Source organism: Cornus florida, unplaced genomic scaffold (genome assembly GCF_030987335.1).
Source record: "Cornus florida cultivar Cherokee Brave unplaced genomic scaffold, ASM3098733v1 CherokeeBrave_3.0.0_Hap2_Chr02, whole genome shotgun sequence".
Lineage (NCBI taxonomy): Eukaryota > Viridiplantae > Streptophyta > Magnoliopsida > Cornales > Cornaceae > Cornus > Cornus florida.
This window is the reverse complement of record NW_026775572.1, coordinates 27,451,388-27,512,335: the sequence shown is the minus strand read 5'-3', so window position 1 is coordinate 27,512,335 and position 60,948 is coordinate 27,451,388. Positions and strand designations below refer to the sequence as shown.

General features: G+C 32.7%; 2 protein-coding genes across 2 annotated transcripts; both read left to right on the top strand.

The window, feature by feature from the left end:
- Positions 1 to 260: 260 nt before the first annotated feature.
- LOC132294437 (probable serine/threonine-protein kinase At1g09600) lies at positions 261 to 11,753 on the top strand. The gene is made up of 9 exons (XM_059792297.1): positions 261 to 662; positions 856 to 1,580; positions 3,663 to 3,947; positions 5,819 to 6,136; positions 8,155 to 8,382; positions 9,686 to 9,786; positions 10,126 to 10,240; positions 10,374 to 10,883; positions 11,100 to 11,753. Exons 2-9 carry the CDS (start codon positions 1,116 to 1,118, stop codon positions 11,304 to 11,306), a joined length of 2,229 nt encoding a protein of 742 aa, XP_059648280.1. The 5' UTR covers positions 261 to 662; positions 856 to 1,115; the 3' UTR covers positions 11,307 to 11,753.
- Positions 11,754 to 20,161: 8,408 nt separating this feature from the next.
- LOC132295914 (F-box/kelch-repeat protein At3g23880-like) lies at positions 20,162 to 21,232 on the top strand. The gene has a single exon (XM_059794175.1). It carries the CDS (start codon positions 20,162 to 20,164, stop codon positions 21,230 to 21,232), a length of 1,071 nt encoding a protein of 356 aa, XP_059650158.1.
- The last annotated feature ends 39,716 nt before the right edge of the window (positions 21,233 to 60,948 follow it).

The following is a 60,948-nucleotide window of genomic DNA, read 5'->3' as shown; positions in this document are numbered from 1 at the left end:
ATTGATTTGGCGGTTAATAATATTTGCATGACGCTATTTTAATTTAATAAAAAATACAGTAATATGTAGCAAATTAATTAAATTAATCGGACCATATTATGTGATTGGAGAATGAGATCTTTCTAACAAAATAACAGTCATATTTTGGGTATTGGGCCATAGGAATAGGATTTTTTATGTGGGCCCAAACAGTAGGATGGTCGGTGACCCAGTATCTTCTCCCATGTGGCAACAAGAGGAACTATCTCTAGACTCCACTCGTGTATGGAGAGGTTGTACTGAACCCCACTCCTACTCCATTGTTCCTTCCTCTTCACGAGACCGTGGTGTGTGTGTCTCTCTCTCTTTCCATATCTAAAAAAGAGGCAAAATCAGAATTGAAGTACCTTCTCTTTCTGTACCAATAAAAGCCTTCGATCTTAGTGTGTCCGAACCATTTATCAGTCAGTTTGGCTACCAGATCCCAAACTCTCCCTATCTTTATCTTGATCTCAAAGTCCATTTTGATTTTTGAAAATCTGTTAGGGATTGGATTTATCATCGGATGGTTATCGCTGTGTCTATAATTGGGTTTCAAATTGTTCAATGGCTTTAGCCAATTGAGTGCACATTTATTAACCCACCAACCACAACTAGATTTCACGCCTCGGATTACTCTCAATGTGGGTTGGTAGTAGTTGCATTTCTCAAATTTCTCTCAATGTGGGTTGGTTTTGCTTGAATTATTTAGATTTGGGGATCTGGGTTAGCAGAATCTTTTGAATTTCTAATTTTGAAGTCAAAGGCTTTATATATATATATATATATTTGGAATTTTCTGATTTTGTTTTTCTTGGTGCATTTGGATATATATAGATGAAGGTATTGATCTGAAGAAAATTGAGACCCATTTTAGAAGCTGGGATTTCAGGTTTCCTTATCTGTAGTTTACATCAAGATATAGAAAATTCATACAGTGAAATATATATTGGATGGTAGATTCAATAGGAGTGAAGTCTGGTCTGAGAAAAATTGAGAGGAATGTCAATCAAATCATGAGCTTAATGCCGCATGAATTGCAGCTACTTTATCAGAATTTGGTATTTCGGAACAGGGGAGTGTGAAGTTGAATTACAATGGGTTGCATTAACTCGAAAGGAGCTTCTGGAAACGAGTATGCAGAGAAAAATGCTAGAAAGAATGAACCGAAAAGATGTTCAAAACGTTTTGTTGCTTCCTCTAGAAGAGAGGATGTTGTAGTGGAGGTTGATAATTGTGGCAATGATGTGACTGCGCGGCTTATATCATTGGAGGAGCCCAGAGAAGAGAATGTGGCCTCCACCCGGGCTGTGTGGGATGAGGGGGAGAAGAAGGTCACGATTGTTGACAAACCCGCAAAGCCTCAGAGTCAAAGAGGCGTGGGAACCGATGTTGGGATGACCAGAGGACAACCACAGATATCCAGAGTATTGAGCACTGGCAATGGAGTTGGAGGGGTAGAAGAAAATGCTGGATGGCCATCTTGGCTGACTGCTGTGGCAGGGGAAGCTATCAAAGGATGGGTACCTCGAAAGGCAGAGTCATTTGAGAAGTTGGAGAAGGTCTAATAAACTTCAAAACTTTTCATTCTGTTGGATTACATTTATTTCATCTTGCACATTGTTCCCTATTTTACATTTGTTGATTCACCTGGTGGTTTTGATTTATTTAATCCCTTAGCTCACACACATTGATAATAAAAACTTGAAAATTGTTTCATGCATTTGATGCATTTGTTTGTATACTTGGTTTCTATCATTTTCTACTTGTCTAAGGATTGCCAAGTTTCTTTGCCATGGCTGCAAATCACACATTGTTTTACCTCTATTTCATTGATACATATAAGTTAGAATTCTCATATCTTTGTGATTCTTTTTTACCGATTATGGATTGTATATTCATTTATGCATTACTGCACAAATCAATGAAGAATACTTTCCTAAAAATCTTTGTTGTTGTCTCAAGATTCGTTTTTCATGTAAAATTATTTACCTTAAATAATGACTCTTTTGCATAATTAATCATTAGGGTTCTTTGGAAGTTGTATTTTATTGGTGTACCTGTATTGAGATTGCTGTAAGTTCCTTTTTTTTCTAGGAAAACAAAAATAAATTGGCATGCGCATATGCCTGCCCATAGTTTTGTAGAAACAACTATAACAGATTCAATTTTTTATGGTGCTCTTTATGCAGCCGTGGATAATGGTTGAAAGGGTTTGATATTTTGATGTATCAGTTGTTGTGATAGTGGTAAAAATTCTTGTTGGCGGGTCATATTAGTAATTTGTGTCATGTGTACCTATTGTATTATGTTATATAGGTGAAGCCAAACACGACCCGTTTAATAATCTTGTTAGAAATCCTTAAAACGAACACAACCGTTCTATTAAACAAGTAACATGAAACTGCCAGTGCAATTCCTTTAATAAATAGGTTGTGTAACTCACAACACGACATGATTCATTTAATAACTTATTTAACCAGTTTAAGTTAGATGGGTCATGTAATCCATTTATTAACATGTTTTAAGTATAAGATGCATAGATAATGAAAAATGATATGATGGATGACTAAATTCATGAAAATGAGGACAATTAGGACAACAAAATTACAAAAAAGAGGACGATACAATATCCATATCAGGGTTTATATTGAAATAACAAAAATGTCCATCGTAATTGAGTTAAAGCAGGTTACAGGTAATTGGGTTAAATTTGCATGATTTATTAATTGGGTCTAATCGGGTTAAGCTTCAAAACACAAACCTGACAAGATTAATTAAACAGGGGGGATTGACACGTTTATGACATGAACACTATTAAGGTCAACCCAAATCTACTAACTTTTGGTTGCGTGCTCGAGTTGTGTTGACGGGTCGTGACGAATTCTGCCACCCCTAGCTGTAAAACAGGTACTACCCCACTTTAATTTGAATTCACATGACTATGCAAATAGAATACTCCGTTTCAGTTTAAAACTTCCACTTCATTCACAGCTACTTGCTCTGGTTCTTCCAACTGTTAATTAATTTTTAGAAGTCCACATGTATATGTGGTGAATTGGGAAACTGCCTACTAACAAACTCAGATGCAGATTAAACAGGTTTTTGTATTTGGTTTGAAGTCCACATGTCTTTTTTTTTTTGATAAGTTGAAGTCCACATGTTTATATGCTTGCAAATTGCCCTGTGATATGAAGATATTTTTTGATCTATAGTCTATACCTTGAACTTTTCTAAATATGTCAGTCCATGAGAAATTACAACTTCTTTTAGAAACGCATCAGCCTTCTGCCAAATTGCCCTGTGACATCTTAATTTTTTTTTGCAGGACGTTCAAAACTCCCACACCTTTTGCTAACAAAAATAAGCAGGATACTTTATTGGAAGTTCTTAAAACTCAAACAAGTTGGGGATGGGGGGCACGGGTGGTTTAAGTTTGACTAGCACTCTTGCCAATTTGTTCACTTTTAATCTGTGTAAAATTGGGATACACTACAATACTTGATGTCAATTTCATTTTTAATACTCAAACTTAAACTTTGGGCATATGTTAGACTATCATTTCACTTGTTAAATTCATTTTTGTTTTTGTCATCTTCTATTCATTTCTTTTGATTGCTTTGACTGACATTCAAATGATGCAGATTGGACAAGGGACTTACAGTATTGTGTACAAAGCCCGAGATCTAGAAACTGGCAAAATTGTTGCGTTAAAGAAGGTGCGATTTATTAAAATGGATCCAGAAAGTGTTCGTTTTATGGCAAGGGAAATCCTTATTCTGCGTAGGCTTGATCACCCAAATGTCATGAAGCTAGACGGTCTGGTGCCTTCAAGGGTTTCTGGCAATTTATACCTTGTATTTGAATACATGGAGCATGATTTAGCTGGACTCGCCGCATCAACAACAATGAAATTTACGGAATCACAGGTATGTGCTAATTACTTGTAATTTGGGGTGCCATCGGTCATCAACTACATCTATGAATTTGCGAGGTGAAGATAATAAGACCCGTAGTTTGATGGGAAATAAGGATTTTTGAAATGTATGGGAATAATTATTTATAGTATAGAACATCTCTATATATCATTACTTTTTTGTAAGTACAGATGTTATTATGAAAGTTATACACAAGAATAGGACTCATATACACAAAAACTCCGTAGAAGAACTTATTGATGCAATCCACACTCACGGGATGCTTACAAAAGCTATGCAAAAATCAAAATAATAGCTTATATATTCCCAAAAGCTCTTCAAAAGAATCTTGATGGCAATGAGTCAAAAAACTAAACGAGTGATCTTAAAAGAAAGTGCTTTGATCTATGGACTGAAAGCTCCAACATTTAAATGGTTTCTAATTTCTTTCATTCCAAATGGAGCTTCCTGCACCACCCAATCCCTATGCTAAAGGCAATTGTATCTCCAACTCTCCTGACAATTTCAACACCAATGGATGCATAATTCATCAAATAGAGGAAAAGCTCAAAAATATAATGTAACAAATCTAACTGACGTCTCTTTCACCCCCCTTGCACACGCAATACCTGATTAGTCATTTGATGGATTCTACGATTCAAGGCATCCATTTTAAGGATGGTATTCAATGTGGCCAATGCAAAAACTGCCACCTTGAAGGGGGGTCTTCGTGAGTCATTTGCTCTTCCTTGGAAAGCCTCCTTGCTTTGCCTGGAAAGAACCTCAAATGATCTAATATAAAAATTCCCACTTTTATCCACCATCCATCTTATTGAATCCTCCATCACTCCATGAACCCGAAACCCCAAAAGCATGCCCCATAGGTTCCTGCCCTTTACCTGCAAACACACTGCATCCCACTTCATCAAATGATTTAAGTTTTTTCCAAGCTCAACCCCAAACAAATCCCTCTAGATTTTTTGGAGCTCTATTGAAGTTGGAATAGTGAAGAGAGACTAAAAATAAGTAGGAAGGCTCGGCGATGTGTTCTTAGTAAAAATGAATCTACATTCCCTTCTATGTGTTCCAGTGCTTCCAACTTTTAAGTTTCACCTCAAAATCTTTTAACAACTGCACTCTAGACAGGGATGCAACTTGGGTGAGCAGACCCTACCCAATCCTGATTCTTTTCATAGGTCTAGGTAGCATTTTTTAAAATCTCGTGTGGATATTGGGTTAAAAATTCTTAAACCAAATAAAATTTGGGTTGGACTCTGTTGAGGTATAAGGCAAGAATCTAGCTCAATGATGCCAACCTGACCCTAACTGAACTTGTCTATGTACATTGTACACACTATACAAGTGAAGAAAATGATAATTCATGAGATTTTATTTGTTCGTCTTAATGTTAGAATTATTATTTTGGAAATATTTTTGATTGTATTACAATTTTAAGGAGCATAGTTCTTGAGTTGCTGTCAACCCAATTTTCAGCATGTATTTCCCAAACGGATAGAAAAACAGTGCAAACATACATACTATTAGAAATGGGAGAACAATGGAAATGGAAAGACTTAGAACCCAAGACCTCGAACTAAGGCTCTGGTCCTATGTTAGATTATCTTCTGCCCTCAAGTTTAAGATGCTAAGGAATGGGTCCAACGATGTATATCAATATATTACAAATTTCACTGACTGCTCCATTTATCTGGAAGATAGGTTGGTTCTACATGTGTTGATGACCTGATATTTTGCATTACCTGTTGATGTGTGACTCTACATGTGTCATTTCTTACGCGCTCTCGTCATTAAGAGGGAACTTATAGTATATCTTTCATGCACTTGGTATCTTCTTATGTGTGATTTCATCTGCTGGTCTGCAGATCAAATGTTACGTGCAACAGCTATTTCGTGGACTTGAATACTGCCACAGTCGTGGGGTCATGCACCGTGACATTAAAGGCTCTAATCTTTTGATTGACGACAAGGGGAATCTCAAGATTGGTGATTTTGGGCTGGCAACCTTTTTCCATTCAAACCAAAAGCAACCTCTAACAAGTCGTGTAGTAACATTGTGGTATCGACCTCCTGAGCTTTTGCTTGGTGCTACAAATTATGGAGTTGCAGTCGATTTGTGGAGTGCTGGTTGTGTTCTTGCAGAACTGTTTGCAGGGAAGCCAATCATGCGTGGAAGAACAGAGGTACTATGTTAGTTTGAAAGGTTTTATTTCTTGGGTCATGAATGGCTTATACTGTCAATTGACTTTTAGTTCTATATATCTGTAATCCTAAACTTTTTGTTCTTAGAATTAGAAATCAGATGCCAATTCTAGTTCTCATAACCAAATGCTCTCTTACAGGATATGAAATTGTTTTACTGAAATTAGTTAAATTAACTTAAAAAGCCAGATCCACGCCCCAATAGTCAAATCCACAAATTGACCCAGCTAGTCTGCATATATTGAAACCACCAAGGCATGTGGCCTAGTGGTATCTCCTCTCCTTTCAAAGCTGAAGGTGGAGGGTTCAAGTCTCCTCAACACTGTGGTAGTTATTTGCTTGGGGTGAAAATTCCTGAAATATAGAAGGAGTCATTCTAATACGTATATATATAGATGAAATCATGAAAGTAAGCAAAGGTTAAGGCATGAAATAGTGGCATTTGGAAGCCAAATTGGTGTTATGACAGACAAGAAGATCGACCAGGAAATTGCTTCCTTGGTATCTGATGGAAACATTGGAGAGGGAGAGGTCTTCAGATTATCTATAGTGTGGTGGGTTTAGTACAGAATGAGTGCCAATTAGATACATTGATGTTGATAAGGTTATGTACTTCATGTTAGTAATTGGAGAAAAGACAAGTGAATTTTTAACCAAAATAGGATTTCAAAGCATTGGAATTGAACCCTTGTCTATTTTAATTGACTTTGAATGAAGTTGCTTTATATATTTTGTTTGAGGTAGTTGTGTGGTTTTTGTTGAAAATATGGATGCTTTTAATGAACTAAGGGGAAAACTATAAGATTTTTCTGTGGCTGGGAATGAGGTAGGCTTTTTGGAATGTGATTTTAGTAAAATTAGGAGTAGAAATGAGTGAAAAGTAAGCATTAATGGCAATGAGGTTTCATTGAGTGGTTGTAATCACAATTTAAGTCATTTATGAAAAAGGAATAGTAGTTGGAAGGACTCTTTTTGGAGTAATATATATCTATATGATCATAGGGTACCTGTCTTAACTGATCAGAATATGTTATAAGATGCTGCAGCTATTCTTTATGGTACAAAATTACAAAAATGCTCAGTATGTAAGAACATGTTGAAAAAAAGCGAGTATCGCCATAAATACACTGAGGGTGGATGAGTGACAATAGTTTATATAATAGAATTAAAAAATCAATGTATTCTTGAGAATTTAATGGACTGTACTGAAGATGGGGAAGATCGTTTCAGATGTTTTTGTCCTGTGTAGTGAACAGCTATTGATTCGGTAGTAAGGAGTGACTTGATTTATAGTAAAGGCAGCACAATGACCAGAGGAAGGTCAGTCCATTACTTGGTGGAGGATACGAGTCTTGGATAGAATGGTAACTATTTTCGGAGAAGAGCAAAAGTTTTGGGGATATAAACATTGTTGAGTATTGAAGCAATTTTAGTGATTTGTGGCTAATTCAATCCTGATTTAGGCTCAAATCTACCTAAATTAATGTCTCTGGTTTCTTGGGGTTGATATGTTGTGTAGTTCCTCCAGAGGAAAGTGTTCTACGATAACAGATTTGCAAACAGTGGCAAGCACCACTTCATCTATGAGGATAATATGAAAAAAGATCTATCTGCTTTTCACCTTCAACTCTTTCATCTTTACTAAATCAAATAAAACAAAGTGGGTCGAATAGTTAACTATGAAGTCTGAGGGAAAAGGCAAAAAAGTAAAAAATCTATATGAAGGGTAATGTAGATACACCTCAGGGTCGATTTCATAGTTAAAGTCAATTAATGCTGTAAATTAGGAATTTGAAATTGGATTGATTTAACCATGTTTATGTCAGGGGTGAGCAGAGCACATCGTAATAGTACAATGTAATTTTTCTACTTTTCAAGATGTGTCAATTATTTAATGGCATGTGATGTTATTAGTAAAAGCATCATATTTGTGCCTGTGGGTGCTTTAGATAACCTGAATTTTATTGGTTATTGATCTCCTCATAATTATCTTTTATAGGTGGAACAACTACATAAAATTTTCAAACTTTGTGGTTCACCATCTGAAGAGTACTGGAAAAAGTCGAAATTGCCACATGCGACTATCTTTAAACCTCAGCATCCTTACAAGCGTTGCGTTGCTGAGACATTCAAGGAATTTCCTTCTTCGGCATTAACACTTTTGGATGTCCTCCTTGCATTTGAACCCGAGGGCCGGGGATCAGCTTCTTCTGCGCTTCAAAGTGAGGTAAAGCTGAGCTTTTCATTGCTATATTAATTTGCTGTATCCTTTCCACTTGATGTTTACAGTTTTTCAAATTGTGGTCCTTTTTGTTAGTTCACATTCTATTTTTTGCTTATGCTTTGCCCCAGAACCATGAACTTGGAGCCTTTATACTCACCATCTACAATCTCTTAAATGAAAACTTACTCTTGGTAGTTGGGAATGCCTTCCTTGCCTTGAAGACTTTTTTGGTATAGTTTTGGTAAGTTAACATATAGGAAGCACGGATACACCTAAAAGGACAAAGAATCCATATCGGACACCGGCACGTGCTGGACACACCCCGACACTACATATAATTACTTAAAAGTTGTTGTTTTGTATAACAATTTTATATTAAAATAGTAAGATATTTATGCTTATATTTTAGTTTCAAAGGTTCAAAATCTTGCATGATCATCTTTGACTCTCTTATTCTCCCACTGACCAAGCTTCGCTGCTGGTGGATGGTTTCTCTCTCCCCCACCTATTTCTCATCTTTCTCTTGTCTTCTTCATCCTCCTCTTTTCTTTCTTCTTCTTCACATACCCTAAATCTTTTTTTTTTTTTTCCTTTCACAACAAAATTTTTTTTGTGTCTCTTTTTCCTCTTGTTTCCGTGAACTTTTTCTCTTCTATGGATTCTTGCCTTTATTTTTAACTAAGCTCTAATTCTTTTTTCTAGCGAAACCCTGATCCTCTTTGTTTTTTTTCTCTCTCTTTCTCAATTAATCCTCTTTCTATCATTCTTTCTTTTTCCAAGCAAAACACAATTTATTATTATTTATTTATTTTTATTATTAGGTTGATAAAAAGAAACACTACTCTTTAATTTCTAAAAGTGCAGACACACACACATATATAAATACATTTGTTATTCGCTGTGTCTGTGTCCGTGTCCTAATCTTTTAGAATTTGTCATGTCGTATCCATGTCCCATATCTGTTTCCGTGCTTCTTAGGTTGACATTGTACCTTTCCACTTCTCAACTAAGGTCTGTCTACACACTAGAATCAGCTAATAATAAACTGTTATACCTGACCATCTGTTGCATATCTCTTTATGTTATGTGGAATGGTGATTGTTGGAAAAACTTTGGGTTCCCACCCAAAAGTTCTACCATTACAATTCTGGTAAGATATAATGCTTTTATTCCTCCAAAATAAAATTAAAAAAAAAAAAAAATTGTTTCAAGTATTTTCTTTGGGATATTCTTACTGATCATTACTGTGAGTTGATTTGCTGATTTTTGGGTAATTACCATTTTTAATGTTGAGTTTCTTCTTCAGTTTTTCACAACGAAGCCTCTTCCCTGTGATCCGTCAAGTTTGCCCAAGTATCCACCTAGCAAAGAGCTTGATGCCAAACTTCGAGATGAGGATGCAAGAAGGTACGTTGTTCCCACTATTAAAATATTAAGTCTCTCTCTCTCTCTTGACTTCAAAAGAAACAGGCAAAACTGTTATGGATTTGCATTTGCATTTGCGTCCTATATTAAAACACAGTAAGGTTGCACGGAGATTATTGTCATTCATGCTTCTGAAAATGTAATCATAGGAATGTTTGAAATATCTTATCCTGAACAAGGAAGATCTCTTATTACTGGAAAAAAAGAAAAAGAAAAAAACGGATATCTTGTTTGGAACACCTTGAACTCCTCCTCTGCCAAAGGAAGTTGACCATTTTACATCTTATTTCCGCTACATATCTGTGTCCCTCTTAATATCAGGCAAAGAGCAGCTGCTGGTAAAGGACGTGAACTTGAATCTTCTCGAAAGGGTTCCAGAGGATTCAAAGCAGTGCCTGTGCCAGAAGCTAATGCTGAGTTACAGGAGTCCATACAGGTATTTCCTTATTTGTGAAGCCATGTCTAAATTTAAGTGTGAGTGGTTCGGATAAAAAAAAAGTGTGAGTGAATGCCAATGAGTGAATTAGATATGTTATATCTTTCTTCTTATTTATTATTGCCTTATTCAGAAGCGAAAAGAGCAGTCAAACCCTAAAAGCAATAGTGAGAAATACAATCCTGAAGAAGATAGCGGTTCTGGCTTTCCTATTGAACCTTCTGGTGGAACATCAAAAAATAGTTTCTCCAGTTCTTGCCAATCAATTAAACCTGGTGCACTTCAATCTGCAGTATATATGAATGTGAATGAAGATGAGGCCTTGATGGGTTCTCAACGAGCATTTGGTTCTTTGGGGGTAGGAACAGAGTGGAGGCCACAAGGATCATTCAAACCTCAGGGAGCAGAAGGCCAATTGTCCAAGCTTTCCAATTCAGCAACATTTCGAGGTAGTTCACGGTCAGGTCTTAGCAGAGAGACAAATGCCTATCCACACTGGCCAGAGGAGCCCCTGAATGCCAGATATAACCAGCTGGATGGTGCGGAATCATCTGAAAATCATGAATGGTCCCATCATTTACTGGATAGACCAAATTCTTCTCATAAGAATGATGAACGGACATCTGGAAAGGAGTCTACAATGGTAAGAATCATTTTTTCAAAAACCTATCATTTTTTTAAAAAAGGTTAAAAGAAAACACCTACATGGTTGACAAATTCCTGGATTTTTCATGAGACTCAGGTCATGTTGTGGTGAAACAAACTTTGTGTGTGAAAGACATTCCAGTTCTGCATTTTCAAGCACCATTCTCTTTTTTAGTTATATACTCATCATTTTGGTTATGACTTGTGATACTAGGTTTATGCTCCCAAGAAGAATCAGATCCACTACTCAGGACCATTGTTTCCTCTGGGTGGAAACATCGAGGAGATGCTCAAAGAACACGAGAAACGGGTGCAGCATGCTGTCCGTAAAGCCCGTCACGACAAGACCAAGACCAAGAAAAAGTACCGCGACAATGGACAAACTGAATCGCTACTGCACCGTGGAATAAATGGCCAATGACATTGGAGAGGAATTTCTGTGTCGCCTTCACTCAGATTTCATCAGCAATCCCTGGGTTTCACCGCAACGAATGTCTATGTTTTGTATATGAGTTATGCTATAGAGTTATGTCCTTCAAAAGGCTTTAGGTGATGGGAAAAATTGAGTGTTTTAGAAGTGAATCATGGCCATTCACTTGATAATTGTCTGGTGGTGGCCTTTTAGATTGACACTGGCTTAATTTGGTTGTTGAATGGGGGAGGGGGTGACTTACTGGATATATGCTTGTACAGATTAAAAACTGGTGTAGTCAAATCAATTTTACCCCATTCAATTCAAAGGCTGAGCCATTGTTGCAAATTTGAGTGAACAAGACGTGAAACTCCTAGACTTTTGTATTAATAGTGTCAGGTTTATATTATTTCAATATAGATTCGATATTGATATTAAATTTCACCTTTTTTGTAATTATATTGTCCCATTTATTCTCATTCCGTGAATTTAATCGTCCATTTATCTCTATATATATATATATATATTATATTTACATTTAATACATAAATTAATTATCGGGTTACATGACCTATTTAAGTTAAATTATTAAATCATTTATTAAACGGATACGAGTTTCTCGTTATGTTTTTCATCACTAATGCTTCTTTTGGTTGGAGGGATAAAAAAAATGAAGGGAAGGTACATGAGAAGGGATGGATGAGGATCCCTAGGGAAGGGAAGGTGTCTCTTCACTTTTTGTTTGGTTGAATGAAATGGATAGTAGAAAGAGTGGATGGGATGACACATTTTTTTTTTGGTTTGGTTAAAAAGAAGGGAAAAATGGTTTTTATATTCTTTTTTCTAATATGCCCTCATTATTTAAAATTTTAAAAATTCTATATCTATCCCAACTTTTTAGGAAGGTTGGAAATGAAAAATCCATCTTGGTGTTAGTTATTACTTCTTTCTCCCTCATCTTTTTTCCAATTTTGGGCGGATAGAAAAATACAAAGGAATTTCCTTCCCTCTAACCAAACACAAAAAAGTTAGTTCATTCTCTCTCTCATCCATCTCTCTTCAATCCTTTCCTCTAACCAAAAATAACATAAGGGTAATAATTAAATTATCATCCCACCATTTTCTCATGCATCCTATCTTACATGCACTGTGAAAGGGTAATAATTTAAAAAAAAAAAAAATGATTTCTTCAAATATAATAAAAATGTAGGAAAATAAAAGTTTGAAATATAGTAAAAATGTTTAAACTTTTATGAGAAATTTTTATAACTCTGACAGTGTAATTTTGTTGTGTGGTTTCATTGAGAAATAGATTAGAAGATTTTTGCATCTAGTGATAGGTTTAATAAAAAATACAAAAAAGCTCAAATTAAAGGTTTTTTTTTTTTTTTTTTTTTTTGAATGGTGAGTTAATTTTATAAAAGAAACGGATATACAAAATAATAGCCTGAGGAAGGCCACGTGGATAGTACAAACCCCAGCCCACATAGAAGCAACATAGCCCAAATAGAGCCCAACCACCCAAAGTGGGGGACAAAGAACACATGACCTTTACCGGCCCTACAATTCCGGTGAACAGCAGAGACTGCAATGAGGTGATTGTTCCATCTACCTTCGTCAAGTTAAACATACACTTCTAAATGTCCAAATTTATGGGAATTTCATCCAAGTAACCATGCAGGTGTTGAGGGGCCTGATTGATGAAGAATGGCTGGAGATCAGAGAGAGAACGTGTTGATGGAGGTGAACATCGAACTAAATTTTGAAAATGATATGTCACTCCGTTTGTTTAGACGTAAAATATTTTTTTTTAAAAAAAATATATTTTTAATTTCTAGTATGGGTTGTCGTAAAATATTTACGAAGAAAAAAAATATTAAAATTTAATAAAAATAATTTATTCGTAAATTTTCGACAAGTTATTTTGCGTACCCCGTTCGATGGACTCGACCTCAATCTCGACGTAAACTTTTGCCAAACCGACAAAGTAAAATAAAAGAATATTTTACCTAAAAAAGAAAAATATTTTTTAAAAAGAATATTTTACGTCGAAACAAACGAAGCCTTCATGCTTAATAAGCTCTATGTCATTAATAACTTGCCCAGATTCAGAGACAAGGGAAACTAATCTTCTTTATATTATTTCTGGATGAAAACGACTTATGAAAGTATAGAGAGTTGTAATCCCCAAGTTTCAACCAAGTCATTCTTGATTTTTGTCTCAGCACGTCTTCCTGCGCCTTGGTCAGCCTATTGAAGATCAATGTCAGCTGGTGACTTATCCAAGGTCCATTTGATCAGAGTCCAATTCCATTTTCACATCATGCAATTTGGAGTCGACATTGAAAAACTCCTTTTACAATTTACTCTGAGAGCTTGCTTCAAGAGTTTGAGCTTCTATACTACTTGGAACATTGTTGTATCCCTGATGAATGTGCACCACGCATAATGAATTGAGGGTAGGAATTGAGGATGAGAAGTCCATGCATTGAAGAACGGATACATCTTCTTGGGATTTTGAGGTCAAAATTCACCAAAATTGCCCGTATGATAAATTCATCAAATGAACAAAACCAAATTTTCATTTACTATTATTATTGTTATTATTATTTGTAAGTAAATAGTCAACTTTCATTAGAAGAGGAGGGGAGAATAAGACCGAATCAGACCCTCCCTAATAAACTATAGGACAAACTAGTACAGCCGCAATCAGAGTTGAAGATGGCTTCAAAATATTTGAAGGTATATAAAAGGAAGTTAAATACGAAGAAATTGTAAGCAAATAATAGTCAAACAATAATTAAATAAAATTAATCATTGACTATATATGTAAGAAATGTTACACCTTTAGAATAAACAGTCACATACATATATATATATATGTAATCAAGAGGTGTGTTGGTTGATGGAACCAACATATTTGTTTGTAAGAGGTGTGTTGGTTGATGGAATCAACATACCTTTTACTCTTACAACAATTATGGAACGGTTTCAGCCCTCTATAAATATGCAGTAAAAGGGTCTGAAATTTATCGTTCAATATCGCAGTATGGGTAGAAAGTTGAAGAACGTTTCCGCTTTAGTGTTCTCTTGAAACATAATTTCTTTACCAGGTATGTCTTTCTTCTTTATCAAATTTATGCATTGGAACCATGTTTCTATTTATGTTAGAATTTTCTTACATGTGGTATCAAAGCCAACATAGACTCTAATGCTTGCATTCTGAGTATTTTAAGTATATTGTATTTCTGGTGTTTATGAATTTGAAATAGAATAAAACACCGATTATAGTTGAATTACAAATTATATTAAAAGTATACTTATGGCATAAAAATTGTTTTATGATTATACGAAAATATTATTTTATTGTGTATGAAGACATTACACGTGAAATTGACTCATCTACTTTTAGTAAAGTAACCGTCCTTCTCAAATTATGATGATCATTTTGAAGGGAAGGAATATCAAAGAAAGTTGAATTGTTAAATATTGTATTCGTATAATTGTTAAACGTTGTGGTCGTATATATATGGGATAAGTTTGAACGTACATGTGTTGCTAAAAATTATATTGTTGAGGGTGACTTTTATATATATATATATTAACAAAGGTGTCATTTATATACATTATTTGGTTATATCAATACTGATAGAATTATGAAAAGTAATTCAAATAGATATGAAAATTTATATTAAATTAAAATACACATTGTGGATGCGACTGTTAAAATGTGGCTGCATATTGAAAGTTTATAATAGCAATGTGAATATTTTCTATTTGGTGTTTCACAACAACGTGAATATTATTTTCTATTTGATGTTCACAACAACCTGAATATTTTCTTTTGTTGTTTCATAATTAACAATGTGAATATTTTCTGTTTCAATTTATGCATGAACCCATGGGAATGGTTATCTGTTAATCACATTCAGAGTCATGTATGATTGTTTATGATAGCAGAGTGCTGCATGATTGTTTATGACGGTTGTAAGTTGAAACATACCACCCATTCACCGGACATGGCATGTTTTATGTTTGAGTTACAAATGTTCTCAAAAGTCACAACTTTTGGACAAATTACTAGTCATGTCTTTTGGATTTGAACCAGCAAACATGTCTTTTTGGATTTGAACCAACCGAAATATCTCTGTACCTACAGATGCTACGTAGGCTGTGGTCTATACACTAAGAGTTATGCCGATTGTGAAGGGTTATTATATGTTTCAAGTTCAACATACCATTACATGTTTTAGTTTGGGTTACTAACGTTGATTCGTTATATATATATATATATACATGTATATCATATCTTTTGAGTTGCAATCAATGGTCATGTCTTTTGGGATTAAACCAACGTGCATGTCTTTTGAATTTAAACCAATAGTCATGTCTCTCCACCGAGAGTCATGTGTTACATGCACCTCTACTTACTCTATCAATAAGGGTCACTAATTTAATATTTATAACATGTATAAATTTTGAAAACTTTGGATTTTATTTTGTCCCTTAAATATTAATTTCCATAAATATATCATTTTTCTTAAGTTATCATCACTGGATGAATGTTTTATATATTTGATGATGTACATGGCATAGTTAATGATTAATTTAAAGTTTCATAGCATATAAGTTTATGAAATTATACATGTTATTGAAATTGTATACATTATTATGCATATGTCTCATGTTATAAATTGTTGCATAATATGTATATGGTACTTTGATTCATTCGGGAAAATTGAATCATTTTGCAATTATAGGCACAAGTGTCGTTAAGTTTGATCGAGTGTTTAGTCACCAAAGTGGCACACTCATGAAAATTTTAATGATATTTGTAGCTAGTGACAAAATTATTATTTTGTTAAAGTTAAAGGATTGTGTTGGCGTTTAGTAAAGACGAGCAATGATCAAGCCCAAAGGTGGGCCATTGAGTTTGTCCAACTAAGCGGATTGAGGTAATTAGTGTAGAAGACACAATTGATAACTCACTACGCCCAAAGGAGTATAAGTTGTTATTGTCTTTTTTATGATTAATTAACTTCAAAGGTGAAAGTTATTTCACCAGTGGGAGACTAATATATGATAATTTTGGCCGGAAAGATAATTTTATGTTATGTTGATCCCATTCAGAGTAAATTGTTTTGAGGCATTATTTAATTAACTCTGGAAAGTTTAGTTGACCTTCCCATCAATCAAACAACAAATGTGTGGCCTTAGTTATTCTCTAAGTCAGTGGGAGTAAAATTCATCTTTAGTGTTAAACATGGATGACAGTGACATTATTGTACACGAGATTTAAACAATTTAATTTCTCGAACATTTGAGATGAAGATGTTGGTGAAGCCTTTTTATTGGCATTAAGTTTCACCTAAATAAATATCGTGAAATTTTGAATTGTCACAATTAAAGAACCTACTTTGATAGAATTCTGAAAGTATTTAACATATAACACTATAGAGGTAGAATTGTACCTATTGTAAAAGTTGAGAAATTTGGTAATCCAATGACCAAGAAAATATCTAGAGCAGAATTAGGTAAAAGGCATTTTCTACGCCTTTGAAAATCTAATGTATGCTCAGGTTTTGTATATGGTTAACTATAAAATAGCATATGATAGACATATATCACATTGATCCTGGTTTGGATCCACAGTAAGCGGTAAAGAAATTTATAAGGTACTTGCAAATAGTTAAGAACCATATCTTTATAGGAGTGGTAAAAACTGACTTTGCTGGTTGTTAGGATAGTATACAAATCCACTTCAAGTATAATTTTACTATTATGATAAGTGATAGAAGCGGAGTTTATTTGTATGTTATAAGGCCACATTTCATGCTTTATAAAATATCAGTTTTGGACTTCAGGTCAATACCGCTATAATCTTGTATTAAAGAAACAACAAGAGTTCAAGTTGGTCTAAAATATGACCATTAATACCTTGTTATGAAATAGAGGATACAGAACCAGCTAGTGTCTGATTGAGCACATTGATACACAACAAAAGATTGTTGATCCCATGACTAAGGGTTTACCGCTAATGTTGTACAGTAAGCTTGCAAATTTCTTTTTTTTTAACATTAATTTACTTAGTTAGTGGGAGGTTGTACTTGGCTCAGGTAAAGACAATTTTATTTTTTGATCACAGTTATTATTCTCATTTATTAGATTTTTCATATTAGTGCACATGTGTATGGAAAATTTGTGACTTAAGTGTCCAGTTTTGAGATACGGTGTGTGCTTATTGAGACATGGTAGGACTGATGCTTGGCATGAATATTGTATTGAATAAATGCACATGCAAAATATATGTGACGCTGGAGTTGAGTTTGTTAGTATCAGTGACCATTGGTGTCTTATATCATTGATGATATAATGACGCCCTTGATCTCATATTAGTAGACTCGAAGGTACTCCAAATTGAATGGTAGAGGTGTTTTATTTTAAATATATGGATTAACTTCTGTAGTACACTCAATGATCATTTTGATCTTGAAGTGATCGAAATTAATTATTGTTAGACTAAGTGGGAGAATGTAAGCAAATAATAGTCAAATAATAATTAAATAATATTAATCATTGACCATATATGTAAGAAATGTTACAGCTTTAGAATAAACAGTCACATACATACATACATATATATATATATATATATATATATATATATATATATATATATATGTAATCAAGAGGTGTGTTGGTTGATGGAATCAACATATCTATTTGTACAGGTGTGTTGGTTGATGGAATCAACATACCTTTTACTCTTACAACGATTATGGAACGGTCCCAGCCCTCTATAAATATGCGGTAAAAGGGTCTGAAATCCATCGTTCAGTATCGCAGTAAGGGTAGAGAGTTGAAGAACGTTTCCGCTTTAGTGTTCTCTTGAAGCATAATTTCTATACTAGGTATGTCTTTCTTCTTTATCAAATTTATGCATTGAAACCATGTTTCTATTTATGTTAGAATTTTCTTACAGAAATTTGCTGGGAAGAATAATTTTGAATTATGACAAATTCAAGTTAGAAATACAATTTTGTGTTGTTTTTGTTTTTTTTTTCCGATAATTAAGGATTTGCATTACAAAGAAAATAAATATAGGGATAACGAGGGGTATGCCCCCGACCCAATGAGGTTGGGCTAAAAAAGACAAAAGAGAAGTCCACAAAGTGGCCCAACATATATGAAATTAAATAAATACATACAAACTCAGCACTAAATATATCCACTCAGGCACATACTAACCCAATCAAAGACATGGGCATGAAAGATCAACAACTTAGAAGCATCATAGCACGGGATACTGTGGGGGCGGCTGCGGGGGTGGAGGGGGTGGTCCAGGGAGGTTGTGGTTGTTGTTTGGAAATGTAAAGAAGGGATTCGTAGGGGTTATATCAAAGAAAGATGATGGGAGGCTCCATTCGGTTGCAATTTCTTCAGCAAAGGGCACATTCAAAGTATTTTAGAGGAGGTGAGGATTTATCACTGAACATTCATCATTGGATTGAAATCAAAACTAACAATAGATAAGATAGAACAATCTCACTCCTCTTTCAGATGATTGTGTTGGGATTTATATGCCCTGGCATAGCAAATTCCTATTTGGATTAATTGACATATGTTGCTGACGTTTCTGAAATATTTATGTTTTATACAATTGGTGAATTCAATGTATTATATTTCGATTCACTATGAAATTGATAGTGTCCATGTAATTACAAGAAATATTTATATATATGTATGTGATGGCAATCAATGCATGATATATAAATAGTAATTATAAATTGTTCATAGTCGGTAATTATGGATGGACTCATAATTAATTAAGACTTGAACTGGATCCGCGTTAGGTTAAGATATATTGCGAGAGCCGTCGTATGCAATTACTCCCTATCACCGTCATGGCATTTGACTCTTAAGCATGAGAAAAGTATAGACTCTTTTATTAATTAATAATTACTTTGATTTGTTCGGCGGATTCTTCGGGATCCTTAGACCGACACTTCGGGTAGTTATGTAATTAATAGTTAGAGGGTTATATTTTCAATATTTGCATCATTGCTACTTGTATTTATTTTGTATTGATTATGGTTGATCACAAAGTAAATTCGAAGGCCTTCGTATGATTTTAGACAAAATGATTTATTATATATTTATTTATTAAATTATTATTTTTGTCGAACAAATATTTTATTGTGATCAAGTCAGAAATAATCAAAGGTACCAAAATAAATATATTAATTAACAAACTTCAATAATATTTCTATAGAATATTACTCTCTCTCTTTATATATATATATATATATATATATTTTCAACATCTTGGTGACGGTTATGATCGGAGAGTATTTATTAATCCGTACTCACCTGATAAAATCGATGTTTAGTAGAACATTGATAGTATTTAACAAGAACTTTTAAAATATATTTTTAAAAAAAAGAAAGAAAAGTAAATGCAAGTTTCCTTTAAAGTAGATACCTGAATGCTAAGTATGGCTCGTAATAATTTAATTTACTATTATACCAAAAGGAAAGGAATTTACTTCTAAAAGCTACTACCTCAGTCTCAATTTAAGTGTTACGGGAGTAGTAATTTTTAAGGAGATATGTGGGACATGTATTGTCTGTCTAGATACTAACTCGTCCTTTTAAATTTTAAATATTTAACTTTGAGATTTTAAATTCAAAGGACAGGAAAGTAGACACTTATTTTGGGATAGACTGAAAAGAAAGTACGGCACTTATTTTGGGAAGGAGGGAATCCTAAGCATCTGTAGGGTTTTTTTCTCCTCTTCCTTCAAGCATCCGACCCTAGCAAACAAAAGAATAATTCTACTCCCTGCTCGGCGCGAGAAAAGACTATGAAGATAGAAAAAGCCCTCCAGCGGGAGTCTTTCCCCATCCTTCCCTATGATCTCACAGTTAACATACTTTCACGACTACCGATCAAGTCTCTTGTACAGCTGAAGTGTGTGTCCAAATCTTGGCTCAATTTATTCACGGATCCATACTTGGCTAAGATGCACTTCAATCGATCCCACAACCGCAAACTTGTTTCTTCGTGTACAATTGCTAAACCATCCCGTTTTTCGAACACACCCATTGTTGTATTTTCCCTCGACACTGATGAGTCAAAATTGACTCTCCACATTGACTCTCCACTTCCTTTCGGGACCAAGTCGATCAGGTTTTTCGGTTCTTGTGATGGCTTGATATTATTTTCAACTTTTCCATCCAACACTCTTTACCTGTTGAATCCTTCAACCAGAGAACTCAACAAAATACCAAGCTCGCCGTTCCGAAACAGGGAAACAGTCTCGTATGGATTTGGCTACGATGCGTCCGCTCGCGACTACAAGATTGTGGAGTTGTCGTGGTCTTCGGAAAGAAACAAAAGCAATGTCAGTGTGTATGCACTAAAAATAAATTATTGGAGAATCGTTCACGATTTCCCTTATACGATCAAGTTCAGAAATCGGGGAAAATTGTTCAATGGAGCTCTCCATTGGTTGACATATGATGATGACAATATGTCGAAGATAGTTGCTTTTCATTTAGCGAACGACAAATTTCAAGATTTTTTCTTACCGGACTATGAAACACCTCCTCACTCTATTGAAGTTGTCAAAGGATGTCTTTGTATTATCACTGTTACAAGGGAGCTTTGGGTGATGAAAGTGTACGGCAAAAGAGAGTCTTGGACCAAAGCTGCAACGTTGCCTAATGAAGGGCCTTTGAATTTATCAAACGACGATGAAATTCAATTTCTGACTAATCAATGGTTATGTGCATACAATATAGAAAAAAATACATATAGCTCTATACAGAAGATTCCCTGTATTCGTGGATGTCAGGATACCTTTCGATCTCATGAAGCAGAAATTTTTTACGAAAGCATTGTTTCACCCCACTCGTCTCACATAAGACAGTAAAAGTATTCATGTTTTGGCTATTTACTAATTTCTTCATTAATTTCATATATGCTTTTATTCTTTTAAACCGCATTTGATTTTTTTGGTTTTTTTTTGGGTGAGGGATAATTGATCAAACCACATTCTTTAGGTATTACCTTTGTTTGTTTTTTTCTCTTAAATTTGTTTATACAAAAATAATAATAATAATAATAATGGAAGGAAACTTTTATGCTTTTTTTTTTGGATAATTAGGAAACTTTTATGTTGGTGTTAAGTATTGTACTTTTTACCCATAGTGGATAGTGTGAGAGCTGTACCTTCTTTTTTTTGGAATATTGGGAGGGGTTTTTAGGTTTATTTGAGAGGGGATGTACATGGCTCGATCAAGGACATTCAAAATCTCAAATAAGGACAGGGATCTACCTTTGGTAAGTGAATACTAACTTGCGAATGATGAGCAAGGGCGGAGTCAAAAAAATTAAGATTGGGGGAGCAGATTTGAACTATGTAACAAAAATAAAAATAAAAATTATTAATTAATTGTAATATAAATTTTTTTAAAATACTAATCATAGTATATATACCTTGAGAAAATTAAAAAAATGAGAAAAATACAAGTTAGACAAAAAAAAAAAAAAAATTTTGATGTTATAAAGAAAATGATGGAGAAGAAACATAAAGAAATAAACATTGTTAGAAAATCAAATTTTATTTATCAATTGTTTCAGTTTTTTAAAATTTTTTTATTTTTTGAAGAAGAAAATAAAGCACTTTGATTCCACTTGGGAAGGATGTACATAGATAAAAAATTAGAAATACATAATGAATTTTAACTCAAAAAAATTATTTTAAATTCAACAAGATTATTATTGAGTTATTAATAGTTATAAATTTTGTTATTTAGAAAGTGATAACTAAAGTTATTAGCATATATGATATTATTATTGTTATTGATGGTCTCACAAATCTTTAGTTTATTTTCTTTCCAAATATACCTAAGACTTTCTAATAAAGATTGTTATATAATTTTAGATATTTTTCGTGTAAATACTATTTTACAAAAATGTTTGACAAAAAATGCTTACTAAACATTTTAGAAATATTAATTGTTTTATCCCTTTTTTTTCTCTCTTGAATTAATATTATAGATATTGTACTTGTATATATAAACAAAATAACAAATAATTATTTACCCAAAAAAAAAATGACTATAATAGTAATGAGCTTAAATTTTTGTTTCATAGTATTTGAGTTTGTAGAAGTATATTTAAAAGAGTGCAAGTTGAAAAAAAAAAAAAATTTGAAGGAGACAAACTAAATTTATTTTCAAGTGTTTTTAAAAACATTGGGGAACAGTTGAAAATTTTAGTAAATTTTAGGAACAAAATTTACAAATTAATTAATGTTTAGGGATTATTAATAGCATTTTCAAAAAAACTTGGATGTTCAGGGGTTTTGGGGGGAGTCCTCAATCCAACACAAAATTTTTGTCATTCATGGTCAAGCATGAGAATTTTATGTACTCCTATTATTTTATATTGGTTTTTATATATGAATTCATTCATACATAATAATTAACCACACAAGAGTGACGATTATGTCTAAAAATCACCCTTTACAAATGTCATTGGTTCCAATCATGTCATCCCTACCTATACTAAGATAGTACCCATCAGGTTATAAGACACGATACTGGGCAAGGCGGTAGGAATACGCGATCAAAAGAAGAGTAGGAAGAGTGCTAACAAGCCGTACTTTTTCACCAGGAGACCTATTGCCATGCTCATGTCTGATTCTCTTTTAGAATAGGATTTGAAAACTATCTTCTTTTGTTATTTTTTCTTTGTTTTTTTAAAAAGAGGACGAGGATTATATTTTAAATAGATTTATTCATGTTATATCTGGAAATATCAAATTATGTGTCTTAAAATTAAAATTAAGGAAATTTAGCTCCTTCAATTTTAATTTTAATACATCGGTGCTCCAAATGTAGCGTGTGCATCAAAATAGGAATGGTGTCGGAGAAAATGCCGGAATGATTGTTGAAGGGGCGATTGTCTGTAAAAATCCCCAAGAGGACCTGCAGCAAAATTTATCGAAAAATAAAATATGGATGGACTAAAATATTTTTTTTCGAAAATTGGATGGACTAAAATATTTATTTATAGTAAAGGGTGTAGAACTAAGTGAGAATAGCTACAGAAGTGGCAAAGAACCTCAACATGAAAAAAATATATATTTCGTAAAAAATGTTTTATTTTACGCAATATCTAAATATTTTGTGAGTAGTGATCAAAAATCAAAATACATATTTTTACAAGAAAAAAAAAAGTCACATTTTTAAATTAACCATTATTTTTTTCAAACTTGGCAATATTTTTTTGGGAAAACTACCAGGTAGACTTAGGAATCCTAAATAACAAAATAGTCTATTTTTAAAGTTGATACATCAATTTGATTGAGTTAAATAAAATAATTACAAAAGCATCAAGAATTATTATTACGGACCAAAATATCCTCAAGTTCTTATTTCAAATTACCTAAATATCCTTCCTAAGATAATATAATTTGAAAATAATGCCTCAGTTACTATTTCCTTCTGCAATAAAATTATATATATTATCAAAGAAAGTTATCCCAAATTAAGACCAAACTCACAAGATTATAGAATTATATATATATAAACTTGCCAAAAGAAACCTAAACTAGTTTGCTAAGAACACAGGAGGAAGGTAGTGCTGAAATCATTGGTTTAAACTTGATATTTTTTTAACAACTGACAATCTAATTTTAGAAAACTAAAAAAAAAAAAAAACAATCTAATTTTAGAAGAGACTCCTTATGAATTGACTAAAATAATTGTTGCAATGGATTAGATTTTTTTTTTTTATATAGTTTTTTTTCTCTCATGCACAACGCTTTTTTCCAGCACATAAGCCACAGACGTCTATTTTGCTACCTTTCCCCATGTTGAAGTTGGGGTAATAAAGCAAAGATCCTCTAATTTACTAATTTTCTATTTTAGTTGGGTGATTTTTTCCCACTGGAAAGCTTAGCATGAGATTGGGCAAATCCCAAGAATGGTTTAGGTATACCTTCAGCCAGTTTCTATTATTTGATCCATATCCTAACGAGCAATACTTGAAATGGCAATTCATAAAAAAAAAAAAAACCAATACTGAGATTGGCTAGAACAAAGTAGGGTTCCTAATTTTTTTGGTGTTTTGGAATTATGTGATACTATGAAGGATATTTTGGTATTTTGGACCTTAAAAATAATTCTTGATGTATTTGTAATTAATTTTTAAAATTCAATTAAATTGAAAAGTAAACTTGTAAAATAGACCATTTTGTTATTTAAGACTCCTAATTCTACTTTTTTGTAGTTTTCCCTATTTTTTTTATCAAACATAATTTCATATTTTTGCTTCAAAAAATTTTGCAACAAATGAAGGTTATCATACATAATTTCGATTAATATTATATGCTCAAATTTAAATCAAAGAAAGCCTATGGGATTTTATACTGAAACTTGATATCATTAAACGTATTAGTGATGTAACACCCTTCTTTGTTAACTCTAGATTTCTCTATTATTAGAATTATAAGTTGCAATCAATTTTTCACATAGTCCAAAACCTCTTCATTTTTTTTTTTTTTTTTTGGTTAAAAGGATAAGCTTTCTAAAAGGAAAATATGTACAAAGAGGTCCAACAATACAATAAGCCAAAGGAACATAACCTTGGCGGCAATTGGAACCATATCAAACCAAAAATTCTTAGCAGACAACCAATTACATCATATTGAGAGGTAAATAACATACAGAGTAGAACAAGACTGTCCTATAAATTAAACGCAGGAGGAGTTATCCAGTAGCACTGACAGAGTCACAACAGAAACCATGATTGTCCTTTGGCATAGGAGCAGCCGTGTAAAAAAAAGTTGTTGTAATGCATCAACTGATTGAATCTTTCTTATATCAGCACCTTTCTTTAACTTGAGAGACGCAAATCTAGCTCTTATGCAGCCTTTGATGAGGTGAATTATTTGGTTGGCTGAAGAAGACCTGTTCCTGAAAGCTCTTACATTTCTCTCTTGCCAAATGAAGTATATGGCACAAGATAGCAGCAGTTTGTGAGTGATGAAGTGGTCCTGTGTCCAAGTTGTTGAGCACCAAGCAATCGGATCCTTCCAACTGTTAGGTTTAATGTAGAAACCAGCTGTATGTTGAATAAAATTCCAAATGATGGAGCTATAATGGCATTTGAAGAAGATGCGATCCACTGATTCCTCATCTGCAAGGCATAGATAGCAGGCATTGGTGTAGTGCTTCTTCAGCATTTGCTTTGAGTCCAGAGTTGATAGTCTCTCTTTGAGTGCTAACCAAACAATGTATCCATGTCTTGGGATATGGTGTTTAAACCAAATGAGGTGATCCCAAGCAAAGGCTAGAGAGGGGGGAGTGAAATATTCCATTGTAAGCCTATGGGAGTAATCATTAGGAGAGCTTGGAAGCCAATGAACTTGATCAGCTTGTTCACTATTGATAGAGGGGGGAGGAGTATGCTGAAGCTGTGAAATGAATGCTCGACTTTGGAAGAAGGGAATGTGATGTAAGGAGCTTGGAATTACCCACTTATGGTTCGAAATTAGGCTATAAAATTTGACTCGAGGGTCCAGTTGAAGAAGTTCCATATCAGAGAGCCCGAGCTGCTGTGAAATGGGGCCATTTTGTAACTAGTAATCCAGCCACATGCTTGTGCAATCTCCCACCCTCAAACTGTGCTTAACTAGACCCCTAGCCATACTTCTCAACTTGAGTAGTCTTCTCCAGTAATTTACAGTTTAATATACCTAACATTCCTCATAAAATTTTGTCACCATCACACTTTTCTTTTAGATATCAATATCCCATTACAAATAAGAATCTAATTTCTAAATAGTTACTACTACTCTTCACTTTTTGATTCACTTCCAAAGATTTTATATGTCCAAGTAATTCTAGCCCTGAAACCACCCATACATATTATCGAAATGTTTTGTGAATAGTGGCCAAAAATCAAAATACCAATTTGATATTTTTATATGTTTCAACACTGTAACAACATGCCAACAAATACTGTAGCAATGAACAATATATATATATATATATATATATATATATATATATATATAAAACTATTAAGTGATCTTTTTTAACTAACCATTATATTTTTCAAACTTGCAACATTTTTTTACAAAACATGATTTTATGTTTTTGCTTTAAGAAATCTTGCAACAAATGGATTTTAACAAACATAATTTCAATTAATATTATATTCTCAAAACGTTAAAAAAAAAGCTAAATAATTTTGATTAATTGCATACATTTCATCTCAGATCCTTTAGGAGTTTATTTTGTATGGGCAATTGAAATCCGTTTTGCAATATAAGCATGCAATATTATAAATAGCTTGGTGTGGTTTTTTCACAAGTATTAAATAAAGATAAAGTCGGAGCTGGTGTTGGGCTTATTTGAAAGGGTGAAGTAATTGGAAGTTACTGTGAAGGGAAGTCTATAATAGAGTTGAAGCATGAAACTTCCCTCGTGTCAAATAGATTATTTCAAGCAAAGAGGATTGAGCTAAATATTAATTAGTGCAATGTTAAAATAAAATAAATAATAATAAAAAAATTAATGTGATATCCTGAATTTTTATTTCAAGACTATTAATGCTGCTTATTTGAGTTAAAATTTTCGTAATGACATAATTAAAGTGAAGATTTGATTTAATTCAATAAGATGGGTTGAATAAAAAGATTTTATTAAATGAAATTATGCATTATAAATTTAGTGGGAATTCTCTTGGTGGAATTTTAATTAAATTTGACTTGTGGTTCTACAGTTTTGTACCACTTGTAATCTTGGAATAAAACATGGAACTAAAAATATTTTAGGGTGGAAATTAGCAACATATGTAAGCTATGATAAAAAAAATATATAAATATAATAAAATATATGTGTATGTGTAGATATATATATAGAGAGATAGTAATATTATGTAAGAAAAGAAGTAACACTTTCACAAAATAAGAGAGAGCGAAAGACAGAGACAGAGAGAATGAAAGAGAGAGTAAAAGAGGGAATGAAAACCTTTTCTCACACATATCAAAACATTACACATGCATAGCCTTATATAGGCGTACAGGTAAGCTTCCCTAAGAAGCCACTAAATGCAATCTTCCTTTGTAAGACTAAAATCTTGATGTCATGGATGATGCAATATATTGTGGACCCCACTCATTTATTAGATATATACATAACACTCCCCCTTGGGGTCCACAAAATTACACTAAGAATATTCCTCGTTAAAACCTTGCTAAGGAAAACCCAATGGGACAAAACCCTAGCGAAGGAAAAAGAGTACAATATTCTTATATATCTGAAAATGGTATTGCATAGATTAAAACTGCCTCATTAAAACCTTGCCAGGAAAACCCAGTGGGATAAAACCTGGACGAAAGAAAAAGAGTACAGTATGCCAATACCTCTTCAATCAATTGCTCCCCCTCATTAGATTAACCCTGAAGATCCTTTAGTTAACGCATTCCAATGTTGTGCACCAGCTTCTTGAATGTTGTAGTTGGAAGCATTTTAGTGAATAGATCTGCTAGATTTTCATATGAACGTATCTTCTGAATATCAATGTCACCCTTTTTCTGGAGTTTATGTGCATAAAAGAATTTTGGCGAGATGTGCTTCGTCCTGTCACTTTTAATATACCCTTTCTTCATCTGTGCAATGCATGCCGCATTATCTTCATATAATACTGTTGGGCTTTCTTTTATTGATGAGAGACCACATGTTGTTCGAATATGTTGGATCATTGATCTCAACCAAAAGCATTCCCTGTTTGCCTCATGAAGTGTGAGTATCTCAGAATGATTTGAAGAAGTTGCAATCATTATCTGTTTCATTGATCGCTATGATATAGCAGTGCCGCCACAGGTAAACACATATCCTGTTTGTGAATAAGCTTTATGTGGGTCAGAAAGATAGCCGGCATCTGCATATCCAACTAATGGAGACTTTGGTGCCATCGAATAAAACAAACCCATATCAGTTGTGCCACGAAGATATCGCAGTATGTGTTTGATTCCATTTCAATGTCTGCAGGTTGGTGCAGAACTGTACCTTGCTAATAAATTGACTGAAAAAATTATGTCAGGTCTTGTGCAATTTGCAAGATACAAAAGAGCACCAATCGCACTGAGATAGGGCACTTCAGGACCAAGGATTTCTTCATCATCCTTTCTAGGACGAAAATGATCTTTCTTGATATCAAATGATCGGACAACCATGGGAGAGCTCAATGGATAGGCTTTGTCCATATGAAAACGTTTTAGAATCTTTTCTGTATATGTTGATTGATGGATGAGAATACCGCTCGAAAAATATTCAACTTGCAATCCAAGGCAGTATTTTGTCTTTCCGAGATCTTTCATTTCGAATTCTTTCTTTAAATAAGTAGCCGTCTTTTTGATCTTGTCCAATGTTCCCACAAGATTCAAATCATCAACATATACTGCAACAATAACAAAACCAGATTCTGATTTGTTAATAAAAATGCATGGATAAATATGATTGTTTACATACCCTTCTTTGATTAAGTAATTGCTAAGGCGATTGTACCACATTCGCCCAGATTGCTTCAATCCATATAAGGATCGCTGTAATTTTATTGAGTACATATGACGTGGTTTTGTTTCAGGCATTTTAAATCCTTCTGGAATTTTTATATAAATATCACTATCTAGTGATCCATATAAATATGCTGTAACCACGTCCATTAAATGCATATGCAATCTTTCTGTGACTGCCAAGTGTATTATGAATCTAAAAGTAGTTACATCAATCACAGGGGAGTATGTTTCCTCAAAATCAATACCAGGTCTTTGTGAGAAACCTTGAGCTACAAGTCGGGCTTTGTATCTCACGATTTCATTTTTCTCATTACGCTTTCGTACAAACACCCATTTGTACCCAACAGAATTAACACCCTTAGGTGTCTGGACCACTGGTCCAAATACTTCACGTTTAGCTAATGAATTTAGCTCTACTTGTATCGCTTCTTTCCATTTTGGCCAATCATTTCTTCGTCGACATTCTTCGACGTTTTGAGGTTCCGGATCCTCATTTTCAATATCAAAAGCAATGAGATATGAAAATATGTTGTCGACAACAATTTCCTTTCTATTCCCTCTCGTTTCATAATTTAATGAGATCTCATCATTTTCAGGTACCTTTGCCTCATTAAGGGCTATATCATCATTTGTGCTTTTGCCTCATCAATATTTATGATTTCATCATTTTAGGTACTTGAGACTCATCAAGAGCCTCTGCTTTATCAAAAGCTATTATCTCATATTGATCAATAATATCTGCTGCTCTTTTTATGGCCTCTTTAGGAGTGCCAGTTTTTCTTTGTGATTTTCTCTTACGAGGAACAATATCTTTTGCACCGACTGGTCTACCACGCTTCAGGCGTGTTTTAGATGCATTACTGACAGAAGGTCCTTCAGGGATAGCAATTCGTGCTGACACATTTACAGCTGGTATATGTGATTTTATCACTTTCTTTGTATCAGTAAATGCATCAGGTAATTGATTTGCAACATTTTGCAAGTGAATGATCCTCTGAACTTCTCGTTCATATTGGTTTGTACGAGGATCAAAATGAGACAATTTCAGGGTATTCCAAGTAAGATCACGTTGCTGCTGTGCCTTTTCTCCCCCTAATGGTGGAAAAACAGTCTCATCAAAATGACAGTCAGTAAATCGTGCTTTAAAGATATCACCTGTCAGGGGTTCAAGATATCTAATAATAGATGGAGAATCAAAACCAACATAAATTCCAAGTCTACGTTGAGGACCCATTTTAGTGCGTTGGGGTGGTGCAATTGGAACATATACAGCACAACCAAAAACTCGTATATGAGAAATGTTTGGTTGTTGACCAAAAACAAGTTGCAATGGTGAGTACTTATGATAAGCAGTTGGTCGTATACGAATTAATGATGCAGCATATAATATGGCATGACCCCAGGCAGAAACAGGTAATTTTGTTCCCATAAGCAAATGACGACCAATTAACTGAAGTCTTTTAATAAAAGATTCAGCCATACCATTTTGAGTATGAATGTGTGCAATAGGATGTTCAACATTAATTCCAACTGACATGCAATAATCATCAAAAGTTTGAGAAGAAAATTCAGCGGCATTATCAAGACGGATTGTCTTAATTGGGTAATCAGGAAAGTGTGCCCGTAATTTGATGATTTGAGTAAGAAGTTTAGCAAATGTAACATTACGAGTAGAAAGTAGACAAACATGTGACCATCGTGTTGATGCATCAATTAAGACCATAAAATAACGAAATGGTTCAGATGGTAGATGAATTGGCCCACATATATCCCCGTGAATTCGCTGTAAAAATGGAAGAGACTCAACAATGACTTTTGAACGGGATGGTCTGATAATCAACTTACCTTGTGAGGAGGCGGTGCATAGATGATTATTTGGTAAGATAATTTTTTGATCCTTTAGTGGGTGTCCATGTGAATTTTCAATAGTTTGACGCATCATTGTACTCACTGGGTGACCAGGTCGATCATGCCAAAGCATAAAAAATTTTGGGTCACAAGATTTTTTATGGATCACAACATTTGACTCAATTGTTCTAACGGTTGTATAGTATAATCCAGAAGAGAAAACATGGAGTTTCTCTAATATCAGTTTCTTGCCTGAGGTAATGGAAGTAATGTAGAGATATTCCACATTTCTTTCATTTGCAGTCTCAATATGATACCCATTACGACGCAAATCTTTAAAACTCAACAGATTTCTCCGAGATCTTGTAGAATATAAGGCATTATCGATTTGTAATCTTGTTCCATGTGGTAAAATGATGTTGGCTCATCCGGAGCCTTATTTCAAGTCGGTGGGACCTGATATGGTACTGACACTGGTGTCTGTCAGAGTTAAGTGGGAAAAATATTTTTGATCTCGAAGGATTGTATGTGTTGTTCCACTATCTGTAAGACATATGTCTTCACCATTTATTTTGGAATTAGTCAGATCCATTCCTATTCATGCAAAAAAATTTTTTTATCAGAAAAGAAACTTTTATAACAAAGGAAACTTTAATACAAACGAGAAAATAAACACTTTAATACAAGAAAAATACAAGGAAAATAGAAACATAGTAGACAGAACATGGAAAAAAAAAACATAAGATTAACTGGTGTGGACATTTCCATCACCAATCAGGAAGTCTATCCTTCCATCACGATCATCAAAAAAATCTGATACATCCAGATTGGTGATGCTAACTGGCTCATCATGATTAATGAAATTCATTTCCAGATTTGTGGTGTCAACTGGCTCATCATGATCAAGGAAATTCATTTCCTTTTATTTTCCCTTTTTTTTCATTGAGGCTTGGCAAAGATCAGCCAGATGCTTTGGTGTACGACATATACTTTGCCAATGCCCTGTCATGCCACACCGATAACAAGTATTATCGTGTGCCTTGGAAGGTTGAGCCACATCCTTCCCTTTTACTTGTCTCATTTCATTATGATCTTTCCTTTGAGGGTATGGTGTAGATCTCTGATTGCTAAAATGTGAGGATTGATATCCTTCATGATAATAAGAATGATTTCTACCATGACCATATTCATTATTGTGGTAGTTATTTTTGCCACGACCATATTCATTTCTACCACCACGACCACGTCGACGTTCGCGTCCACGACCACGGGATGAGGCAACATATGTTTCAGGGATCGGTGTTGATCCAGTTGGACGGGACTGGTGGTTTCTCAACAAAAGCTCATTATTTTGCTCTACCACCAGCAAACATGATATCAGCTCTGAATATTTTTTAAACATACGCTCTCGATTTTGTTGTTGCAAGAGTACATTCGAGGCGTGAAATGTGGTGAATATTTTTTCTAGCAAAAGTTCATCAGTAACAATATCACCACATAATTTCAATGTAGAGCTGATTTTGAATAAAGCAGAGTTATATTCAGCCACAGTTTTAAAATCTTGCACCCTCAGTTGCAGCCAATCAGCCCTGGCCTTTGGGAGGATGACTGTTTTTTGATGATCATATCTTTCTTTCAAATTATTCCACAAACAAAGTGAATCTCTTTCAGTGAGGTATTCAGTTTTCAGTTCCTCACTAATATGGCGCCGGAGAAAAATCATGGCATTTGCTTTATCTTGCAATGATGCCTTATTGTTTTCTTTAATTGTGTCACCAAGGCCCATGGCATCCAAATGGATCTGAGCATTCAGAATCCAAGATAAATAATTTTTGCTAGAAATATCCAGGGCCACGAATTCCAGCTTTGTCAAATTTGACATTTTCAGAATAACTAGATGTGACAACAATATAAAAATATAATTTAGTATATAAATAAAATGGAATTAAAATGAAATAATAACGTAATATAAATTATTTAGACAACAATAATGGTCAATCTGGTCATTATAAATAAATTATTAAACAATAAAGGCGGTAAAACCAGCCATAAAATAGTAAATAATAAAGGTGGTAAGACCGACCATAATTAGTAAATTATTAAATAATAAAGGTGATAGAACCGACCATAGTGTAAGCACATATATTATTTAAGTGAACAAATTTATTTTATGAACAATAATCCATAATTACAATTTTCTTACCCTTTGGAGTCAGAAATATTATTTTATCCGATAAAGCAAACCAACCCAACAATCTATCAAAACTAATATCACAAAATAGATATATAGTTGGGATAGAAAGAGGGAGAGAAAACTTTCTTCTTCAAGTCTCAGATGGATAGCTCGTGCTGATAACGTATAATAAAATATATGTGTATGTGTAGATATATATATAGATATAGATAGTAATATTATGTAAGAAAAAAAGTAACACTTTCACAAAATAAGAAAGAGCGAAAGACAGAGACAGAGAGAATGAAAGAGAGAGTAAAAAAGGGAATGAAAACCTTTTCCCACACATATCAAAACATTACATATGCATAGCCTTATATAGGCGTACAGGTAAGCTTCCCTAAGAAGCCACTAAATGCAATCTTCCTTTGTAAGACTAAAATCTTGATGTCATGGATGATGCAATATATTGTAGACCCCACTCATTTATTAAATATATACATAACAATAAATATAAATTAAATTAAAAGTAGTAAAAAGGAACACCCCATCTAGCACCATATGGCATATGTTATGCCACCTACGGAGGGAAGTATGGATTTGGTACCATTGGGCAGGGGCGGAGCTAGGGGGCACCAGGGTCATGGCCTCCCCAAATTTTTGAAATTTTTTATTACTATTTCTTAAAAATTAATAAATTTATAGATATTACCTCTAAAATTTATTAAATATCAATTTGCCCCAAAGCAGAATGTTTCAAAAATAAATTTAGTATGTGTTTTCTTGAAATTTTAAAAAAGTTCAACTTGAACCTTTTTAACTATACTTTTAAAAGCTCGTGAAGAAGCTCATTATTATTATAATTATCATTGCAACACATTATTAATTTATATACATATACTCATGTACAATATATATAATGTTAATTCAAGAGGGAAAAAAGGATAAAAATCACTCATATTCCCTCATGTTTAAAAAAAAAGCTTCAAACATATTTGGTCAAACATTCTTGCAAAATGATATTTATAAGAAAAATATCTAGAATTATATAACAATCTTTATTCACATCTTGTTTAATTTAAAATTATTTTGTTTAGTTAAAATTCATTATTTTTTTCTAATCTTTCATCTCGGTATCTTTCCCAAGTGAAATTAAAATACTCAAAAAAAAAATTCCCAAATTAGATTTTTGAAAAAAATGAATGATAATTAATTATCTAACAATGCTTATTTCTTTACCTCTTCTCTTTTAAATCCGATATCAATACACTAGGGAAGGTTTAAGGCCAAAAACTACCTATCCCGATGAAATAACTTTTCGACAATACTGAAGGAGAAAGAGAGAGCTAGAGAAGGCGAATGTGGAGTTATCTAAATCATCAGAAATCCAAAAGAATTTGGTAGTTGAATTGTATTTTTATATCTTTTTTTTATGACTGCAGAGAATTTTGTTGAAATTTTGTAATTTGAATCATGCTTTTTTGTTTTAGTTAGTTTCGTTGTTTTCTTATATTGAGGGAGGTGGCTGATTGCAGGGACGAGATCCATAAGGCCAATGCATGTGCAGATCAATTGAAAATGGACTTGAAGGCTGTAGAATTTAGTAAAACAAGTGATGAAACTAAGGCTGCATCGGCCTAGGCAAATGCTAAGCTGTGTAAAGGCCAATGTGGTTATTGTTGTTATATGTATTTGTGGAAGTTTGTTTGTATGTATTTATTTTTTTTTCTCTCAAATATAGATGTTCAAACATGTTATCGAGACCAAATCAATTCCTGAGTTTGATGTGTCACATTCCTTTAATATGATCTTATCTATGTTGATTGATAGAAAAAAGAAGCTTTCCTTATTATTCCTTGTTGGCATTTGCTCTTCCAAATGATCAAGCCCATTATTATTTATTTTTTGTTATAATGCATAATGGTGGGAATGACATCAAAAGTGTTTATGCAGGAAATTCAATAATTTTTAAGGATTATGTGCAATGATTTTAACCAAAATTAGCATACACGTGGGTTAAAAGATGACCGGTGGATGATAGGAAGAGCATCCAAGTGCTTAGTAGGCCATTATGCCATTGAACATGGCGGTTTTACCTCTGTGGGCAGCGAATGGGCGTTCTCTGTACGCCCCAACATTAAAAGAAAGAAAAAATGAATATATATATTGTAAAATTCGATTATTTCAATAATTTGAATCAATGTTGTATTTTTGTATGGTGCATGAGTTTTTTGTTATGTATTTCATGTATTGAATGATTTTATACCCTTACCTGCAGTTTCCATCTTTGTCCATTCAATGTTGCCCGTTATTAAAAATATATCCTTTTTTGTTTTCTTTTAGATATCGAGCGCATGAAGAAACTGGAAGATGAATTGTCTAATGACGAAGGAGATTCTTCTTTCATGTAGTGAACATATACCTATCAAGTTCAGAACATTAAACAAGTACGTTGATATCCTTTTGTATTTTGGTAAAACTCCAAATTTACATTTACTATGTTATAAGAAAGCCTTGGAAAATTTTGTCTATTTACTGGTCCATAATTTTATTGTTGTTGAGTAGGATCTGATATACCAAGGACCTTAATGTGCGTGTTTGTATGTTAGATGATCTTCTTGGAGAATGTAACTTGTTTTGGTTGACACTTTTAGAAGGATAAATAGATTGCTTCCTACTATACTATTTCTCTTTGAATAATGTTGTATTAAAGGTCATTTATATGTTCTTTTTGTCAGTGTAAATGGTTGGTGTATTAAATAACTTTTATCCACAACTTTTTATTAGTTCTTGTCAAGTGATAGAAAATGAATCTTTTATGTTGCGTTTTGTAATTTGATTCATGATTTTCAGTTTCATTTTGTAATTTGAATCTTGCTTTCTTATCTCAGTCAGTTTCGTTTTCTTATATTGATCTTGCTTGTGCAATTCAGAGAGGTGGCTGATTGTAAGGTGGTGTCGCACCAAAAATTTGCAAAAGAGATGTTGGATTAAGATGAGTGTGGCCAAGTTTTACATTTATAATTTGTTACTACTACCTTTTACTAAAAATATAGTTAGGGCGAGTAGGGCTCGTCCCAAGGGATTAGTGGGTCGTATTAGGTTGTGGAATCGAGATTAAGGTTAGTAGGTCGAGTGATCAAAAGATTAGTTGGTGATTGAATTATACTAAGATGCAATTTAAACTAAAGTAAACAATTAAATGTAATGGAGAGAAAATAAGAGAGAGAGATCTTGGGGTTTAGAGATCACCACTAAGCATAACTCTTCTACACTCTTAATGAATGATTAATAAGGGGGAAAACATGTATTGCAAAAATAGTGTGTGTGTGGTTGTTTCAACAAGTATGGATGACTAATTAAGTATATATTGTCTAAGCAACATAATGGGTAGCATAATATATCAAATTAAGCCATTAATCCTTTCTTTAAGCTCACAATCCAAACACATCACAAGGTTAGAGACATATGCTACTTGTTTTCATAAGTATGGAACATCAAACAACAAGCATGGATTGTTCTCCCATTTAACATCTAAACTACAACTACACTACAATTAAGCTAATGACATGAAATTAAACTAATTAAACTAAGGGAGAGGCACAATTCATCAAGAAATGAGTATGAACCATCAAATAAACCACAAGAGCATTCTATTAAGCACTATATCTCTAAATTTATAACATCAATACATATAGACATGCATTAATAACACAAAATTTAGAGACAAACACATGAACATCAATTTTAGCATACATAGACATATGGATAGAATGAAATGATCAATTGGAAGCATTAAACCACACAAATTATTGAATAAACAAGATCTATGTACATAAAAGTGTCAAATATGTATTACAACACAAATCCCCTCAAAAATACATAAATCAAGATGTAAAAAGCATGCTCAGGGCTAACTCTAGCCCCAAGAGGATATTTAGCCACTCATGGATGGTATCCTCCAACCCTCAAGAGCTAACTCCATGGTAGAGATTGCTGTTCTTCTTGGTTGATGGAAGAATTCCAAGCTTGTAACTCTAGCCTCCTCTCTTCTTTTCTTCCTCATTAAGAATATGATATGGAAATTGTGTCTCTAGTGTATGTATGTGTATATCTCAAGAATGACTCATATTCCTTATATAGGTAGGTTAAATGTCACCCCCAATGACCTGGGCTCGTACACCAATATTCCCTTCAATGATTGGATATGAGACAACTTTTAATGAGCTGGAAATTGAATTTTCTTGCACTTGGGGAAGTTCGATCGATCTAACTTGTGGTGAGATCGATCGAACATGGCTGAGATCTATCGAATTTAACCTGGATCGATCCTCTATGGCGGCGCCTTTTTGGATAAAGGCAAATCTGAGATATTTTGGGGAATGTGACAAAAGTGGTAAGTAGGGTGGTACAACTGGATAAGATGGAATCTTTTCGATCGATTAGAAGAAAGTTGGATCGATCGAACTTTGTGGGATCTTTGGATAAGGACAAAATAGCTTGGATCCATCTTGAAATGTCTAGATCGATGAACTTTCGATCGATCGAATATTTCCTGAGATCGATCGAACTTGCTGAATTTCCATCACTTGCTTCATTTTGCTTCCATTTTGCTTATTTCTTCGATTCATTTTAAGATTGCTTCAATTATGCTTTTATTTAGCTGAGTTAGCTTATTTTGGGGATACGTACCTGAAAATGGAAATAATACAAAAATTAATTTAAAGCGGGAAAATAAGATTGATAAAGGTTCTAGAATATCTAAGCTTAAGAGGTTTAAATGCCCATTTTTCAGTGCTCATCACAAGGACAAATCCTTAGGGCCAATGCATTTGCAGATTAATTGAAGATGGACTTGAAAGTTGTAGAATTTAGTAAAACATGTGTTGAAACTAAGGCTGCATCAGCCCAAGTGAATGCCAAGCTGCGTAAGGCCAATGTGGTTATTATTTGTTATATGTATTTGTAGAAGATTTTTTTAAAAAATATAGATGTTTGAACATATTATCGAGGCAACATTTATTCCAAAGTTTGATCTGTCACACTCCATTAATATGATCTTATCTATGTTGATTGGTAGAAAAAAGAAACTTAACCTTATTTCTTCGTATGACTAGGTAGTTTGCATTTGCTCTTCCAAATGTACTTCCATCCCATTGTTATTTATTTTTTGTTATAATGCATAATGGTGCGAATGACATCAAAAGTGTTTATGCAGGAAAATAAATAAATTTTAAGGATTATGTGCAATGATTTTCCCCAAAATTAGCAAACATGTCCTTTATGGTAAAAGATGACTGGTGGATGATAGGTAGAGCATCCAAGTGCTTAGTAGACCGTGATCCCATTGAACATGGCGGTTGTGACGACCCTGGATTTTTTAAATCCAGTGTGTCTTGTGATGACCCAAAACGGATCTAAAATGCGGAAGCTAAACATGAACAAGTCTATAGAGTATACGTCATCCCTAAGACAGAAGAACGACCTTCTGAAGAGTTCCGTGACTTAGCGGAAGTAAGACCGGAGTTAGGGTTTCAAAACCCTCTAAGGAATGGACCAAGGGCAAAATGGTCATTCTAAACTGAAATGGGTACCACCATGCACACCATTGGAAATAAAATGAAAATATAACAAAGATGGACTCAAGAATCACTTGATTTGGAGTCCGGACGGCAAAGATATCAAGTCCGGAAATCGAAGGAAGGGAAAACCCCATCCCGGTTAGAACTAAATCATGACACTACCTTACTAAAACTTGAATATCTTGAGTTACAAGAAGAATATGAAGCTGTAATTGGTATCATTAGAAATCTTATTTCGACGTGGTCAATTTAAACTCAAGAATGGACCAATTCGGAGTTAAAACGAAGAAGATACGACGACTTGAAGTCGAAGGTACAGTGCTGAACCAAGACACACACACACACACACACACACAAAAGGATGGATGAGCGCTCGTCTAAGGGCACGCCCAGGATAGTACCCTCAACCCTAATTACGAGTGCTCGTCCTGTAGACAAGCAAAACAACTTTTTGAACTTGAAATGTGATTTTTAAGGCCTTTAAGGGACTTTTTTGGAAAAAAGTTGTGAAGTAACCTTCCCTAAAATCATGTTTTCTAGCCAACCATATCAAAAGAAAGCTTTATTTTTCATGTAAAAACCCCAAAATACCCTTATGCATGGTTTTTTTGTAAAAAAAAAGTGAAATGAGTCCATAGGAGGCTCATTTCACCAAGGAAGAGTTTTGCTCGGAAACGATTATGCACGCAGCCGTAACTTATCTATTGGAACATGCTACAATGATCCACGCCTTAAAAATACCGCCGATGCAAAATCCGACCCCCTGACGGCCAAAAGGCGAAAATGCACATGAATAATGAGACCCTATGGAAGTTCTAAAGTGCTCTTCCCACACCCCATGCAAATGTAGTGAAGCCAATACTTGTCATTTTTCTATTTTCCCATAATAAAACTTGAAAGTAAAAGTACTTACGATACAAAGTAAATGTTATTGGCCTACGGTCTCATTTCATACCTGTCGAATACATCACAAAAGGTATACTTAGGTACATATTACATATTGTTGGAATAAAGCTTACAACTTTTGACATAATAAACCAAAATGAAGCATGATATGCTAACAAGTGCATATTCTAGTATAACAAAAATATTCCAAGTAGTCAAGCAAGCCTAGGGATGTTGTGCATCCCATAATAACGTTTCTTTATCTGAAAAATAACCCGATAACTTTGGGGTGAGTAAACAAGTTACTCATAGGGAATGAGCATGCATAGACCTAATTTTTTACAAAGTTATGACATTAACATGAAACAATTAAAAAAGAGTCATGCCACCTAACGTCTATGTCAAAATGTTTCTATAGTATCACTCCTAAGTCATATTAGCATAATACAACATGAATTAAAATATCTATGAGATTGAGCAAGATTGGAATAATCCATACAACACGACACGATCTAAATCTTCAAGGCATATAACTTGAAATTAAATAGTGAAATCAACAAATGTGGATACTTGGATATCGCCTGAATTAAAACCGTACTTCTGGGATCACTTTAGGGTTACTAACCCATGGGTACCTTCCCCTAGTACGCACTATAATGTAGGGAGCTCTCTATCTCCCATACTAGAATCAAGTCCTAGTCAAGTCAAGTTCTTGATGATACTCTAAGTCTCCAAAATCAACAAGTTGTATAACCAAGAGTGTATCAAGATATAAGTAATGTATTAAACCACATTCCATGCACAACCAAAATTTTAGAACACACAAGTCATGCCTTGAGTCCTCAACTATAATGGTATGTGAAATGTCAAGAAAATATAGTATGCATGTACATAGACTACAACTAGTGTTTATAGCACAAGGAATCCATTGATGTAAATATTTCACTAGTATAAGATTAATGATTTAGTTATTTGTTTAACAACACTTGAACAATTAAATCATTCTAATGTAAGGGTGCAAGTTCATTAACTACATTAATGAAGCTAAGTTGCAACAAGTCATGACACATGATAAAATACAAAAGCTCCTTGAAATACATTACTAAATCATTAGATCAATTAAATAGAAATTAATTAAACTAATGAATTAATTTCTTTAAATTTCAAAAGTTATTCAAATGATCCCAAATTAATATATTACAAGGATTAAGTCATGGCCATGCCATATATTAAGTCTAAAATGGAATACAAGCAAAGTCCAATTAAGTAGAATTTAAATCAAATTAAATTAATTAAATTTCTAGATTCTAAAACAACTCTAAATGACTTTATACTAATACAAGTTATAGATCAAGTCATGGCCTTTAAGAAAATTATGTCCTAACTTAATTTCATGTAAGGTACAACAACCTACAAATTTAAAAATTTAGTAAAAGACATGTAAAAAATTTATAATAAACTATAAAAACAATCAAAACACTTAAATTATAAACCTAAATCACCCCTTACTTCACTAGAGAAAAGTATCTCTAGAATCCAAGGCAAGCAAGTTCCAAATGATCTACCCTTCAAAGGTTATGTAGAGGAGGATGAGGGGATTCAAAAGTGTTCTCCAAGGTAAGGCTAGATGTGAGTGGAAGGCCCTCAAAAATCAGAGTCAAGGCCTAAGCATCAAGTTTCTCTAATGGTGGCTAGGGTTTGTGGTGGGGAAGATAATGTTATAATGTGATTAAGTGTGAGTGGAGGAAATAAAAATCTTCTATTCATTATGTGATCCTACAGCATAGCCAACACACACATTTATGGTCAATTACATAAAAACTCCTCTTTAATGCCAAAATCCCAAAGTGGCCCAAAAATATTTGCATAAGGTCCCTCGTCTAAATATCTTGCAAACTTAATTGCAAAATAGTCCTCAAGACAAAAATAATTACTTTACGTAATTACATAAATAACCCCAAAAGTAAGAAAGTTTCCAAAGAAGTGTGCATCCACACCCTTAAGGAAGGAAGTGCACTAATAACATGTATTTCTTAGAAAGTAAAAATACACTTGTCAATGAAATCATGTCCCATGGAAGCATGTAAAAGTGGAGACAAAACTGAACACAAAAAGTGAGGCTATGCAAGGAAAAACAAAATCGGGTAAAAGACAAAAATAAATAAATAAAAAAATAAATAAAAATTTTGTGCTGAAAAAAAGAAAGAAAGGAAGGAAATGACCGGGTCATTACAACGGTTCTACCTAAGTGGGTAGCTAATGGGTGTTCTATGTACTCCCCCACATTAATAGAAAGAAAAATGAATATTCATATTATAAAATTCGATTCTTTCAATAATTTAAATTAATGTTGTATTTTGTATGGTACATGAGTTTTTTTTTTTTTGGTTATGTATTTGATGTATTGAATGATTTTATACCCTTGCCTGCAGTTTCTATCTTTGTCCATGCAATGTCGCCTATTTTTTGTTCTCTTCTTAGATATAGAGCAAGTGAAGAAGTTGCTAGTGAGGAAGGAGATTCATGTTGCATGTCGTGAAGATAACTTGGACGGGCTAACCCAGCTCAACCCAGAAATTTTGAAATTTAGGCTTTAAATTCACAAATCGGGCTCATGTTCAGGTTGGGCTCGGGCTCAATCTGAACCCAACCAAAAATAATAATAATAATATATATATATATATATATATATATATATATATATATATATTTCTCCTTTCTCTTTCATCTCTCTTCTTTCTCTTTCTCTCTCTATTGCCATCCCCTCTGCTATCGACGTCGTCCCACTGCCGCCGTCGTCGGCCAAGTTAACAGATCTAGCATCCACAAGAGTTTCAAGTTTCCAATCTCAAATGGGATCAAGCTAGAAAGTTGATCCACCGCCGCCGCCATCACTTTCAAAAATTAAAACAAAACCCATACATACAAGTTAGCAGTTGCAGAGAAAGGGGGGGCAAGCTTGAGAGTTGAGAGATAGCGGTTGAAGCTTGCGAATGGCGAACCCGAACTGGAACAGCGGGCGATGGAAACTGAAAGATATGGGATTTGATTTTTTGAACAATTTGAAATGATATGCCAATATGGGTTTTGATATAGGTAATAGGTTTTGAACTTTTGATTCTTAGATAAACTGAAATATATGGGTTTTGAACTTCTGATTCTTGTAGATTTTGTAGTTTGTAGTTGTAGAGAGAGAGAGAGAGAGCAAGTTCAAAGTCGAGAACGAGAATAGAGATGGAGGCGATTGGGGAGGCTGAAATGATTTGCCCTAAAAAAATTTTGTTTTTTAATAATAATATAATCAAATATAGATATATATATATATATATATATATATATATATATATATATATATATATACAAATTTTTTATTTTATTAAAAAACTTAACCCGTCAAATCGACCCGACCCGCCTGAAAATATTCAATCTGGGTTATGACCATAACCCATGTTGGGTACACTTCGAACTGGCCCAACCTAACCCGCTTTCGGATTGAGGTTGGGATGGGACTGGGCTGGGTTGGGCTAGCCCAACTTGCAGCCCTACTATCAAGTATCCTTTTGGATTCTGGAAATTAAGACTCCAAATTTACATTTGCTATGTTATAAGAAATCTTGGAAAATTGTCTAATTACTAGTCCATAATCTTATTATTGCTTAGTAGGATCTGATATACCAAGGACATTATTGTGCGTGTGTTTGTATGTTATGTGATCTTCTTAGAGAATGTAACCTGTTTTGGTTGTCAATTTTAGGATGATAAATAGATGTGTTTTCTCCTTATACTATATGTCCATGATTCTAATCTTATAGAACCTATTTTTGCTTCATGAAGTTGATAATAAACCTATTTATGTTGTGTCGTATAATTTCCAACTGTATAACAATCTTTTTGTTTGTCTCCTTTTAATATATATGTTTCTTTTTTGTTTGTCCCCTTTTAATATATATGTTTCTTTCTTCTTTTTTTTCGAAAAAATCTTTTACCTTAGTTCTTTTTCTCCATTACTCCTTGTAACTTTTCCATTTTTATAGTTGGATTGGATTTGAGGCTGTACATTGTGGATATTGATGAAAATTTGATGGTTGAAAGCTTAGACGTCTACAGTAAAGGAGCTAGAAATTACATTCAGAGTGCAATAATGAATTTTAACTAAAACAAGTTACATTCTCCAAAAAGATCATTTAACATACAAAATGAATTTTTTTAAAGTTTAGGGGGGGAAATTTTAAAATTTTAAAGGATTATACATACAAAAATATAAAATTTTAAAGTTGAACGGGGCAATTTGAAAGAATCAAACATACAAAAATGAATTTTTTTAACGTCAATTTTAAAAATTTTATAAAATTATGCATACAAAACTGCAAATTTTGAAAAGTTGAGGGTCGGGGTGTGCTGCACATGCCCCGCTGAGCCTCAACTTTCTCCCTCCTTCGACGAAATTTTGCAGGGTATCCCCTATGCTGGGGTAATTATGGATGTTAATGAATATGTTGCTGTAAATTTGGAAGTAGGAGAGGCTCTCGAGGACGCAAACGATCAAATCCCCTACCCTGACTTTGCACCAATGGCAACTGCTAGCTGATTTACACGGTGGTCGTGGACCACATTGTGAGGGATGTATTCTTGATGGTGTTGATGACGTATCAGTATATCTAGAGCAGGAATGAGATTGCTGATAAGAACTTGATTGAGGTTGTGCTAAAAAATATTAACAAAGAAATCTGGATTTTTGGATTTCTATGATGAAACGAGAGGGAGATGGAGGCATTCGACTCTTCTTCACATTCAATTGTTCCAAATATCCATAAAGAAGAGAGACGGTGACTTGGTAGGGATAGGGTTTCAATTTCCGACGGACTTTAATTTGGGAAAAAATAAATTTGAAAGTATCATCATTCATTCCTAAGCCCAGTTCGAAATTATTTCTCTCTTTTAAAAAGAAAACTAACCCAATCCATTTTCATTCCCAAGCCCATTTTCTGCCCATCCCTTCTAAACCCTAATCGCAACCCCTCAAGCAACCGACGATTACAGCAGCAAATCTCTGCAAATAGCTCAAGGTTAGTTCTATCTTTCTCTTTCATCTCCCCTCCCTCTCCTCTCTATGATAGTAATGATCGAAATCCCTCCCTCTCCTCTCTAATGATCGAAATCGAGGGTGGGATTTGGAGATCAAATAGGGAAGATCAATGGGTATAAATATATGTATATCGAAATCGGCAGTGGGATTTGGAGATCAAACATGGAAGAGGCGTGCGTATGTATACATAGATTCATATATGCCCATATATGGGTGTATATATATTATGTTTATATATATAGGTAAAGAAGCAGCCGAGCTCGATCATAGGTAGCCCAGCTCGAGCATATCCCCGAGCACTTCGAAACTCGGCTCCGCTGGATTGCAGCCCCAACTCAGCAGAGATTCAATTTTCTGCTCTAAAAAATATAAATTAATTTTTCTACTGTTGTAAAATGTTTCAAAATATTTTTATAATATATTTGAAAATATATTCATATATAATAAGATCAAAGTATTTTAATTCATTCCCCCTTGAGCAATAAAAGTTTAAATGTGTTTGCATGTATTTGCATGATTCATGTATTAACAATGGTGATATTTTTACATATTCTAGACTTTTGGTAGTATCAAAGAATCTACTTAATTCATCTAATTTTAGGATTAACCTATCTAAGTTCATTCATCAAATTCATGTGATACATTTCAATAAGTGTGATATATATAAAGAGCAGCGGCAACCCTAATAAGATTGGGGATTATCGAGAGAGCGGCGAGATTGATTGGTCAGATTACAGTAATGTGTCATTAGCATTTGTTGGAGTGTTTTACTCTGTGTACTTTGTGGTGGTAGTGCCTTTTGCGTTTGCTACGGTTCTACTAATTTTACCAATTGTCTTTAAAGACCCTGGTCAAAGCCCAGGCTATCTCATTGGCAATTGTATTATGACATTTGTTGCATTTGTTATGGGATCTACTATTGCGATTTGGAAACAATCTTATATGTTTGCACCAGAGTGCATCAAAAGGTTAAAGGGCCTCCGTCATGACCGTGAAGAGAAGGCATTGCTCGAAGAAGAGACCGACAAAGTATAGAAGTATGTGGGATAAATGTTTTTAATTATATGGTCCTGTGTTGGCTATCAATAACCCTATCTCTATTAGGATTATTATTAGTATTTTGTTTAAGTGGCTTTATATGAAACTTTTTGGGTGAATTTATTACTTATTTTAAGTTCACTTGAATTACAATTTATATATATATATATTACTTATTCTAACTTCATCTGAATTACACTCTATATATGTATTTTTGTGACAATTGGATTAATTAGTGTATTCCTTTTTTTTTTCTTTTTTTTTTAAAGTGATATGAAATTCAAATTGAAATGCTTGACAGGTTAGAAGGATGAAGGGTTAAGTGAAGTTGATATTGGTTTACCATTCATTCAAATGCTATTTCAAGTGAGATGCTGAAGTTTTCGATGAAGTTTTCTTATTACTTTGGCAGGATGTAGACCCATTCTATTGATACGAAAATTGTGTGTTTTCACTATTTTGATAGTTAGAAGGTTGATTGCATTTATACTTGTCCCACTGTTCCATTCACTTTTGGCCTTTCATGCTACGGTATTGAAAAAGTAAAATTCTTAGCTGGGACTGTTTTTTTTTATTTATTTTTATTTATTATTTTTTATGGTGCTTTAATAATATGTGCCGCGGGGAATTCTTTCTCTGGAACCACTATCCCAAATTTTCTTAATAGAGAATTGTAATATACATGTTTTTCTTTGATAGATTTGCAATTTTTTTCTTAAAAAAATTTCTAAGTAGCTTAAGAAAATGAAAATCATTTAGATTGAACCTGTCATGCTATTTTGTAATAAGTTATTGGCTTCTTTTTTCTCAATTCAAATTTACATAAATTAAATGTGTCTTTGAATTTATGAATGGTAAAAGCTGTTTCTAGTATCCACTCTTTCAAAAAACTGCGTGCCCGAGCCGTTGAACCTTAGCATTTTTTTGTAAGTTAGGAGGCAATGCATAATTAATTTACTTACCATTAGATATGGGGATTAGTCAATTTTCAATGTGAAGGATTTGTCACCTTATTTCCCATCTGGTGGGTCCATAAGTGGAACTGCTTCATCGATCATCAGCACTCCATTCTAGGTTGCGCAACCTAGAGATCAGATTATAAATGTCCTTGATAGCCTAATCACTGCTTTGCCACAATGTCACTCTTGGCATTGTTGTCTACTTCTTGCATAGACAAATCGGCAAGGCTTTTTTCATATAATTATTTTTAAGTTTTTGAATTTATTTGGTATTTTTCCCTTAAGTTTGTGTTTTTGTTTGTTTCCCTTATTTGTTTGTCTATGCTTTGATTTCTAAGTTGTGTCTAGAACGGTGGACGAGGGCTGTTGCCTAGTTCGGCTACAGTGCCACTGGCTCAATTTCAAGTCTTAGAGTATCTACTTTGTTAAATATCAAAAGTTAGGTCTGTCTCGAATCCTTCCTCTTCAAAACCCTGTTGAGGCGGGATTAAAACTAGGTAGAGTTCCTTATTTTATGTGAGAGAATTAATAAGACTTGATTCAAGGGTTATTGTAAATTTTAGATATTGTTATGGTGCTTTCGGCATCTATTTATGGGTTGTAGCTTATTTGGAAGTAAGTTGGGTGAGAGGACAATTACCTTGCAATTGTGATTGGCTAAAAAAGAGTGGCTATAATTAATATATTGTTCCTATTTTTATAGAGCATGAAAATTTAATTTTGTAAGATAAAATTACCCTTTTTTGTTTATTGACTATTATTTTTTCTCCTCCTTTCATCACGTGTGTGTGTGTGTGTGTATATATATATATATATATATATATATATATAGCTAATCTTCTGTTAATGCATTAATTCTTTTTTTCTTTTTCTTTTTTTAATACTGTTGATGGATTCTGTATATATTAAATAATATTTAATATATACAGAATCCATCAACAGTATTAAAAAAAGAAAAAGAAAAAAAGAATTAATGCATTAACAGAAGATTAGCTATATATATATATATATATATATATATATATATATAGCTAATCTTCTGTTAATGCATTAATTCTTTTTTTCTTTTTCTTTTTTTAATACTGTTGATGGATTCTGTATATATTAAATATTATTTATTTATACTTTAGATGTGAATTTTTGGTTTATTTGTAAAAGATAAAAGTGAATGGTTTAGCAAAGACAGAGGGAAATAGAACTATAGTGGTAATGTGATGGATAATAACACTTATTGAATTTTAGTTGAAGTAAAATTGTAAAATTGTATAATTGAATTTTTATTATTTGTAAATGATAAAAGTGAATGATTTGGTAAAGAACAAGAGAGAAGTATAGTGCTGATGAGATTGTCATACTTTAGAGATGAGATAGTTTAATGAGTGATAGATAATTACATATGATAACAAAGGATAAATGATTGGTTTTGAAGAAGAGAAAAAAAAAAAAAAAAAAAAAAGAATTCAAGAATGAAAAAAATATATTTGGTAAAAAATATTTTGTGAATAGTGGCCAAAAATAGAAATAGCCATTTGAAGTTTTTACATACTTCAACCCTATAACTACAAACAGTAAATATATATATTTAAAATAAATTAAAAAAAACTCTTAAGTTACATTTTTAAACTAACCATTATATTTTTCAAACTTGCAATATTTTTTTATTAAACATGATTTCATATTTTTGCTCCAAAAAATCTTGCAACAAACGTTATTAAACATAATTTCGATTAATATTGTAGGCTCAAATTTAACTAAAAGAAAGCCTATGAAATTTTATTAAACGTACTAGTGATGTAACACCCTTCTTTGTTAACACTTGATTTCTCTATGACTAGAATTCTAAGTTGTGATCAATTTTTCACATGGTCCAAAACCTCTTTGTTCTTCGAGGAGTAATTTACAGTTTAATATACCTAACATTCCTCAATAAAATTTTGGCACCGTCACATATTACAAATAAGAATCCGATTTCTAAATAGTTACTACTTCTCTTCACTTTTTGATTCACTTCCAAAGATTTTATCTGTCCAAGTAATTCTAATCCTTAACTTAAACACCTATACATATTATCAACATGCCAACAAATACTTAGTATATATATATATATATATATATATTAAAAACTCTTAAGTGACCTTTTTTTAAATAACCATTATATTTTTTAAACTTGTAATATTTTTTTACCAAACGTGATTTCATGTTTTTACTTTAATAAATCTTGCAAAAAATAGATTTTACCAAATATAATTTTGATTAATATTATATTCTCAAAACATAAAATAAAAAAAAAATAAAAAATCTAAATAATTTCGATTAGTTGCATACATTTCATTTCAGATCCTTTAGGAGTTTATTTTATATGGGCAATTGAAATCCATTTTGCAATATAAGCATGCAATATTAGAAATAGCTTGGTGCTGTTTTTTCACAAGTATTAAATAAAGATAAAGTTGGAGCTGGTGTTTGGGTTATGAGTGAAGTAATTGGAAGTTATTGTGAAGGGAAGGGTATGATAGAGTTGAAGCATGAAACTTCCCTAGTGTCAAATAGATCATTTCAAGCAAAGAGGATTGAGCTAAATATTATTTAGTGCAATGAAAATAAAATAAATAATAATATATAAATTTAGTGGGAATTCTCTTGGTGGAATTTTAATTAAATTTGACTTGTGGTTCTTCAGTTTTGTACCAATTCTAATCTTGGAATAAAACAAACATGTGAATGAATTCTCTTGGTGGAATTATATAACAATCTTTATTGACATCTTGTTTAATTTAAAATTATTTTGTTTAGTTAAAATTCATTAATTTTTTCTAATCTTTCATCTCGGTATATCTTTTCGAAGTATCCAAATACGAGGAAAAAAAAAAAAAATTTTTTTGATTCTTGAAAAACTAAAACAATTGATGAAGGATAATTGATTCTCTAAAGATCCTTATTTTTTTACCTTTTCTCTTTTTAATTATAACTCAAAATATATATATTATGACTAGTGGTGGATAAAGTACACTAACACCCTTTGAAATTTGATATAAGGACATGTAAATGAAAGTTGTCGTATTTTTAGACAGTCATGATAAAATGGACAAAGTCACAAAGCCACCCTAACAATGGTAAATTGACTTTGAAAAAAAAAATAATAATAAATTAATTTTATTAACCTTTAATATAAAATTAACAAATACAATTAACTTAAATATCCTTAAATCAAATAAATTTAAATGAATTATTAGGTAAAACCCACTTGATAAACCCAAATTTTTTCTATCCTTACCCTCTTCTCCTCTTTCCCCTCTCAACCCTAACCCAAACAACTAATACATTTACATATATAAATATATATTATCTGTATAGACACAAGCTCATCATGTCTACATCCCCAAGCGCAGTGACGAACCTATCATTGATTGCGGCCTTGGTCCTAACAGAAATGGAAAGACAAGCTGATGAAGATATGGTTCTTGAAACAATTTGGCTTGGTGCTACTAAAATGCCTTCTGCAACTGTTACAAGAACTCATCCAGTCCTTGACGATTAAGTGTTCCATAGCTCTTTTTATGTTTCCATTTCCCCTTTTGGTGGCGAGGCGATTGTGGAGACAGGGGGTGGTGGCGACTGGAGCCCGATCAAATATGTACAAAGACCCAAATCGATGAACTCTTTGTGATTGTGCGTATATATATATATATCTATACAGAGAGAGATGAAAATGGTTTTTTTATCATTTAAATATTTTATAATTAAAAATAATAAAATAGTAAAAGATAAAATGAATTTTTCACTTGTACAAGACTTTGTTTGAATGACAAATTTCACATGGGGATATGATTGCCTAAAAATAGATGAACTTTTATCTGTTTGGTTTTATCTTGAACGTCGTATGTCTTTGTACTTTATAAAATTTTCAAACTTTAGTTACTCAGTACAAATCCGCTCCCTCCAATCTAAAATTTCTGACTCCATCCTTCATTATATTTGATCTTGTAATTTCAACTTATATTTTTTTATTGAAATAGTGGATATTTTAGACTTTTTAATAAATCACCACTCTTAATACAAATTGAGAAAATTCAACTGTCTTCCAAATCACCGTGGATAAAACCCATGTGAAATGAATTCCAATGCTCAGACAAACTTGCTTCTCCTCCCAATCTCATTAAAAATAAAAATTATTGAATATTTAGTTTCCTCCAATATTCCATTTAATTACAATAATATATCAAATTAATAAAAATTAAAATATGATATTATAAAATATAATATTTTAATTTTATCAGTTTGAAATTAAGCAAACCTTTTGACAATATACTCTATGCACATGGATAAGATGTCTTTTCAGTTTGAAATTAAGCAAACCTTTTGACAATATACTCTCTGCACATAGATAAGACGTGATTGCTTCTTAGCATGCAAATCACAGCCTGTGTGGGATAAATTAAATAGTCATGCAATCTTTCCCCTACCTCAATCCAGCTCAAAATTTTTGTCCTCCACTTTAACAGACATACAATTTCTATTGCATTCCCAGATTTACAAAAATGGGCTTCAATATCACACATACTTAAAAGTCATCGGTTGAAACTCTCATACAATTTACTTTATATCTTATCTTAAATTCCCAAGTGACCCACCCTCTGAAATTTTGATAAATTATCATCCAGTGATCTATTAATTAATTATAATGATCTTACAAAACAATTAATGGAACGTTAGTAAGTGCAGGTTTCCGTAAACATCAATTCAAATTAATAATTGATGCCTCGATAGCCCAGGTTAATATTTTCGGTAGATTTTGAAGTGTCAGACCTCAACTCTCTGCATCTATTAATCTAACTTCTAACCCTTCTATTATTTACTCAAATTTTAATTAAACAAAACCTCCAAACTCTTATAACAAAAATTTGAAATCAATAAACGTTCTACTAATTTAACACAGTTATTTGTTACACTTGATTTCTCTATATTTCAGAATTCTAAGTTCTGATCAATATTTCACACACAAAATCGGTAACTTTTGTTCCTTAAGGAGTGTAATATGCCTAACATTTCTTATTAAAATAGTCACACCTTCACGCTTTCTTTTAGATATCAATGTTCCATCATAATAAATAAGAATCCAAAATTTCAGGAATAGTTACTTGTCTTCACTCTCAGATTCACTTTCAAAGCTTTTATGTCTTCAACTAATTCTAGACCTCAACTTAAACCTCGTATGCACTTCATATCATTTCAAAGTACGGTCATTAGATTCCTCCAGAGTTTAGGTGCATTAGGGATATGATATGAAGTGTCTCGGTTCAGATTGTAATTGAAAATTTTATTTATCAATCAGTACTTATTGAATAAAATGATGTTTTGTGAGACTCAGCGTTGGACTCATAAAATTTTGTGAAGCGATAGAATTTTAATTTGTGGGGACAAACTTATATAGTGGGTTCATTGTTGTAATTTCATTATGATCATCTTTTTAAAATTTTAAAAAAAAAATTCCAATAGGAATAATTGTAATTTTAGTGGAGGTATTTTCGTTAATCCTAAAAAATTTCAAGTATAAAATGAAAAAAGAGAATTCCAATGGGGTGAATTGTACTTTTAGTGAAGGTATATTCAAAAATTTGAAATTTAAAATGCAAAAATAAAAAGTCCTGTAGGGTATCCGTCCCCATTGGTCCTATTGTGGATGCATATCTGGTGGGACTAATAAATAGAGTTCAACACAAATTCAGTTATACCTTACTAAGATAGTAAGATAACAAAAACCAACTAGAAATTGATTTTGAACTTCTGTCAATTTTTCAATCAGAAATATTAATCCTAAATTCTAATATGAAAGAAAAATGGTCAACCTATATATATATATTGTATTTCATTATTTAGAAGAAAAAAATTATAATAATAATTCCTCACTGAGAGTGATAGAGACTGAAAAAGGCTATGAACTTATGAAGACGGAGAATGCATAGAGTGCTTACCCAACCTCTCCTACCTTCCCTATGATCTCATAGTCGACAAACTTTCACGATTACTGTTCAAGTCCCTTGTATGATATAAGTCAATATCAAATTCTTGGCTCAATTTATTCACCTATAAATACTTTGTTAAGATACACCTCAATCGATCCCACAAACGCAAATTAGTTTCTCTGTGTAAAACTGATAATTCATCCGTACTCATTTTTGTATTATTTTTTAACTTCTTCATCCCTTATTCTGAAGTCGACAAATTTCCAAACCCAGTACCATTCCAAAATAAACTAACAAATTCTTGGAGAAGGGTTCACGACTTCCCTTATAATCCATTGGTTGACGTATGACAATAAATCGTCTAAGATTGTTGCTTTTGAAGAAATTTCAAGATTTTCTCTTACCTTATTTTGGAACCTCAGTTATACCTCCTCATTCTCCATTGGTTGACGTATGACTAAATCGTCTAAGATAGTTGCTTTCAATTTCAAAGATTTTCTCTCACCTTATCTTGGAACATCAATTATACCTCCTCACTTCTTTAGAGCTGTCAAACGATGTCTTTGTATCACCGTCGTTCTACACTTCTACATCAAATTGTATGAAGTGTAGAAAACACAGTAAATGTATACTTTGTGCAGTAATTTTACCCTATTTGAAAAAGTATGTTAAAACACTTTTATTCTTTTAAAATTGTACAAAAATATCCCTCAATAAATGTAATATTATAATACACTTAATAATTTTATAAGATAAAAGTATTATGTATACATTAACTATTTTGATATAATTTCATCAATTTTCATCTCCGTTTGATTAAGATCACTTGTCTCTAATATGAATTTCCTATTACATGCGTCTAAAATGTCGGAACAATAATTTTACTACCCACAGTTCAAATTACAGTTCAATTTGGACATATCATATATCCTATCCTTGCAGAAGGAGCTCTCCCCCACAACCAAAAATATTATTTAAAATATTCTGCTCTCTGTCACAAATATTCAGCAAAATATTAATAATTTCCTCCAATATCCCATTCAAATTTGTTATGTTGCTCCTATCAATATTTATGTAAAAGGCTAGTGAAACTAAAATAGTTTTATAATTCATACTCATGCAAAATAAGAGTCACATCTCATTATGCTACCCTTAATGCACAGAAGATTCAAATTAGTCACAAAATCATTTTGTTTTTTTCCATTTACTGTAATTAACTTCTATTGGCTTAGAAGCACTGGCGGGGGATTTCCTAAAAATATATAAAAAAATTATTACTATAATAAATTTTAATCCAATAAAAAAAATTTATTACTAGTATTAACTCACAACAATTTTTTAATTCGCCCTTGCTTAATTTCTTGTCTATTCGTGTGCAATATCAAGTTCACTTCAAGGCATTTAACAAACATATAATTAACTAGAAATCATTGTTTTTTTTCCATTTATTGTAATTAACTTCTATTGGCTTAGAAGCACTGGCTGTGGATTTCCTAAAAATAAAAAATAAAAAAAAGTACTATTTTTTAATTCGCCCTGCTTAGAAGTCAATGGCAGAATACATTCCTTGTTGATTCCTGTGCAATATCAAGTTCACTTCATGGCATTTAACAAACATAACCAAGGGCGGATTCAGGATTCCTCATTGGAGTGGGCTATTATATTAGTAATAGTAAAAGTAAAAAAAAAGTGAATGAGGTCAACGGCAGATTCAGAATTTCTCGTTAGGGTGACCTCATCCATTTGATTTACCCGGTATTCATGTATTTGAATACGTGACCCAGAATCTCTTTCAATAAAAGTGGAGTGATCGAAGTTGATTGGGTTTAACAACTTGAGGTAGGGCAGGAGGTTGCAAATCAAAATCAATAGGTATATCATTTTTCGATTGATCATCGTCAACGTTAGATGTACTACCACTAGGTATATCCCTTTTCAATTGACAATCGCACTCATTTGGCCAATCTTTTGATAGAATGAAAGAATAGACATACTTTTTACTTTCTTATTTGGAGGTTGATGTGAGCCATTATTATTTAACCTAATAAAATTAAAGAATGAGTTAGATAAAAAAATACCTAAATCAAAATATATCAACCAATACCATGATAAGACCCGCGGACAACTGTAGACTGTAGTTTCTACTTTTTAACATTCTATCACAGTATCACTGCTTGTCTGCTTTTTCCAAATTAACATAAGCGTTGTTATTTAATTCTATTTTAGACTTTCCAGTTTGCAAAACAATTAATTTTAAATTTTTAAGTAATTTACCTAAATCAAAATATATCAACCAATTAACTAAACCCTATATTAAGTAATTTTGTTAAGAAAAAATTTGGAATAAAATATATATATATATATATATATATATATATATATATATATATATATAATTGAAGAATTGATCCAATTTGTTGTGCACTTGTGCTTTATACTCTGAAGTGATGAAATCAATTCCAATATGTTGGCCTTCAACAATTTTTGCAAAGGAGATCCAATTAGAATTTGTGTGATTCAATTCAATTTGTTGACCTATATTAAGTTTGCAAAACAAGTAATTTTAAATTTTTAAGTAATTTATCTAAATCAAAATATATCAACCAATTAACCGAACCCTATATTAATTAATTTTGTTAAGAAAAAATATGGAATAAAATATAAATATATTGAATAATTGAAGAAATGAATTATGACTTCCCTTGAATATCAATTGATCGTGCACTTGGGTCTGAAGTGATGAATCATGAAAGCAATTCCAATTTGTTGGATGGAACCATGGGAAGCTGAAAAGAAAAGCCTAAAAATCTAAAATGATTTGCCCTAAAATCTGAAGGAGCCGAACGTGGGAGGCTGAAAAGTCTAAAATGATTTGCCCTAAATTTTTATTTTTTTTATTTATTTTTTTTCTGGTGCCCGTCCATGGGGTTATTTGGTTTGGGCTTTTATTTTAAAATGGTGGCTGAGTTGACTTGGGTTTCATTGGATTTTTGGGGTGGGCTAATACTATTAATTTTTTTTATTTTTTGGGTTAGGCTAATATATTAGTAATAGTTAAAAATTTTCTTTTTTTTTTTTTTTTGTGGCCTACAGCCCACCCTTGCCTACCCTTGTGTCTGCCTTTGCATATAACTATTTCAAAGATGTGTATACATAAAATGATTATGGTGATTGGAATTTTTATTTATTTATTTATTTTCAAATGCAAACCTCAAAGGAATATTGTGATATGGTAACTTCATCAAACGAATAAAACCAAGTTTCATTCAATTTTTTATTTTTATTTTTAATCTCCAGAATCTGTTATAATTGGAGAGTTTATGTTACATTCAAACATCATTTATTTACTCAAGGAATAAAATCCATGTTTTGTGAGACTCTAATAAACAATGTTTAACAAAAACTCTCTTAATATAAAATAAATAAGATACAGTCTCTCCAGTAGGAATTTAGGACTTCTGTCATTTTCTTTCGGAAATATTACTCCTAATAGGAAAGAAAAATGGTCACCCCGATCCTATTAGGAAATGGAATTTACCATTATTATTGCTATTGTGTGTCACTTAATTAGTTCCTTATGACTTCTTTTTCACCTTTTCCTTCTGTACGTTGGCAACTTAAGTAATTTATACAACTAAGTGCGTGTATTTCTTTATTAGGACAATACCTGGGTCCTTTTTGGGAGGAAAAAGTTCATCTTGTCACATAACACGTGTTTAAAATTTAATTTTTTTAAAAAATAATCGTTATCCATTTTCTAACTATTTAAACCAAACACCAAATTTTTTTTTTTTTTTTCCTTCCAAAAGAATACAATTGTTTTTATACCCAAATTGAAAATTTACTAAATTTATTTAAAGAATGTCATATATCAAGTGTTGAACAAGGAATGAATAGGAATGAGAAACGAATAGGAGCTTAAAATATTATATAAAAGTTTGATGTTAACTTATATTTTAATAAAGCTTTTCTCAGTTATTTATTTCTTAATTAGAGTTAGTTCTTCTGGTAGATCTATTTTTTGCACCCCTCCCAAGTTCCCAACACCTTCAATTGCTAGGGTTAAGGGTTGGTTTATTTTTTATTTTTCCTTCTCTCATTGGTGCAAAATATGAAAAAGAAAGATTAAAATTTTGTGAACACTGCAAATTCCAATTAGTGTAATTTTGTTTCACTTATGAGCTTCTATTGGTTTGTATATTATTTTACGCATTGAATAAAAGTTAAGTATGAGGGAAGTGAGAGAAGAGAGTCTTGCTAAAAGAGGGATTCTAAAAATTTAGGAAAAGAAAAAAAATTGGGTTTGGGTTTAAGGGATTCGAAAAAAAAAATTAAATAGGAAAAGAAAAAAAAAATAGATTTGAGTTTAACATGTAAGAAATTAGATAATAATTATTATTAAAAATTTTTAAAATTTGGACATGTGTCTAAATTGTATTGGATCGCATCAAAGACCCAAGTATTGTCCAAAAAAACTCTTAGTGTTCGTTTGGTTAGTCGGAAATTGATGGTGGAAAGTGAAAGGAAAAGAAAGTGAAGTAAAAGAAAAGAAAATTATATTTCTAACATGCATTTGGTTAGCATGATTTTTTTTAAAGAATTTGTGGGAAAATGTTATTTTATTAGTTTGGTTAGCAAGAAAGTGAAAAGAAAATGATTTATGTATAAAAATTACCTTATGAATTCTATTCTAAGTAAAATACATCCTGCAACAAGCATAATAAAAAATATAAATGATTATTTTATAAATAAAAATATATGTGCGTGCATATATATAGAGTCCCATTTTAAAGAGTCAAAAAATTTTAACTTAATAAGTACCAAGTAAAATACATCATCCAACAAGCATAATAAAAAATATAAATAATTGGTTTATGAATAAAAATATGCGCGTGCATATATATATATATATATAGTCCTAATTTAAAGAGTAGAAAATTATAACTTAATTAGGAGTCCTAATTTAAAGAGTTAGAAAGTTGTAATATAAGAAGGAGTCCTAATTTATCAGAAGTCACTCCTTTTGTGAGTTTAAAAAGAAGGAAGAGAAATAACTAATAAGGGTATAATTGGAAACTAACATATAATGATACAACTTTCACGTGAAACTGAAATTTTTTGTGGGAATATCACTTTTCTGAAAACTTTTCTTTTCATGCTAACTAAAGTACCAAATAATTTTAAAAATTTCTGTTTCTTTTTCTTTTTAGTTAGTTTATGCTAACCAAACTAACCCTAAAAGGAAAAGAAAATTCAATCACTCTACCTCCGATGGTTCTGATGCACTGAGATTGGGGAAGAGCCGACCATCGTGCACTGTAAAAGGGTTAATATGTTTAGTTTACTCCCATATTTCAATAATTTAATTGAAATATTTATCAATTTCATTTTTTTAATATACTAAAATATGTTATATTAAAATATATTTCTTTAATCTTTTCTTTTCAAATTTAAGCCAACTTTTGTTAATATACTCTTTACACACCGCTAACGCGTTGTCACTTCTCAGCATGCAAATCACACCTTGGGTAAAAGGTGTGACAAATCAAATAATCATGCAACATTTGCAAGACCTTAATTTCTACTGCATTTCCAGATTTTACAAAATGGGTTTCAATATCTTATATGTAATCCTGCATGTGACTTAAAAGAAGTCATGTGCTTAAACCTCAATACACTTTATACCTTCTCCTTAAACCCCCAAATGATCTTAATCCCTTTGTTCAAAGTGATAAGCGATATCAATCCTGAAATTTCATAGATTATGGTCTAAATATGCGTCAATTAAATTATAATGTTCTTACAAAACAACTAATGAAAAATTAGTAAGTCTTAAGTCTTCCATTAAACATGAATTCGGAATCAATAATCCATGTAGTTTACTCAAATTTCAATTAAACAAAGCCTCTTGAATTTTTATAACTAAAATTTTTATTTTTTCGAAACGAATCTGAAACTTGATATCATTAACCGTTTTACTAATTTAACAATTTTCTTTGTTACATTTAATTTCTCTGTGGTTCAAAATTCTAAGTTCTGATCAATATTTCAAATAGTCCAAAACCTCTAATTTTTGTTCCACAATGAGTCATTTACAGTTTAATATGCCTAATATTAAAGGAAAGTTTATAGCGTTGAAGCGATGCAATTGAAGTAATGTATCAAATACAAGCAACGAGGATTGAGCTAAATATTATTTAGTGCAATGTTAATAAAACATGTGATACCTTGAATTTTTATTTCAAATCTATTAATGTATATTTAAGTTAAATCTCTCGTAATGACATAATTAAAGTGAAGTTTGATTTAATTCAATAAGATGGGTTGAATAAGAAGATTTTATTAAATTTCATCATACATTCAAAAACCCAATTTTCAATTTAGTCTTTTGGTAACAGCTCGTAATCTCATTGAATAAGAGAAAAGGGTACAAGAAAATTGCATGGGTATAAGTAAAAAAATTATGTCTATTGAGCCACACCTTTTAGATGATCTTTAAATAATTTTTGAGTATTTTACATGCTATGATCATTTTTTTACTTATAAAATTATAAATTATTATATAGTGACAACTTTTAACTATATAATTTTGTCTTTTTCTTGTTGCTTTTAACTCAATAATAATAATAATAATAATAATTGTGTGGTCTTTCTTTTCCAGAAGTATATTGTATACAACTTTGTGTGTGCCTGTGTGAATTATTGACATATTTCTCTGAAGATACAAGATTTCGGTTCTTCTCTCTCTCTTTCTCTCTCTCTAGCCTTCTTTTCTCACTTTCCACCCGTCATGGTCTATTTATAGGCCATGACCTTTATTGCAGTTAACCAATTACATTGGGCCTATATTCGAAAGCTCTCTTCCTTCTGAGCTGGGTCTTGTAATGGGCTTGACCTTCCTCGGTGGACCTTTCACGTTCGGCCCATTCCAGGGTGCTTTGGCATGGATCCTACTTCAATCATTCGACTCGATCTTGTTCCTGCGAACCATATCCGGCCCATGCCACTTGCCGCATCCTCAACTGCCCCCATAATTACCCCTTATTGATTAGGGGGAAATTATTAGAGGCTGCTAATGATTACCTGACGGCTCGAGGAGATCGTGTGGGAGAATGGACGGTTAGATCTAGGGGTCGGCGCTTCAAGATTCAAAAAGACAACCCATCGCTTTCCTGACTCCTTGGCTCTTGGGCTCATCTCGTGTAATACTCCTAATTTTAAAAGGATGTTCTCGGCATTTTTAATATTTATTGTATTGCATTTTTCTTTATTTTATTGTCTTAATCGCATTTTTATTTATTTTATTTCATTTGTTTAAATTGGTTGTATGTGCATTATTTGGTTTAATTAATTGCTTAATGGTTTATTTATTTAATCAGTCATGTTACTTAATATGTTTTTGGTAACTGTTTATATAATTTTATTTATTTATTTAATTGTGTTTATTTAATTGTTTAATCAATTTTATTTAATGGAAATTTAAATTTAAGGGAATTTAGTTTTCTGGCTCTTTACGTGAATTTAGGGTTGCAAATTTACATAGGTGGCCGACGTAGGTATTTATCTTAGGTCGGTTTATGGGCCGAGATGGGCTCTGGCTTTAAGGTTACATGGATTAGGGTTTAATCACTAAGCCTATAAGTATGTGTGTCACGGTGGTTTAGGGTTTGAAAAGAATTAAACGTAATTTCTGTAAACACAACAGAGACCGTGGGATACAGAGGGAGAATAGAGAGAGATAGGAGAGGAAGGATAGGTGGAAGCAAGGTAGAAGGAACGTGGGTTTGTGGAACAGCAGTGGGGAATTGAACGGGTAATACAGAACTGGGAATTTAGAGTTTCAAGTCTGAAACTCAAAGGCAAGTTCTTATCTTCCTCCTTCCCTTTGATTTGTGTTCTGTGCACCTGGACATCTCTAGGAGATTAATTGGCCTTAACCTGAACCATGCATGTTTTATATATGTTTTACTTGATCGTTTTATCTGTGAAATTTATTTACAAAACAATTATAGCACGTATGTTTTCTTGACTCTGTTTTAGCGTAACGTCTCACTGATTTAATTTTTATCTTGAATCTTACTGAAATCAACCGAGGTCTGATTGGATACTAGATGTAATTTAAGACTTCAAATTTAAAATTGGAGGAAGAACAGAGGGGTTGGGATAAAACTGATGTCGCAATTTAGTTTCAGTATTGTTCTTCAACTATGCTAGTTTAAATGGCTTGATTAAACTCTGTAATTGTTTGCGAAACTATTGTAAACAATCTTGGGGAATGCTTCTAGACTAAATTAAGAGTCCTAAGATTAGTTTTAGAGACCAACAGAGTGGTTGGATTTGATCAGAGAAGGATCGGACGGACTGAAACGAAGCAACGGGGACAGAGGCTCTCAAAGGAGGTGGGAGCCGGCTCCATGGAAGTGGGAGCCGGCTCCCACAACAAAGTAGAGCCGGCTCTAAGAAGTCCTAGAGCCAGCTCTAGGCTGGAAAAGAGCCTGCTCCAAATTCTGGAGCAGG

Coding starts and splice junctions, on each gene's coding strand:
- LOC132294437 (XM_059792297.1), top strand. CDS start 1,116: ATGGGTTGCATTAACTCGAAAGGAGCTTCTGGAAACGAGTATGCAGAG. Junction 3,948..5,818: donor TGAAATTTACGGAATCACAG/GTATGTGCTAAT, acceptor GCTGGTCTGCAG/ATCAAATGTTACGTGCAACA. Junction 6,137..8,154: donor TCATGCGTGGAAGAACAGAG/GTACTATGTTAG, acceptor TATCTTTTATAG/GTGGAACAACTACATAAAAT.
- LOC132295914 (XM_059794175.1), top strand. CDS start 20,162: ATGAAGATAGAAAAAGCCCTCCAGCGGGAGTCTTTCCCCATCCTTCCC.